This window comes from Topomyia yanbarensis, unplaced genomic scaffold, assembly GCF_030247195.1.
Source record: "Topomyia yanbarensis strain Yona2022 unplaced genomic scaffold, ASM3024719v1 HiC_scaffold_80, whole genome shotgun sequence".
Classification (NCBI taxonomy): domain Eukaryota; kingdom Metazoa; phylum Arthropoda; class Insecta; order Diptera; family Culicidae; genus Topomyia; species Topomyia yanbarensis.
Window position 1 is genome coordinate 81,113 of NW_026684047.1, and position 66,888 is coordinate 148,000.

General features: G+C 38.3%; 1 protein-coding gene across 1 annotated transcript; it reads left to right on the forward strand.

The window, feature by feature from the left end:
• Nucleotides 1–2,168: 2,168 nt before the first annotated feature.
• Nucleotides 2,169–37,792, forward strand: LOC131696159 (uncharacterized). Its single transcript, XM_058984700.1, has 2 exons — nt 2,169–3,030; nt 37,067–37,792. The coding sequence occupies exons 1-2, from the start codon at nt 2,831–2,833 to the stop codon at nt 37,671–37,673; spliced, it is 807 nt and encodes a 268-aa protein (XP_058840683.1). The 5' UTR covers nt 2,169–2,830; the 3' UTR covers nt 37,674–37,792.
• Nucleotides 37,793–66,888: the final 29,096 nt, after the last annotated feature.

Consider the following 66,888-nt stretch of genomic DNA (forward strand, 5'->3'; position numbering starts at 1 on the left):
ATGTCTCCGTTATTCTAAAAGAGCGACGATAATGATACGACCCATGAACGACAAGAATTGATTTGTTCACACGAATAGAAAAACAATTTTGGAGTTGCTTAATTTCCCGTAACAAGAAATGGTTGTGTTGGGTTTAAAAAATGTAATCGTAGCTCTGCATTCTTTAAATTTGTCACCACATACAGAAAACATATTGGTAAAAGTATGAGGGTTCCACTCTTAGCAAAAAACAATCAAACAATATTAGGTTGAAAGTGAAACTTTTAAATTAATCAAGAATTATAATCAAAATAAAAGTTTTCCTTGTAAGCTAATGAAGAATAGCATCAAAATAAAAGTTTTATTTTCAAACTAATAGTATGCATTGGTTGTTTTCTTGGTAAGAGTGAAAAACTCTTATTATTATTATTATTAGGTAACAACATTTTTTTCTGTGTGTTTCTGTTTTCCCATGGATAATTGAAGTACGTGCGACATTTTTCATTATTTCGTTCTTCAAATATTGCGCACTTCCCACCAACCTGGACTCCGCACTTTCGAAGTGCGAGTGATCAAACTGCTACTGAAAACTGCGAGCTGTCAAATCACATGTATTTCAAGTGATAGAGATGGTATTTTCATGGACAGACCAGTCGAGCTAACCAGTCTATGAGAAGAATTCAATAGAAGAATAGTAAGTGCGCAGTGTGGTTAGAATCCAGTTTTTACTGCCACAAGCAATATAACTGCAACAATTCGTGATCTAACGCTGGATGTCGACCGCCAGAGGGCACGGGAGTGCAATGATGATGTTTTTATTTCAGCCCCGTGAAAACTGTTTGTTGTCTGAAGCTGCCACCAAATGCCAGTAGCTACGTTTCAAATGTTCAAGGTCTGTTCACATGAACTGTATAACACTGTTTAAAAGTTGGAATCAAAACAAGTAATTAATAACAATATATGAGAATTCACGCTTTCTCTTGCATCGCTTCTTCTCCACAAAATCTGAACGCTTTTATAACCTGAGAACCAATTAAGCACATCAAAATGAAGTTTGTTTGCATTCGGAAAGTTTCAGGTCGAGTTAACAACATTGGCTCGTAGCAATGTGAACGTTGCTTAAAGCGCGTTCGCTGTCATATTTGACAACTAGCCGAGCCAGAAAGCCAGCTTATGTGGGCCCATATTATTGGCTCGAATCAAAACTCGTCGAAATGTCAATTGACGATAGGTTCATCCGGAGTGTTCATTTGTGTTTACATTTTGCTAGCGTTGCCAATTTTATTTTGTGTCCACCACCCAATGTGGCTACGCCACATCGCTTTTGCGCGTGCTGTCCGACTTCGCTACCGCTCAGTCGGACTTAACCTAGGCATAGCCCCTATGTTTGAGTAAGCCGGGCAAACGAGTGGATCACAGGTTCGCTTGCTTCCGACGGCTGGTCGGTGGCCACCTCGCCCGGCGGATCCTCAGCGGCTTTGGGCCGCTTCAGTTCCTAGGCCTCGGTTATGCGGCTAAGCCGCATCGAAATGGTACCCCTTAAACATTCTAACTTGAATCGGTTGTGTCACCGGAGCCGGAATACGAATTAGAACCAGCCGGCATTCCGGTTGAGTTAAACTGGGAAGTTTAGTAAAAATTAATCTGGAAATAAAATTTTTTTGGCAACGCTCCAGCACCCAGTTGATTTCACCACCTGGGCGCCAGGTTGACGATATGAAATGAACTTTGTTTACTTTCGACAAGTTTTGATTCGAGCCAACAACATCCAGCCGCTTATGTTGGCTTCACTCATTTTTCAAAGAAACGTAAAAACATTCACCCTCTTGTTTTATTTTCATCTGCCAAAACACATTAGAAAATAAATTCTGAATTTTATAAAGGTTTTATAAAGGTGTCCAACTCAAATGGGCCTTTTCCCATCCTGACTGCCCATGTAGACCCTAAAGTCCGATGGACATAATAAAGAAATAAATAAATAAATAGCTGAGAAACAGCTGCGGGGATCCGAATTTACCAGCGGTTTGAATTAGACCCCTTCCCCTTATTTTATAAAATGAGCGCTGTTCCATTTAAAAATGACATTTACTCGGGCTTTCAATATTACGAGAGGCGGGCTTCTATTTCCCCGCCCATTGAACGATAAACATGACAGTGACAGTTCTCGCTGTCAAACTGTTGCTCTGTCTGCACTGCACTGCGAAGCAGAAAGTCGCGAATTTCGCAAAAAATGAAAACATCGGAACTGAAAACAGCGATCAATTTGCTTCCATCCGCCGTGCTTTCAACATCATTGTGAAACGTTTATGTACTCGGTGTCGTTTTCATTCGTGGCCATTGATTTTCCTTTCTCTAGTGCTGGTACCGTGGCTTCCCGAATGGGATCACAGTGGAAAAGAGTAGTGATGGGTGATGGCTCGAGGAGATGAAATTCCGTCGGTCTAAGTTTAGATTGTTTTCGCGTTGAGATCCCACAGAGACTCGAGCGATTGTTTCTATGCTTGCGATATAAAGGATATGTATGCAAATGGCACCGTGGAGAGTGATTGTGTGAGATTTCGTCACTCCGGTGGCAGCTTCTAGTTTTGCCTAATTTGATTGTGATTATGTTTAGTTACGTGTGTTACAATAGTAGCTGGAATATAATATTGTGTTTATTTGTGTTATCAAGGGCGTGTTACGTTTAGAGTGGCACGGTAATAGTTGTGGCAATAGTATGGGAAACCGATGTTTCCCAGCTGGTACCTAGCAGGTGTTGATGTTAATAATAGCATTGGAAGAAAAGCAATAAACCTCACAAACGTAAGGCGGTGAAGTAAAGGTGTACTTGATTTTCCTTTTCCTGCAGTACATGGAGAAAGTGGTGGAACGACTACGGGGAAAAATGTCACGCCGCATTAACCTAATCGGAGTGTGTGCCGTCAGCGGTCTGTGTATTTTGCTGCTGTTCGCAAGCCACCGGTTCACTTCGAACAGCTATGCAACCGAGTACTTCAAACCGCGGGAACGAAACGCCAATCTGCGGCTACTGAATGCACATAAATTTTATGGGTAAGTTGCAGATGAACACCGAAATGAAGTAGGTATATGTCGTGAGCAATAATTAGGAAAACCCGATACCACGAGAGAGTACAGAAATGAAAGTCCAGTGAAACTAGACGAAAATCTAAACTGGGTCATGATTGAAAGTGAATGGCTATACATGCCGTATTTTGTCGCAAGAATGGTAATTGCATTGCAAATTGTTAGGTTTGATTAAACCACTTGGGCTGATTATGTGCCCGGCTAACTTTTTTGCTAAGACTGTTGATATGTTGCAAAAGTTATAAGGTGTAGTTTAGAATGTTGATTTAAATTCAAGGTTTTTGAAAGCTGTTTTCAGCAAGTTGGTCTTTTGTAATAGAGTCCAACGAAAAATGCCCAATCAGGTTTATGATGAATACGGACCTGGGACTGCTGCAACTATGCTGTCTCTATCTACATGGGACTGACTTACTACTATAGGCAGTATAATAAAATAAAGCTCCAACCTCAGGAATCATAATGTTAAACCTCAAAAAGGCAAGGGGTTTCAGAGTCCCGGATAGTTACGGTTCACGAGTTTCAAAGAACTTGTAATTTAAAATGCAAATGATCGATTTTATCACTGATAAAACGACAAAAAAGGCTTTTGATTTCATAAGGTCTTAGGAGCGATGCTTCTTGAAGTTACAATTTTAGCTTCCCTTTTTGAGGGTTAAAGTTAACAAAATGATGAACAATCCTTCAAGCGACACTCGAATATCAGAATAATCCTTTAATCTTTTTTTTTAATTTCTGATGCGTTGAATATGAGTAGCATGATGGCTGATGTTTCTTGTTATCAACCAGTAAGTGCTAGTTGATTTAAAGAGATTTTAAAACAGCTAGGGATCACGGTTTTAATTAGTGGAGAGCGCGGGACTGCTGAACCAGCGGTAAGCTTTTTTCTCAATGGTTCAATTTTCATGGCTATTTAGTGCACAAACAAATGATTTAATCAATCCGAGGAGTACATGTGAATTCTGCCAGTTTGCGTCTGTTGCAAAAAAATACTCGCAGGTTTGGAAACCGCTTCGCTTGACTCATCGCGATCCGACATCACCATTTGTTTTCATTCATCTGATACATTACTTTGAGTTTAGAGATGATTATATCCTACATACTTTGAGGACGAAAAAATTGAACCTACAAATTCTAAGCGTAAGTACTAGTACTAGAAAATACCTGCCATACAAACATATGAAAGTGTTGGGACTAGGAATGACCACTATGACCTCTCAAAACTATATACCCGTTCCATCTAACTAACATCGTTCTTTATTTTTTTAAATTTTTTTACGGGGTCAAGCTCCGTAATTACCAGGGGGTATTTAGGTTTGTGACGAAATGCTACAATGGGGGAAAAGGGTGTTAAAAATCACTCAAAAATGCTACGTCATTTGTGGATGGTCACTTAGCACCTCTATTCATCTCACCCATTTGAGCACATTAGTTAGAGCAGTGTCTGCTATCTCAAATGGCAGGATGAATAAGGGAGCGTTGTACTCGACTTTTCGCTTCGCTTAAGCGCGAGCATTTTTTTATTTTCCAAGCCAGATTTTGTATGGTACTGCTTCTTAGCAATGAAGCAAAGCTGTTGACGTCTATATAAGCACAATCCGATCACTATAAGCCAAGTTATCGGCGAAATAATGTGACATCCTGACTCATGAGAATTATAAGGGCACGTCTACCCTATGTTACTGGATTTTCAAATAACTACAAATCGGCTTTTCGGAACCTTAAAATTCGGCTTAAAGTGTCATCAACCGTTTGACGCTATCGCAAATGCGTGTGAGGTTAGGTTATCGAAAGAGCTAACAAGAAAAAAAATGTGGGTGTAAAAATCATCAGGCTATGAGGTAATATCCTTAGTGGTTCACCTAACCCAGTGGTTGGTGTATCCCTACTCTCCCCTATTCAGCAGCACTGTTAAAATCATTTTGTAAATATTATGAACACTCTTGATTCGCAAAATGACCAATCAGGAGCTGGTTGAATAATGAGGTTAGAACTGGATCAAAGTAGCTCACGATTGTAGTATCTTCTCTTAGTGCTTGGCTACTGAGATTCGGTGGAGAGCCGTTTTTATGGAGAATTTTAGGTTGACAAAAACGGGGACATTAACAAAATCGATACATATTTTTCCGATTTTGTTTAATAAATCGAAGCTGTTAAAATATTCTTCTTTATTCTCTAGACATAGTCTCAAAACTTTTTGATGATTTAGTATTAATTTCTTCTTAATATTATTAAGGTTATTAAAAAAATATTTTCTTTCTTTTTTACATTTTTTTTGGTTTTTTAAGAAAAAATGCTAAAGTAGGATTTATTAGAATTTAGCTTGGTTCGTCTACTACAGCTCATCAAACGGTTTTTATAAGAGGCTGACAAAATTGGGTCCAAAAGCTGACAAACTCGGAAGTTGACAAAAAGCGGGTGCAGACAAAATCAGAGACTGACAAAACCGCCGCAACACGTTGGTGACAAGCGCCAATCTCTCGATTGAACGAGTTGTACTATCTTATGATGACAACAAACAAAAAAAACAGAAGTATCAAGCGCACTTTTTTTGAGTTTTCCTACTGGAGCTGTAGAGCTAGGTTCTCGGAAGGGCTCCCCGCCAGAATCACTTACTACAATTGCATACGAGACAGGCAATGTCGGCCACTAAAACACTGCTTATTGCCAATTGCAGTGGGCCGTGATTATGAAAGTGATATCCATTGCACGGTTCAGTACAGGCATTCGTACTGCTGTTTCAACCTATACAGTATCCTAACCTAGACGACAATTCCTTATTTAGGGCGGCAATGCTATATGCAGTGCCAAGTTGGGGGTAAGTTGCCATGCTACCTGAAAGAAATCGCTTCAAATGATTCAGAACAAAAGTCTGAAAATGATCTTGAAGCATCCTCCCTGGATCAGCACAAACGAGTTACACAGTCTCGCAAACAGAAACATTATAAATTATTACTAATAGTAGAGGACGGTGGGAGTTATGAACCATGGTGAGTTGTGAACACCGTCGATACCCGCTAAGTTATAAATTATAAAAATGTGGTAACTACCGTTAAATGTTTGTACTGTCATGAGGTCACTTGCTCATTGGCGAATGTTGCATTAACTCATGTTCGTAATCGTCCCGTGCCGCAACTGCGAATTCAGGTGGCTTGGTGCAAATCATGTTGTCACCTGCTCACAGCGAAACAGATCACTTTTCCATCTCACCATTAGTTTAAACATATTTTAAAATGTTTTCTATAGCCCTAATGAAAATAAACCAAAAAGAAATTCCATTTGCTATGGTTCTCAACTTCCCACCAAACTAAAAAATGCTTTTCATGCAAGGTGCCATATCTCAAACAAGATAACGATTATATTAAATTGCTTCAGCCTGTGGATTAGACTGCCCAGAAAAATAATGATTTTTTGAAAATCCAATCGGCCCACCATTGAAACGATTCCTTGTTGCGCCAGGAGTATTTGCACTAAATTTAAAGCAAATCGGACAAGTCTAGCTACCGGACCAACGCTCCTAAAGTTTGTATGGGATTTTTCGACAATTTACATGGAGAAAACCCACTAGTTCGCATTTTCGCTGCTAGGTGGCACTGTATACATTGTATTATCACTGTAATAAGAATAATAATTTAATTGTCTACAACTTTGTCGAAGACTGCTATTCAATCCGGCTTTGATAAAAGAAGTTATTAAACTTTCAGCGAAGTGATGTCTGAGTCAGTTTTGTATGGGTCCTAGCAGTGCACAGTCGAAGAAATCCGACCAAAAAGGCAATTAATTAGAAGCCACTGAAAAAGTATGACAATATATACACCAACAGTTGCGTAATTTAAAAAATTAAACGCAATCAAATTTGTTCACCGCACACACTAATGACCGGAGATAGGAGGCTTTGAAGATCCGGAATGTAATAGCCCAGACTAAAGACGTCAGTTACTACTGAAAGAATGGCTCTGAATGATCAGTTTATTCACAATCGGTTTCTTAGCCTACTTGATATATTTCTATACACTTCATCTCTTCCTTGTTTTCTTAGTGTTTTGAACTTCTATTATTTTAATTACATCTATATATTGAATAATCCTTCAAATAACTAGGCTTTTTGATTTGTCTTTTAGTTTCACGAAATCGTACTGGTCCTGTTTTAGCTCTGTCATCTTCTTGCATCTCTGGCTTCTCAAAAGGATTTGCAGATACTAGTTTCTTTGCATGATTTACATGCCTGTCCATCTCAGCTCCTGTTGCCATGTTTTTGACAGTCAATCTTGTTCCAGCTCTTTTCAATACCATATGAGGTTGTGGATTGAAATTGGTTGTTAATTTGTTTCTTTTGATCGTATTTTTAATAACTACTTGATCACCTACATCAATATTTGAATTTTTAGCCTTTCTCTTTAGATCTCTCGACATTTTTACTTTTTTTTCCCTTATTTTATCGATTATTATTCTTACCTTGAATTTAATATTTCAAATTATTAATTATTTAAAGAATTATAAAATAGTTATAACCTCATCCACAGTTTTCCGTTTTACTAACATAGGTGAAACCCACTCGGACGCTTCATTCACTCGTTCAATTATATCCTGGCTTTCTAATTCCTTTAATTTGAGTAGAGTGAGTTCTTCTAATGGTATAGGTATTCGCCGAATAGATTGTCTTACAGGTGGGAATGATTTGTTTATTTCATTCGATGCGTACATATCTAATATTAACTATTATTCATTATGTAAAATAGATAAAATTAAATTACTACCCTTTACTTTTAGTAGCAGGGAATGGTGTTTGAGAAACTACATGTAGAAACTTCACGATGCCTAGAGCTTCAGATGTTTTACCAGATAGTAGTGAACACTTTCCATCTTGAATAATGAACAATGTTGTATCACAACTTTTGTTTCCAAGCTTGATCTCTGCATCTATTTCTCCAAGCACTATCGACGGTTTGTTACTTCCATAAGCCCGAAAAATCTTGTTACTGCCCTTCCTAACATCAAACCCTGTAAATCCAACGCGTTTTATCATCTTCCAATTAGAGGTGTGCGCCGATGCATTTTTAATCGGCGGCGGCGTAAGCGAAATTTTTGGCCGGCGGCGGCGGCGTTGGCGGCGTCACGCCGTTGGACCCCATCGGCGGCGGCGCGCCGGCGTTTGTCGGCGTGACGAATATTGACGCCTATGTAACTAAAAAAATTCTTGACAGTACAATTCCTTTCCCAAATTTTCGGTTTCTATTGTAACAGACTTCACAGCACATACAAATAAACGTTACAGATTAAAGTAAATCTAAAAAAATCATCGCCCACGATGTACTAGCGACATCTGTTGAACACATTGCACAAAATGTAATTCTCGCAACCATATCAAATTTTTTTTTCAACTGAAGCTCGAATAGTGCCCACCCTGCTTGCCAAATGCAAGATAATAAATGAAACTATTTTTACAGTTGTAAAATTTGAAGAACGAAATAGAAAAATTGTCGATGTCGCATACTACGACTTCGCATGAAATAATGATTGCAATGGACAAATTTGAAGAATGCAGAGTAACGACTGTATTTCAATGACCAATAATAATTATTTATTGTTCTATATTTGGGAAATTAAGCAACGGTAAAACAGTTTTTGTTTTGTTTGAGGAAATTAATTGTTGTTGTCGTTTCATTTTTTTTTGTTTCTATTTAGTCATCTTTACCGTAAGCCCGGGGACAATTGACAGCTCCCATATATTGAATTCATGAGCAAATTTTGGGGTGATTTGGTGATGTCATGGCGGCTCGAATGGAGCAAAATTTGAAAAAGGAGCATCCCATTTATTATTTTCCATATCTGTGGAAAATAATCAATTTAAGCATTTCTACCATTTCTTTTTGCTGCTAGAATTCTGATAAAAACACAAATTCTATTCAAAACGAATTGTTAAGCTTGGTGGTGATGTACTTTCATTGGCCAAAATGTTTTTCATTTACATTTCTCGAGATGAAAAGCATCAATGATTTAATGTCACTTTTAATGATCGTGATAGGACACCTTTCAAGGTAGACCCATTACTTCATTTTCCAGGCTGGTGTTAACTTTTACTTCTTTCTATCTACAAAATCGCCACGATGATAAGGAATACGATTCCCTGGCACTACATTTTCTTACAACGTACGATCTGCTTCTATCTTGAGTGCGAAGTATGCTCGATGTGCTGGAATCATACAGATCTTCACCCTGACGAAAACTAAATATACAGTTACTATCAATCATAATCATTCCACGACTTAACGTGTTAGCTCCTGTTAGGTTGAAACTGATCACTAAACAAGTCTGATTGAAAATGGTTTGAGCGTTTTCGTAGCCTCTTCACCCCGCCAATTTCTCCTGCAGTTCCGGGTACCAACGAATTCTAATCCATTTCATACATTCGATACACCGAATCAATTAAATTACTAACATCCTGTTATGTGCTTACTCACCGATCGCCATCGTGTTGTAACTTAAGAAATGGTTGTGAACAACTTCCACCTTGGGCACTTCGACAAGAAGAAATTTCACATTTCCGGCCCATATTGTTTGTTTTGGTTTGCATGAGATTAAAAAGACCGTAACGTTTTCGGGTGGGTGCGGAAACTAATGGCGATTTCGCTTGAACCTGAAACTGAGTCAGGTTCTAACCCCAACTGCTGTCAGTTCTTACAATTTGACAGCAGTTGGGGTTAGGAACTGACTCAGTTTTGCCTCAAACAAAAACCACATAAGTAACGCATTTAGCTCTGTGTCAAAATCTCTTCACTAACGCCACCGATTTCTAATTGAAATCGACCGTTTTTTCTACGAATGATGAAAATTCATCTCGTGTTACGTCTTATTTGTCTGTGATACCGGGCTGGTGCAACTGACACTGAAAATCTTTCTTGAGTCGGGCTAGATCACAAGATGATAATTTATGAGACTAGAAATCTTACCCTCTGCATCGCCACATCTGTGCACCAGCGTCGCGAAAAGTCAAGATCACTTTGCTCAACTATTCTTCGAGAAAATTTTTTTAAAATAGGTCACGATTCAATCAAATATAAATAAACCTCGTATTGAAAATAATTTTTGTGTTTTCACAAAACTAGTTCACGCAAAAAAAGATGACATTATATTCAAATGTTTAGTAGGTGGTTGTGTCTGAATATGTTTAATCTTTTTATGATTCTAATTCATAACTCGATGAAACATTGATTTGTATTAACTTTATTGACTAAAACAGTCAAAAATTGAACGACGTGCAACGATTTTCGTAAATTCTCTTCGTGTTATCGTGATATTTTAGTCTTGAGCTTACCGTTGGATTTTTTACACAGAGTCACGTGTCTTATAGTTTTCTAAATTATTTCACGGACGGCTAGGTAATGTATTTTGCTCAGCGCAGTTTCATTTAATTCCGAACATTTCTCTGAATTTTAACAAAGGAATAACAGGGTTACAGGTCCTAGTACTGTCTTTGTATCTAATGCTCGTGCCTATGAGACTGGTTGCTAGTAGTTGTACACAATAGCTCACATAGAAATTTCAAAGCCAAAAAGCAGAGCGAATAATCCATGAATAATAGTCTGAGTTCCTTGTAATTGTTTACGTAAGTATAATAAGATTATGTGGAAAATTAATTACTTCATGAATTACATAATGAACAGTTTCACGAGCTCGACTGGTGAATCGTGTGTAGCATATTAGGAATTAAGAATCGGTTAAAAAATCAATGAATAATACACTGCGTTCCAGTGAAATTGATTACGTGCAAAGATTAGAATCAGGCACATAATCGTAAATTTCAGGCACATATATCTTCAAAGTGGAAGTTTTTTTTTATTTGTGGACCATTCACAATATATTATATGCTCACAATCATAACCAGTTGACGAAGCAAGAATGGATCTTTGAATTATATAACAAGTGTCGTGGTTTTCGAGAAAATATCAAGATTAATTTAATTTTGTAATCCAATTGACGACCACTAATACCAAATAATGATCAATATGTGATAAATCATGAATTAGTTAACGTCGTATATTCGGTTCATAGATTTGTGGATAAAATTATGACTCAACAATTTTAGAGTTCACGAATTGTCAGCGCGGGAAAAATGCATCGGCGGCGCGCCGCCGATCTACCGTTCGGCGTCGGCGTACGTTAAAAATTACCGGCGGCGGCGGCGTGGCGCGGCGGCGCACAGGTCTACTTCCAATCAGCCAAACTCAATACATCTTCATCTGCGCCTGTATCCACGATAAACTTTACCGAAACTCCACCTACATCAACCTCAATTGATCGTTTTCCCTCTAGATGGAACAGATCGAGAATTTAAACCTTTTCGGTAACATCGTCAACTTCTCGAATAACCCTTAAAACACCGGGACGACTTTGTTGCAAATTTCTCCAAGCACTATCGACGGTTTGTTACTTCCATAAGCCCGAAAAATCTTGTTACTGCCCTTCCTAACATCAAACCCTGTAAATCCAACGCGTTTTATCATCTTCCAATTAGAGGTGTGCGCCGATGCATTTTTAATCGGCGGCGGCGTAAGCGAAATTTTTGGCCGGCGGCGGCGGCGTTGGCGGCGTCACGCCGTTGGACCCCATCGGCGGCGGCGCGCCGGCGTTTGTCGGCGTGACGAATATTGACGCCTATGTAACTAAAAAAATTCTTGACAGTACAATTCCTTTCCCAAATTTTCGGTTTCTATTGTAACAGACTTCACAGCACATACAAATAAACGTTACAGATTAAAGTAAATCTAAAAAAATCATCGCCCACGATGTACTAGCGACATCTGTTGAACACATTGCACAAAATGTAATTCTCGCAACCATATCAAATTTTTTTTTCAACTGAAGCTCGAATAGTGCCCACCCTGCTTGCCAAATGCAAGATAATAAATGAAACTATTTTTACAGTTGTAAAATTTGAAGAACGAAATAGAAAAATTGTCGATGTCGCATACTACGACTTCGCATGAAATAATGATTGCAATGGACAAATTTGAAGAATGCAGAGTAACGACTGTATTTCAATGACCAATAATAATTATTTATTGTTCTATATTTGGGAAATTAAGCAACGGTAAAACAGTTTTTGTTTTGTTTGAGGAAATTAATTGTTGTTGTCGTTTCATTTTTTTTTGTTTCTATTTAGTCATCTTTACCGTAAGCCCGGGGACAATTGACAGCTCCCATATATTGAATTCATGAGCAAATTTTGGGGTGATTTGGTGATGTCATGGCGGCTCGAATGGAGCAAAATTTGAAAAAGGAGCATCCCATTTATTATTTTCCATATCTGTGGAAAATAATCAATTTAAGCATTTCTACCATTTCTTTTTGCTGCTAGAATTCTGATAAAAACACAAATTCTATTCAAAACGAATTGTTAAGCTTGGTGGTGATGTACTTTCATTGGCCAAAATGTTTTTCATTTACATTTCTCGAGATGAAAAGCATCAATGATTTAATGTCACTTTTAATGATCGTGATAGGACACCTTTCAAGGTAGACCCATTACTTCATTTTCCAGGCTGGTGTTAACTTTTACTTCTTTCTATCTACAAAATCGCCACGATGATAAGGAATACGATTCCCTGGCACTACATTTTCTTACAACGTACGATCTGCTTCTATCTTGAGTGCGAAGTATGCTCGATGTGCTGGAATCATACAGATCTTCACCCTGACGAAAACTAAATATACAGTTACTATCAATCATAATCATTCCACGACTTAACGTGTTAGCTCCTGTTAGGTTGAAACTGATCACTAAACAAGTCTGATTGAAAATGGTTTGAGCGTTTTCGTAGCCTCTTCACCCCGCCAATTTCTCCTGCAGTTCCGGGTACCAACGAATTCTAATCCATTTCATACATTCGATACACCGAATCAATTAAATTACTAACATCCTGTTATGTGCTTACTCACCGATCGCCATCGTGTTGTAACTTAAGAAATGGTTGTGAACAACTTCCACCTTGGGCACTTCGACAAGAAGAAATTTCACATTTCCGGCCCATATTGTTTGTTTTGGTTTGCATGAGATTAAAAAGACCGTAACGTTTTCGGGTGGGTGCGGAAACTAATGGCGATTTCGCTTGAACCTGAAACTGAGTCAGGTTCTAACCCCAACTGCTGTCAGTTCTTACAATTTGACAGCAGTTGGGGTTAGGAACTGACTCAGTTTTGCCTCAAACAAAAACCACATAAGTAACGCATTTAGCTCTGTGTCAAAATCTCTTCACTAACGCCACCGATTTCTAATTGAAATCGACCGTTTTTTCTACGAATGATGAAAATTCATCTCGTGTTACGTCTTATTTGTCTGTGATACCGGGCTGGTGCAACTGACACTGAAAATCTTTCTTGAGTCGGGCTAGATCACAAGATGATAATTTATGAGACTAGAAATCTTACCCTCTGCATCGCCACATCTGTGCACCAGCGTCGCGAAAAGTCAAGATCACTTTGCTCAACTATTCTTCGAGAAAATTTTTTTAAAATAGGTCACGATTCAATCAAATATAAATAAACCTCGTATTGAAAATAATTTTTGTGTTTTCACAAAACTAGTTCACGCAAAAAAAGATGACATTATATTCAAATGTTTAGTAGGTGGTTGTGTCTGAATATGTTTAATCTTTTTATGATTCTAATTCATAACTCGATGAAACATTGATTTGTATTAACTTTATTGACTAAAACAGTCAAAAATTGAACGACGTGCAACGATTTTCGTAAATTCTCTTCGTGTTATCGTGATATTTTAGTCTTGAGCTTACCGTTGGATTTTTTACACAGAGTCACGTGTCTTATAGTTTTCTAAATTATTTCACGGACGGCTAGGTAATGTATTTTGCTCAGCGCAGTTTCATTTAATTCCGAACATTTCTCTGAATTTTAACAAAGGAATAACAGGGTTACAGGTCCTAGTACTGTCTTTGTATCTAATGCTCGTGCCTATGAGACTGGTTGCTAGTAGTTGTACACAATAGCTCACATAGAAATTTCAAAGCCAAAAAGCAGAGCGAATAATCCATGAATAATAGTCTGAGTTCCTTGTAATTGTTTACGTAAGTATAATAAGATTATGTGGAAAATTAATTACTTCATGAATTACATAATGAACAGTTTCACGAGCTCGACTGGTGAATCGTGTGTAGCATATTAGGAATTAAGAATCGGTTAAAAAATCAATGAATAATACACTGCGTTCCAGTGAAATTGATTACGTGCAAAGATTAGAATCAGGCACATAATCGTAAATTTCAGGCACATATATCTTCAAAGTGGAAGTTTTTTTTTATTTGTGGACCATTCACAATATATTATATGCTCACAATCATAACCAGTTGACGAAGCAAGAATGGATCTTTGAATTATATAACAAGTGTCGTGGTTTTCGAGAAAATATCAAGATTAATTTAATTTTGTAATCCAATTGACGACCACTAATACCAAATAATGATCAATATGTGATAAATCATGAATTAGTTAACGTCGTATATTCGGTTCATAGATTTGTGGATAAAATTATGACTCAACAATTTTAGAGTTCACGAATTGTCAGCGCGGGAAAAATGCATCGGCGGCGCGCCGCCGATCTACCGTTCGGCGTCAGCGTACGTTAAAAATTACCGGCGGCGGCGGCGGCGTGGCGCGGCGGCGCACAGGTCTACTTCCAATCAGCCAAACTCAATACATCTTCATCTGCGCCTGTATCCACGATAAACTTTACCGAAACTCCACCTACATCAACCTCAATTGATCGTTTTCCCTCTAGATGGAACAGATCGAGAATTTAAACCTTTTCGGTAACATCGTCAACTTCTCGAATAACCCTTAAAACACCGGGACGACTTTGTTGCAAATTTTTGGTTATATCTTTTGATCCAGTGAATCAATTTTCAATATAAAAACGGTTATATTTAGGGGAATAGTTGCACTATCAAATGAATATGAAGGGATAGGGATGCAGTTGGCCAATCCGGAGAGATTACCGGAAATGTACTATACACCTCGTAATTTCAAAACGAATCCTTATCTGATTTTGATGTTTAGAAATGAAAACGTGTGAAATCTGATTTTTTTTTCTTTTGTGACCATACAGGAATACTTTCTGTGCTACAAAAGTCATTGTCGATTACCTTGCTGGATGTCATGTGACCGAAAACACTGGTGTCCGGTTCCGGAGAACCAATTCGGATTTAGAGGTCATTACCATCATGCGACACATCAAATCACACTTTCTCGACGAAATAAGACTGATGAAAGAGCAAAGATGACATTTTGGACGCATATGGCCATTTTCACTTCAGTCCCGGAACTCCGGTGTCCGGTTCCAAGAACCAATTCGGATTTTGAGGTCATGCGATACATTGAATGACTTTCTCGACGAAATAAGTCAAGTGGAAACAGCAAAGATGCCATTTTGGACACAGATGTTCATCGCAGCATCTGTTCCCGAGCTCTTGTGTTTGATTCCGGAGATGTCCAGATTTAGAAGACATTTATGTCAAGTAACATTTTCTCGCTAATAGGAAGGTCAACCAGGACCAGCGAAAATTTAGGGGTAATTCGTTTCAAGCAACACATCAATTCACACGAGATCAAAGTTAAAATTTTACATGTCAACTCCCCACAGGCGCAGCACTTCTGTGTAGTTCGGCATAATTCCTTTCTCCTTGTTGCTTCTTCTTCTACATGATGCTCAATGAAATGTTCTACGTCATTTACTAAATCCATTGGTATATGTCCAAAGGAAAGCCGTTCACGCATGTATGGAATTGCGAGTTGTTCTGCAAGTATCCTCAAGTATTCTGAACGATTCCCCCAACCAGTGAAAAGTTCAGTAAACATGAGGTAGCTGTTCAGAGTTGCAATATCTACCATTTCCATTACAATTTTTTTACTCCAAACTCTACTTCTCCTTTGTACTGTGTACTTTCGAGTAAGCTGGTCTCCTAAATCTACTCCCGTTTTTGTTTTATTGTAGTGCTTCACTACAAGCGTTTTTTCTGTTGAAGCAGCTGGTTCCGGAAATTGTTTGGAGGTCAGTAGTACTACTGGCGTCTTACCTTTTTTTCTGATGGTAAGAAACTAGTCTACTTCCCTCATTCCATTCCTCTAAAAAAGAGCCGGGTTCACGATCTTTGACAGACAGGAAATCTTGAGGGATCCACGGCTTGTTGGATCTTACAGTTCCTACATATCTGGTATGTAGGTCTAGCAGTTGCTTTACTAGTTGTATATTAGTGAAAAGATTGTCAGCTGTAATTTCTCTCCACTGTCCTGTAAACGGTCCCGCAAGCTCCAGAACTACACGCATAAGCCTGTCCTCTCTCGGGTGTTTTGTTGATTTTTCCAGAATAGACCTGAAAGTTCGAAACATATCCCGAGAGCGTTGCGCAAACCCATATTTTAATTCCATATCGGCCAGGTTTAGCTTTGAAATAAATTTTAAAGGGACATCGACATGGATATGTAAATATCAAATTCAATAAAAACAATATAAAGTAATTTGGATCATACCTCTGAAAAGGCAAAATCGTTCGTCAACAGTTAGCGAAACTGAAGGAATGTAATTTTTCCGGCATCGTTCTGAAAATATGTCAAGTAGACATCGCACAGGCTCCAGTTTATCGCCTGAAACAGACATTCTCTCTGAACGAGTTCTGATGTCGTCAAATCGCCAGCATACATATATGTTGTGAAATCTATTCCTGGACATTGCAATCCGATAAAAGTCAACACGCCATTTTATAAGATGTCCACATTTCATTGATGTTCAAGTGGTTTTGCTTATTTCTTCCAGCAGCAATAAGAACTGCTATGAAGCTCCGCAATTCGGATACGGTGACAGGCTTCCATTTTTTATTCTTTTTTCCGAATAAGTGTAGCCGTAGATGTTCGTGCACTGAACCATCAGTTCGAAAATTTCATTGGTAAAAAAACACGAAAAAGCTTCACAAGGTGTTGTTATATTTCGGCACTGCTTTGAAACCCCGTAATTTTGTTGAAATTTACCAAATGCTATTCGAGTTGATGTATCTGCAGAATTCCAGACAGTACCATCTTTTCCATAGTAGGATTTTATCGAAGGTTTCACTGTCGAAGGTCTAGAAACGCATATCGAATAACTAATACAGAGAAGTTGAAGAATATTACAGCGCTCACCCTGCTCCGCATTCTAAATCGATATCAGATTCGATGTCAGAAATCGTATGGTCACTTGTGCAGTCGTCATCTTCAGACGAAAGATCAAAACTCACATCACTACTGGTGTCGTTGTCACTCATTTTTTGTTTACGAAAAGCTTGTCGAAATATTTCGATTCAAATTTGAAATATAAAATAACTCCCAACGATATAAACGATGCGCAACAGCTGATGTACATGCTAAAACGAAAATAATCATAATGTATGCACAATGCATCAACCCAACATTGGAGTTTTACCCAGAATTCAAAATAAATAAAGGTAAACATTACAATTCTGAGTTGGTGCATTGAAATATACTTCGCATCATGTAAATCAGCTGATGTGCATCCTTTTTATTCCCTATGCGGTGTCACTTGAAAGGCGGTGATTAGAACACATCGGAAATGTATGATAAACACCATTTTAAAATCCAAATAGACGACTTTCGGTTACTAGAAAATAAACAGAACCATCATCAATGTGGGTGTAATTCCCGAAATCGTGATGGAAATGATAGATATTGCAACTCTGAATAGCTATATCACTTATACAGAACATTTCACCGGTTGAGGAAATCGTTCAGAATATTTGAGTATACTTTCAGAACAACTGGAAATTTCATACTTGCGCGTACGGCTTTTCTTTGGACATATACCAATGGATTTAGCAAATGACATAGCACATTTCATTGAGCAGCACGTAGAAGAAGAAGCAACAAGGAGAAAGGATTTATGTCAAAAGTGTCATGTACAAAACATATAAAAGTAGAGGAATTTGTCCTGTGCAAATAAAGCCACAAAAATAATAACCTTTCAATAGCACGTGTCACGACGAGTGAGTTCAGGAGATCCAGTTCTAAATGTTCGAAACAGTAGATACAGAACACTAGGTTAGGATTGTCGCTGGTCTTCCTAATGTTTCCACCTTGGAGAATGTTTGTTTTTTTTTAAATTATAGAGGTTTTAACCTTTGGGTCATTCGCCTCTTTGTCGGGTTAGAGAAATCTCTTTAGAAAAATCTCTAACCCTATGTGCGGGGTTGGGATTTGAACCCAGGTGATCTGCGTACAAGGCAATTGATTTACCAACTACGCTATCTCCACCCCCCCCAGAATGTTTGTTTTGCTTTCGGTTTATATATGTCAAGGTACCGAAAGTCTCTCTAGTAAAAGTCTTTGGTACGTGAATTTTTGGTACACGCAGAAAAAGATGGCCTGCTAGTTTTCACAAACCGTTTAGTTGAACTTCAAATTCGTAAAATGCAGAGTTTGCCCATTTTTCATCTCTGTCTCTATTATTTCCTCCGATTAATTTTTCGACTGTTATTGTAATGAAATGAAAAAGTTTTCATGTACCGCACAAGGAAATGAAAATTTATCAAAATTCAGTACAGGTTTAGACAGTCTGTGCATTCAAATTAGTGAAAATATATCAGCCAAGAATGGCCATTGTATTGATGGCTAAAAGAAACAAAAAAGATTAGTCGGAATTACCCCTAAATCTACACTAGTCCTCTTTGACCTTCCGATTATCGAGAAAATATTACACTTCCGGTGAAAATTTCAACGTGTCGACATGTTGGTTTTCACCGAGTGCTAGATAATTCGCTTTTTTCACCTTGATTGGGCGAATTACTCGTGCTGTGGTGGACCAAGTTTGTGGCGCTGCGAGTTTATCGTCGGTTAGTCACAAAAAGTAGTCCATTGGACTATAAACGAAAATTAACTGGCAATATAGCTTTATACGCTGTGCCATTTTGGGCTTTGTTTCACAAACAAGCCAAACAGAAGCGAAGAAGAAGAAGAAGAGAAAATATTACTTGACATAAATGTCTTCTAAATGTGGACAACTCCTCCGAAATCGAACACAAGATCTCGGTAACAGATACTGCAATGACCATCTGTGTCCAAAATGGCATCTTTGCTGTTTCCACTTGACTTATTTCGTCAAGAAAGTGTGATTCAATGTGTCGCATGATGGTAATGACCTCTGAATCCGAATTGGTTCTCCGGAACCGGACACCGGAGTTCCGGGACTGAAGTGAAAATGGCCATATGCGTCAAAAATGTCATTTTGGCTCTTTCAACAGTCTTATTTCGTCGAGAAAGTGTTATTTGATGTGTCGCATGATGGTAATTACCTCTAAATCCGAATTGGTTCTCCAGAACCGGACACCGGTGTTTTCGGTCACATGACATCCAGCAAGGTAATCGACAATGACTTTTGTAGCACAGAAAGCATTCCTGTATGGTCACAAAAGAAATAAATTCAGATTTCACACGTTTTCATTACTAAACATCAAAATCAGATAAGGATTCGTTTTGAAATTTCGAGGTGTACAGTACATTTCCGGTAATCTTTCCGGATTGGCCAACTGCATCCCTATCTCCTCATATTCACTTGATAGTTCAACTATTCCCCTAAATATAACCGTTTTTTATATTGAAAATTGATTCACTGGATCAAAAGATATAACCAAAAATATGCAACAAAGTCGTCCCGGTGTTTTAAGGAATAAACTTCTGTTTCCTGGTTTGTTGATGGTTTTGATTCTGTTTACTGTACGGTTTAACTCCGGGTACATTCTTACGAGCCATCTTATGGAAACTTTTCCGATCGGTCTTACAGCATCTCGCGAAATGTCCGAGCTTTCCATATAACCGGCATACCTCAGAACGTGCTGGACATTTTGGATCATTCCCCAAATGGTTTCCGGAGCATCTGCTACACTTGACCTTTTTTCATTGATTTGACATATATCTGCCGAATTAGATGCTGGTTTGTTTCGAAACTCTTGAACCTGTTACATCAGTGTCAATCATCAATTAATAAATATAAACCATAATATTTGTATTACTCACTGATATTTACGGCTTTCTCAGTCTATTATACTTAAGCAAACGTTATATTTATAGATTGCCCGACGTTTCGGCCGTTTTTGATGGCCTTTTTCAAGGGAAAACTGGAAAATTTATTCATGTCATAGTGAGTAAAAGGAAAACAGAAAGGTACAAAAAGGGGGGACATTGACATTGTGAACTTACTCTAATTTACGCGTTTTTGTCGAATTCGCTGATTGCCAACGATGGGAGGTTTGGGAATTTTGCACGAATTTTTCTGGTCGGAAATATGGGGATTTTTCGCAATAAAAGTCATCTGGGTGCACTATTGGTCACGGAGCTCGATATGCACATCCACCGGTTTACAACGTATGATTTAAAGATGGTGACCCGAAACGGTAACTATCTATCATGGGCCAAAAGTGTTCTATTACTTGTGTCTGGTTCGGAAGCTTTATTGCGGCGAGTATTGGTAGTTCTGAGTGTATGTAGAATGCCTGCGTAAGTTGTGTTGAGCCCGTCCACATCGGTGCGATGATTTACGGTGTTGAGTGTGTTCGTGATGTGGCACATTTCTAGTATCGGGAGAGCCGTCGGTCGATAGGTTCTGTCAATAATTTTGGCTTTGGTAAGATCGAAGGTATGGTTGTGTTGTATCATGTGTTCGATGAGCGCAGTCTTCTCTCCGAGACTGATCAGCTGTTCGTTGCTGTTGGTCGTACCATCAGCTATCAGTTTGTGGTACTGGTTAATATTGCTTTTATGGCCATATAGCCTGGTTCTAAGCTGGTTGCGTGTCATGCCCAAATAACTCATTGTGCAATTATCGCATGACAGGCTGTAAATGATATTAGACTGCAGCAATGGGTCAACCGAGTCTTTTGTGTTTGGCAGTAGTTTTGATACTGTGTTGATAGGCTTTGTAGCTATTTTTACATTGGGATAGTCTGGTTTGAGCATTTTCGCTATGGATGTACTGAGTGTTGGCACGTGCGGCAGGGATCTATATATCTGTTCGTTCGGTGGGTCTGTTGGACTGTGATTGCATGTTGATATGCTTTGACTGTGGTTTCTTATGGTTAATGGTGCAATGTTGGAGGCATCTTCGTGCGTGGTGTTTTTAGACCGTTGTATGAGCCTGTTTATGAGTGTGGCGGGGTAATTATTACGGCGGAGATGCTGGAAAATTGTATGCTGTATGTTGGTGGTATTATCCGTAGTGAGTCGAGTTACTCTTTCGATAAAGTTTTTGGCTACGTTCATCTTCATGGAAAGTGGGTGGAATGAATGGTAATTTAGTAGCCTGCCTGATGCTATCGGTTTTGCGTACCATTGAGTGGATAAAGTTTGGTCCGAATTGCATATCGAGCTCCGTGACCAATAGTGCACCCAGATGACTTTTATTGCGAAAAATCCCCATATTTCCGACCAGAAAAATTCGTGCAAAATTCCCAAACCTCCCATCGTTGGCAATCAGCGAATTCGACAAAAACGCGTAAATTAGAGTAAGTTCACAATGTCAATGTCCCCCCTTTTTGTACCTTTCTGTTTTCCTTTTACTCACTATGACATGAATAAATTTTCCAGTTTTCCCTTGAAAAAGGCCATCAAAAACGGCCGAAACGTCGGGCAATCTATAAATATAACGTTTGCTTAAGTATAATAGACTGAGAAAGCCGTAAATATCAGTGAATATTCCGTAACCAGTCGTCAAACATCTTATTATTTGTATTACATTTATATACCTGAGCTTTAACGGACTCATGTGTACGACCAACCTTCATCATGTCGTCCAAAGGTCTATCACATTCGAAATACTTGGCTCTAAGTTTATCATCTGATTCTGTAGCGAACACTATATGATCCATAATCATATGATCCAATTGATCACCAAAATCACAGTTAACAGCTTGTGATCGTAGACGCACAACAAAATGGTCCAATTTCACCTGAGGGTTAAATTTAATTTGGCGAAATCTAAACCTCTCATAGCGTAGAGACATTTTCGGCGAGAAATAATCATCCAAAACTTCCATTGCCGCATGAAAAGGATTATCTAACACATGAGATTCCTCAAAATTTGCGGTTTGTGCGATTTTCTTAACATCTGGTCCACCGAAACACATGAGAGCTTTATACTTTTCATCGTGATTTTCAACTGACTTGAGGGCTAAATATGCCATAAATTGGTCTTTCCATGCTTCCCACCTAGAATTTGTTTGACCATCACCATTTTCTATATTGAAATCCAGCTGAATATTGTGAAATAAATTGAGTTAGTTTTCCACTGTTCTTTTTATTTGAAGAAAATTCAGTTTCAATTTATTCCTTTTATAGCTTCTAATTAGGTTACGCATCCCAGTAACCATCACATAATTGTGTTTATGTTTCTTAGCAACGGTTGTCAGGAATTTTTTTTTTCGAATCTTTTTTTTTTCTTAAGCGTGAAAAATCTAATCAATCGAACGGATCGTTCTGATTACCGATGGACCTGAGTCCCATCTTGGTCAGTTCAATCAAACGAACGGATCGTTCTGATTACCAATGGACTTGAGTCCCATCGTTAAGAAGGTAAACGAACGAACACATGGTTCTAAATTCGGATTAACACATGGAATAAATTGCTCTGAATTTCTAATATTTTATCATGATATGCACTCTACTTACACGGGACATCCTGTCAAAGTGTTTTTCTTCACAACTTGTAATGAAAACTGGACTGTGAGAAAATTCTTGAGATCTTCGCGTATTCTTCGAGATCCCACTCGTCGCCAATGTAATAGCCCAGACTAAAGACGTCAGTTACTACTGAAAGAACGGCTCTGAATGATCAGTTTATTCACAATCGGTTTCTTAGCCTACTTGATATATTTCTATACACCACACGGAACATTACCGGTTTTCATCAAATCAGAGGGCTAATTCAAAATCCGCTGAAAAAGTACAAAGAATTATACCCTTAAAGTTGCGAAAAACTTTAGCGATCAAGATGCAATCAAATTTGTTCACCGCACGCACTTGTGACCGGAGATATGGGGCTTAGAAGATACGGAACATTACTGGTTTTCATCAAATTAGAGGCCTAATTCGGAATCCGATGAAAAAGTACAAAGAATTATACCTTTAAAGTTGCGAAAAATCTTAGCAATTAAGATGCAATCAAAGTTATTCACCACGCGCAGCTGTGGCCGAAGTTATAGGGGTTTAAATATCCGGAACAGAACCGGGTTTTCATCAAATCAGGCTCCCAATCAGAAGCCGCAGCAAAATGACCTAAATCTAAATATCGAAGGAAGGTTGCGAAAAACTCCAGCAATCAAAGTGCAATAAGCATTCGAAGCTGGAGTACATTTTACTGTAAGCGTTTGAAGTGTATTTTGCTGTTAATTCACTTTGGAAATTTTAACGATCAAAACGCAGTTTTTAACGCATGGCAAACTCTTATTGCATAGTTTTGAAAGAAAGTGCTACTGGTATCTAAACAAAATGCGTCTGTTAAACTGGTAATACTACGGCACGTTCGAGTAATTCTTGTATATGGTAAAAAACGAACCTAACCAGTATCAAAAGAGAAAGATTCTGAAATGAGAATAAAATGAGATTTTGGAAAATATGCGAGCAATTTTTTCAAATCAGTTTACAATGTTTCACAGGAGTTTAAAATAAAGGAACTAATCGCAAAAATTATATAACAATATTAATTCATATGAACTTATTTCTAATCAATTGGACATAAAACAAAGGAATATGGTCGTAAAAATATCAAAAAAATAAATAAATAAAAATAAATTTTACTCTGAATCAAACTCTGATTCAGCATCCAATTCTTCGTCAGACATGTCTGACTACTCGTTTGTGCTACATTGAATTATATTGGCGGATTTCATGTAACCCCAAATGACCTCCTCGAACTCGGAATCTCGTTTTGGTTTTTTAGATTTTTTAATTATATTCGCCGCTATAAATGGATCGCTCCAAGAAAGTGCAGCCACCAACATATCCTGAATGTTTGCTTCAAGAGATACCTATCACGATTAGATATTATTAGATCAATAAAGCAATTGTCTTGACATTGTAAGCTAACTTTTCGTGATCCATATAGCCGGTTCATCTTGTGCCTACGATGCGCCAATTCTCCCGCCTCTTCAGAATAATATGCTAAAGGTATTTTTATGGTATGATTGTATAATACTTCTACTTTTTCGCCATCCAGAATCTGGGACGAGCTACTAAGGAAGCTAAGCAATCGTATCCCCTTTATAATTTCTTTCGCCATCCTTAATTTTTAATCATTTTGCGAATTTAGATGGTTCGGCTAATAATCGTCCTGACATATTACCTGATACAGCAATGAAGTTAAATTTTTAAAATATAATTAATGCTCTACTGCACTAAAATTGGATATCGGATTGAAACTGAAAGGAAACTCAACATGTTGCAAGATTTCTCGACGGAAAGTAGTAGAGGGATAAAAAACAAATTACCAGTATTCGAGTTTTCTGATCCTCCTGGTTGTGCTCTGTTCACTCTGGCAGAGAACTCTCTCTCCAATTCTCCTGATATAGTTTTAATTTTGTCCTTCATAATAGTTTTTCGATAAGTACAAGGGGCACTTGTGGGTGTTGCCATTACCAATAATAGCGTTCGCTACTTTACCGTCGATTAATGTATAAACGGCTTCGATGTTAAATTTTATTCGCATGTCTTCGATGTGTTTTATAATTGCGTGTTTGTTCAAATCGTCTGTATCGTCGAAAATTTTTTGATAAATTTTCAACGTTAGTTCGGTCGACTCTTTAGCCCATCCCATGAAGGTAGGTCGCACCATTACGTTCGATTGTGGGGCGGGATTTATCCACAACATTTGACCACCTTCAATTTCAACTGACAGCAACATAGCATTGGCCACCACAAGCGAGCCGTCTTGGCCCGTTATTCCTTCTTGATTATAATGGCTGAAGGCTGTGGCAGAGTCGAATCCACCAGCAATGCGCAACACACAACTTACTTCACCGGAATTGCGTCCCTTTATCGACTCAATTATGCTAGGGTAGCACTCGAAAAGCCGGTTGAGGTGTGCCTCAAGTAAATATCGGAATGGGACCTCCACTGAACGAAAGCCCCAATCCCAGTTCGGTTTTTCTAAACGGGGAATTATTTTGTTCCGAAATTCAATAATCTATGAAAAAAGAAATAACTTAATTCTCATGCAGTAAACTTACCAAGTCCTATGATCTTAAAATAACCATCCCAAGTTCTTTTTTGAAAAACATTGCGATCGTATTGTATTTTCTTCTACTTAACGCCAGCTCGCTTTTCAGCATCAAACTACTCTCCACTGAAGCCGGTTCTATTTTGTTTATGAGTAGCTGTTTCGCGTATTGCTCTCCGCCCATTCTCAATTTCTTTAAAATGTGGGATATGTTTTCGGAACTCTCCAATATCGCTTGTTTTTCGGCCGCCATTAAAAGTTTTTCCAAGTTTCCTTCTTCGTTTGCGAGAAGCTTACGAGCATGCAGACGTTTTACACGATGCCTCAATGCGAAAAATGGTTTTCGCTTTCGGCCCACCTTAGTCGTCCTTTTTATATTTGGAGTTGATTCATCTTCACTAACTTTTTTGTGGTTGAATTGCATCTGGAATCAAGCTATTTAAAATATTGTTATTTCTAATTAACCATTGAATCTGTTCAATAATGAATTTGAAAACGAGCATGAATTTAAATTCTTTAATTGATATAGATTATAATATATTATAGATTATAATATATTATAGTACCACCTCAGATTCAAGCCAGCAACGATTTCGTTCGTAAAACCTTGACGTTGATTGCTGTCAATCCCACCTTGTCTTAAACTGTTTTGTATAGGTTCTCATATTTATGTATACGTTTTCGACTCGAATCCACTCTTCAAGCTTGCTTTCATTTTGGTTGAAATTTATAAATTTTTCGGACAAAACTTTGTTCGTAATCATTTTGTATACTACACAACTTGCATTTCAATATGATTATTCACGTCATTGAGCAGTTGCCATGGTGAATATAGTATTGAGTGTACATCCATAATGAAGTGTATCTGTTTTTTTGTTTTGGAGGCATTTCGTGCAGATAAACATGAATGCGTTTTGATTGCTGGAGTTTTTCAAAACTTTCGATGTATAATTTTTAGTATTTTTGCTATGGCTTCTGATTGGGCGCCTGATTTGATGAAAACCCGGTTCTGTTCCGGATATTTAAACCCCTATAACTTCGGCAACAGCTGCGTGCGGTGAACAAATTTGATTGCATCTTAATTGCTAAAGTTTTTCGCAACTTTAAGGGTATAATTCTTTGTACTTTTTCAGCGGATTCTGAATTAGGTCTCTGATTTGATGAAAACCGGTAATGTTCCGGATCTTCAACGCCCCATATCTCCGGACACAAGTGCGTGCGGTGAACAAATTTGATTGCGCTTAATTTCCTAAAAAATTCCGCAACTGTTGGTATATATATTGTCATACTTTTTCAGCAGCTTTTAATTAATTGCATTTTTGGTCGGATTTCTTCCACTGTTCAGTGCATGGTTGTGTATCAGTACTCTATTCCCACGAACTATATTTATTAGCTGTCTTCGGCAAAGCTGTGGTCAAAAAAATTATTTTTCTTATTTTTACTTACAGTGATAATACAATGTATACAGTGCCACCACGCAGCAAAAATACGAACTAGTGGGTTTTCTCCATGCGAAGACGCAAGCTGCTGAACGGTGGTTGATGGAATAGGCGCTCATTTCGCGCAAAAGTGTCTTAAAAATATCTGTGTTTTCAACCAAACATCTAAGCTGTTATTTTTTCATTTTAATTTGTTACTTTAATCGCGATTTTGCCATGATTATGGTTTTTGTTTTGTGAATGGCAAAAAATGAAACACGTATCTCCATCCGATTTTCTGAAAAATCTGGGGGTCAGTCTTAACAGCCCGTGTTCCCCTATTATATCTTAATAGCAAATTTAGTAATCAATACGGATGAAAAATCATTTACGTGAGCGGAATGAAATTTGGACAACCCTTCCAGCATTGAAAAAACGCAGACACCATACTAAACGTCATAATCTAGGCACACATATTTTAAACATCCAGCGTTGTTATCGACCCGCTAGGAGGTACCATATAAACAAAATGGGAGCAAACGCCCAATCTGGCACCTAGCTATTATGCGAAAAAATGGACGCAATCGAGGGTTATGGCATACCTTTTGTACAAAAAGTTGATAACCCAAAAAATGTACCACAGCTGCGTCCAATTGAGAATTCGTGGGCTATTATGAAGCGGAGAGTATATGCCAATAATTTTAGACCTAAAACCACAGACTAACAGACATAACACTATGAGGAAATTCCCTCAAAAAACATCGATCCGACAATTTTCCCAGAACACTAGCTCCACCTTTTATTCACGATCCCAAACACTCATTTACTGGTGGGTTACCCCTCAGGTTTGGGAACAAGTTTTCACTAGTGGTCTATCCCCCATATGCTTGTTCATGTGTCAGTGGCGCCATAATTTCAAATGTGTCAGCGGTCCCAACTACAAATACATTTGAAATGACCGTTAAAGCGGACGAAGTTTTGTTTTTGAGTGTTATGTCTGTTAGTCTGTGCTAAAACTATCAAACATCTAATTATCAAAATTAAGAAATTGTCAACACTAACTTTTTCATCTGCTTTGCAAAAATTTCATGCAAACTGTCATAAAGCTTTTCGAATGGGCTCAAATTTTTTTGTACATTAATATAATAAATTAGCAAATGTTTTCATATAGAGAGAACAATCAAGAAAGATTTTTCTACAAAAAATTGCCTTTTGAATTTTGTCCAAATTTTATTCCACATACGTTACTTGTGGCTCAACATACAACATATTGAATTGGAAATGTAATATAAATTAAAAAAATTAAAGGGTTGTGTACAGGACACGACCACGGTGACATTAAAAATATAGCTTTTTTATCTATCACACATATCGACACACGTTCTTGTTCACTCGCCTGTTTTCATATGTTACAATTTGCTATATACCCTCCCCATTAAAACATAATTTATTGAAGGTCTTTTAACGGTAATCTATTAATTAATCAAGTATCTCACTAGGTGATTGGCATTATTTGGCTGATCCATCTAGTAAAAATAGGCTGGTCTGTCCAGAAAATATATTCAAAAGAAAAGTTCCATATTGAGAGCTGTGATGAGGAAACCCACGCCCGCCAACGGAAATATACAGATTCTCCATAAAATATGAAATTTCATTTTCCATTTAAATTTTCAATAATGTACTAATGAACTTAAGTAAACAATCTTAAGTGTAAGTATTTCTTGATCGATTAGTGGTGGAAAAATGAAATTATTTGATAAATTACATTGTTATGCAACGTTCGCATTACCAGTTAAAACGGGTTTTTATGCTATCTTGGTGACATTTTTCTTGTTGCTAATTATTAAAACGAGTTATAACTCTGTAGTGTAAACATTGTATTATTAAACCAATTCTGCAGCGTTTTATGTTATATAGGTGTTTTATGTGGTAATAGGACTGACATAATTATATCTTCAGTACAGCGGTTTGTTTCATAATTTAAAACAGATTTATTTTAAAATTTAAATTAGTATGCCCAACGGTTCTATTTGTTGTATACTTTAAAACGCAATTAGAACTGTGTTTTAAATACATAGGGTAGGACAGATATTCTGACTGGATAAACTGGGAAAACAATTTTAAGTCCAGTAACGCTTAAGACATGGCTTGAATTTGAATCGAAAAAGAACACCCGCTTCAACTGCTGCTGGGACGGTAAGTTCTGTTTTAAAATTTTCCGTTGTGTGCAGTACGAAACAAAAGTGTTTGAAATTAGAAAACAAAAAGTTCTGCTGGGAATGTGATTGTTTCCGATGCAATTACACTCAGATTTTTCACGCAGGGGATACAGGCCGTGTAAATGAAAACCGCGTGAATTTAAAAAAAAAACGCGTTAATGAAAACCGCGTAAATTTCAAAATCCGCGTAAAAAACCTGAGTGTACTCTCCTATATAAAATACTACGCTGCTGAACAGTGCAATAACTACAGAAGCACGTTGTCAGATGCCTTACTGATAAAAAACATATAACCGAAATATGAAACATGAAAACCAATAGGCTCTTTACCCTACGCAGCTACAAAGCGCCGTAAACATGGATTAACAAGTTACAACGCACACGCATGCATAAAAATAAATATATTTTTTTCAAACGCAACACTCTTAAGCAGCACACACCGTATTGAATTAAATCCAAACCACCCCACCCACCCACTTTGCAAATCATTCTGTGACACCGTGCTGGTACCCGAAAAATCCGCACACGGCCACCGCTGCCGAAAATGCATAGCGTCTACCGCTTAGTGTAGTGCCCAGACGCTGCAGCCATAATCTTACCCGTTCGACATAAGAACAAAAACTGATTCAAACGGGTACGCGTCACCTCTATTTATAAACTAACCGTATATGGTTTAGTCACTTAGGTGCGAGTGTGTGCAAATGCCAACGTTACCGAAAATCGATAGCGCTTATTGCATCGCCCGGAGACGACGTTGCTCGTGTGGGATAAGAGCAACAACTGATTTAAACGGACATGCGTTGCTTCTATTTATGACTTTTCGTGTTTCATTGAGCAACTAAGCTGCCCTCTTTTGACGGCTGTGTCTGAGAAATCTGCCTCACGAATGGTATTTTTCCCGTTTTTTGTGAACTTTTTAATTTTACCAATTTCCAAAAGTCTACTTTTATTGGGGAGATATTAAATTATTACCAATATTTAAGTTAGGTGTTTCTGAATCGGTTGGTGTATGAATGATTAAAATCCATCTAGTAATATCGGAGTTATAAGCGTGCAAACCTTACATAGTTTCGTTACATGGGAGATAGTTTAGATTTTAGAATGACACCTAGCCCCAGATAGTGGAGTAAGACATTTTTAATGTCAAAAACATAATCATAGGGTAAGGTGGGGCAAATCCGACCTAGTAAATGGTTTTGGCTGTAAAATGCTCATTTAACATCGGATCAAGTCGTTTTATATATCAAATTAAAGGTTAATCTCCTGGGCAACTTTCTATATATAGCATTTTATTTGGATTTTGGGAATATCTTGTGATACAAGCGTTTCACAAAAATAATCATTTTTGCTGTTTTCAAAAATGGTGGGGTAAACCCGACCCCCTATGTCTTTGGTTGATTTAGTGCAACTATTATCCAAATTTTGTGGTTTTTCAATGATAAATCAATGAATGTTGTGTTGTTGAATTGTAACATGAAGAAAATGCAGTTCAATGTCAATCTTGGAATGCTAAAATCACGAGCAGTAGCACGTAATGATATTCCTATTTGCATCGGAGCAATTGCTCGACGAATACTATAATCATCATGTTTTTGTGTCTTTCGTTTGTAATTATGAACCATTATGCATAAAAATAATAAATAATAACAATAAAAATATATTCCAATCTGAAAAATCAAATTTTTCTTAGCAAAAAAGCGGTCAGATTTACCCCACTATTTAGTGGTCGGATTTGCCCCACCGCGTCATTTTTCATTACGATGCAATTAAAAAAAATATGAAAAAGGTTGAACTAATTCCTTCTATGCACTTTGTAGGACTTTAATCAAAGAATTTAAATTCACTTAAATTTATTATGCAATCACTTTAACAATCAGAAATATCCTGTAGTCAATGATGCACAAAAGTCAAATCAAAAGTTCTAAAAACACACCTTTTGTCGTTTGAGCATCTCAATGTAGACTGATGAAATGCTGTCATACCACCATTATGATTATTTTCGATGCTCTACACGACAGCATTGATATTAGTTCGCGTAGTGCTTCTGATTTTCGGTAACAGAGGGGGGTCGGGTTTACCCAACGGTCGGATTTGCCCCACTTTACCCTATACAAAATAAAATATAACAAAAGCGTTAGATACTCCTATGAGTCAAACCAGATTTCAAATGGAATAAATTCATGAATAGTGAAAGTATCATGTTCCCTCCCCAAGGTTTAGGGGTTTGACGGTATTGCAAACATCATCAAGCATCAATTGCTTTAAGATGGGTATTGCATTACGCCTCGATAGTGGTGCATCGAGGAGACCGAGAGGGCTTATGCGCCTTTTTTATGTTATATGTCTTTTCATACTCCGCACCAGCGCATACCAATGCTAAACCACTGGTCTATGGGCGGTGACGTGGCCGACTGGCGGATCGACGAAGATTGACTTTTGCTGTGCCATGTTTGCAAATATTGTTCTGGTATTCGTGGACGGGGCTCACGGAGGGAGTCATTGTGTGTCCATTTATCGGTCGACTTCGTCATCGTGTATATACTAATTAAATTAATTTAATAATTAAATTAATTTAATAAAGTAGAATAAGTAGAAACCTATTAGTTGTAGCTTTGTGATAATCGTAGTTTTTCGTACTAGTGTACAACTATTATGTGCTAGTCGTATGTGTATCTATGTATGTATTCGTCTGAGTGTTTGTGACAGTTGGGTCAGGGAATGGATGCAGAACTGACGTATATGATAGAATAGTGGCTAATACTTCTGGTGATCAATCTGAGCATTTGGTTCTATTCATTGGGGAAAGTCGGGCTGGATAAATTAGGGTAAAATAAATTTACCGACGCACGTGAGTCATCCATTCCCGGCCAGCATATAGCATGATGAAAGTCTAATAGCATGCAATTGTTGGTAATGATAAATATACACCATTTGCTGCATTTAGACGAGTTTGATTGCTTGTTACATGTGTTTTTCTATTCTATTTCATTGGTCTGTTTCTTTTGTGCATCTATTAGTTTGCTTTTCCATTATTTATGTATACCAAAATAGTATTGTTCAATTTATACACTTCTAGTCAAGCTCTTTGCATCTTTTTTTTCTTTATTCAGCATGCTATGATTCCGTTTATTAGTATATCTCTACTATACGCTATCTATACTCATATATGTACAAACGCTCGTGGCCTTCGCGATAACACAGGCCTGGCCACGGGCGCGACCATGCAGTTGCAGTAATCCACATATACTTGCGCCCGCGATTTCGCCTACATGAAAACACGCCGGTAGTTAAGTAAACGTGGCATCTTTAAACTTCCAAACGCGGTCTCAAACATTAACCTACACCTCAGTTTATCAGTCTGGACTAATGCCTTCATTTGAACCAATCAAAAAAGTGACGCTCATATTCACTAAACAACACGTTCCATGGTGACATGACCTGGAACTCAAGTTTCCCCATAGGGAAACGGACTACCATCTGTACCATACACTAAAAATTAAGCATCAGATTCACGGTCCGCGCGCGATCAAACAAGAATACACGCTACATCATTATAAAATCAAAATTATACACGCGAAGTCACAAACACGTGACAATCACGTTAATATACAAATGCTTGAGCCCTTCGCGACCATCCCCGGCACCTACACCCGTGATCTCGTAAACATGATAATATCTCGGTGATAAAGTGAATGTCTCAGCTCCTATAAATTTTCAAACGCGGTCTCAATCGTGAATCTAAAAACTCCCACACTCGCACGATCATGAATCGGTCACTTCCGGATGTTTCTATCCTTGATATCAGCAGACCAGGTGCATGCCTTCTGTACGCGATGGACGCTTCCAGCACGATCGAGCAACGCGTCATAGTGGCGTGCGCTGATTGGCTAGAGCAGTGAACGAGCCATTATATAAACCCGCGAGATGCGATTCCCTATTCATTCAGTGTTGTACCATTAACAAGTAAACATCAAGAATAAAAGCAAAACAGAAAACAATTTTTCATTCGCGAGAGAGAAAACCCATCGAGTATCAGAGTAGAGCCAGCCTGGTCAACACGGCGACCAGAAGCAGCTTGCGAGAAAGTGTATCACTCAGCATCGGTCAGCGAGAGAGCCCCACCCAGCGAGCGTGCTGTTTTTTTTTGCTTCCTCCATCGTCGCGAACTATCGAGACGATTAGCGAGCGTGGTGTGTCTGCTATTGCTGATATTACCATCGGCGTCGTACCTGTGCGGCTGGTGTGAGGATTGAAACGAATGATTTGGTCAACAAGGCGACCAGCGTTTCATCCTTGATAAGTAAAGAATTAAATTTGAAGTTTCCATTCTAAGTGAGGTGTTTTTCCGCTGTAACTGTGGTGTGCACAGCTGTACGAAATTCATCGTGTATGCTACTGGTGACTGTGACGTGCACAGTACCTGGTGGCTCATACGTCGTGCGCTGGCAGCTGTGGTGTTGTCTGTCGGCGGTCCTGTGGTGGCTGTGGTGTGCACAGTTATCGGTTATTTTGCATCGTACTACTGGAGCTGTGATGTGCATGGTGTCCGGTGGTTTGATAAGTGTGTGAAACAATACACCTTCAATTGGATCAATTAAAGAAATCTCTCATATCTACTGGACACCACGTTACATGGTGACATGACCGAGGACTCTAGTGATATGGGGTAACTTACTCCCTGTCAGAATGTGAATTGTACACCAAAAACCAACTATCAGAATAAAGGTCCGCGTGACCATCCAAGAACGCACGCGTATATAGGAAATGCCACACGGTTACAAAATCCAGTCTTGTACACGCGAAGTCACATGAACGTGAGCACCCGTGACAAACACGTTAGCATACGAACGCTTAAGCCCTTCGCGATTAACAACGCGCACCTAATTCGCGATCGCGCAAACTTAGTATCATCCCGGTAATAAGGAGAACGTTTTAGCACTCACGAAGTTTCAAACGCTGTCTCAAACACGAACCTACAAACGTCCGTTTTCGCGCGCTCATGAATTTGTCACGTCCTGAAACCATTACTCTCTGTCCTAAAAACTTAGGTCCATACATTCAGAGCGACCAATAAAAAAATAAAGCAAATATCCACTAGACAACGCGTTCCATGGCGACGTCACCGGGCACTCTAGTGATATGGAGAATCTCACACTCTTTTAGCATCTTAGCAGTACACCAAAAAATAAAGTATTAGATTCACGGTCCGCGCGCGATTATCCAAGAACACACGCGAATATGCGAAAGGCACACGGCTATAGAATGGAATTCATACACGCGAAGTTACATACACGTTAGCACACGCCACATACAAACTCACGCGGTCAAACACGTTAACGTACAAATGCTCGAGCTCTTCGCGATGATACACGCGATCGCGAGTCCCTACGCCCGCACATACCTGAACCGTACAATGAATATCACATTTAGAATCACGGCCCGCTACAATTGGCCTAATGCAGTGTTTTAGTGGCCGACATTGCCTGTCTCGTCTGCAAATTGTAGTATGTGATTCTGACGGAGAGCCCTTCCGAGAACCTAGCTCTACAGCTCCAGTAGGACAACTCTCGAAAAAAAATAGTGAAAGTATCATGTTCTGCCATTTAGCGACGCTGCTTGATATCCATGTGTTAAATGAGCGAGATGTGCGCCATTTGACGTTCGTTTCCTTCAAAGTTGGATTGCCTATTAATAAAAAAAGACAAAGTAATGACTGCTTGAACATGGCCCGTTGGTATCCGATTCCGCGAGTTGGAAGATAACACGACCAAGGGGTTTTGGAATCCCCCTCCCTCAACCGACGCCAGAAACAGCGAAGACAGCAAAGTAATGCCCGTTCCTCCACGTCCTGTCAGTGCCCAAATAAGTCAAGTTTTAACAAAAGCACTGTTTTTGAGCGACTTAGTGGAATGTTATATTAAACACTTTCACCGATGTCTTCCGTTTTAATTCCACTACGATGAACAAAATGCAAAAATGCACTTTACTGTTACAAATACGTTCATCATAGTGGAATTAAAACGGAAGACATCGGTAAAAGTGTTTAAAGTCAAGTTTATAACCGACTTTGCCTCGCCCACCCCTCTCAGGCCGCCAATTCCAATTCTAAGTCCGACGGTTTCTTGTCCGTCTACTGTCAAAATGTTCGAGGAATGAGAACAAAAACTCAGGATTTCTTTCTGGCGCTCTCCTCATGTGATTACGATACATTGATTACAATATTGTTCTCACATAAACAGGGTTGTGCGCTGACATACATAATTCGGAACATTCAATTCTACTAGTCAACTTCGTCGCGGAGGCGGTGCTCTTATCGCGCTAAAAAATAATCTCGCCGGTGCTGTAACAAAAATGCCGGATTTTGAATGCTTGGAACAAGTTATTGTGCGCATTTCACTACCGAATTGCTCTCTGTATATTTGTTGTATATACCTGTGGCCGAACTGCAGCCCAGTCATGTACAATGCCCACTCCTGTGCAGTTCAACAAATTCTGGATAAAGCTAGTGGTTCATACTGTGTACTAATTGCAGGCGATTATAACCTCTTCCACTACCAGGAGGCTCTTGTATGAGTTCTTTGGTGTGGGGGAGTGTGGTGGACAATTAAAAAAATATACAGCCGAATCCGTAGACCTTTTTGCAGAACACTTTTGTGGTGTATTCGCCAACCCAGCCCGGACTGCTTGCCTCCGATATTAACCTTTGCACTCGTATCAAATCTGGAAAATTATTCATCGCCAAAGATTTAAAGATTTTTCGTTCCATTGCTTCCGGACTTGGCAGCTGCATTTCAAGATGACGTACTTAATATTGAGCAATGGTGCCTGTTGAATGGTATGCAGGCAAACGTTGGCAAACGTAAGATGGTAAGTTCCAGGTGATCCTCCACTCTATCCCATAATAAGTACTTGCGCCAAAGCCGCGTCATCAAAAGTGTAGACTCCTTTAGTGATTTGGGAGTGCTGTTTGATAGAAAGCTTAGCTTCTCGGATAACATCACCGCAACGACGGCTAAAGCATTCGCAACACTTGGTTTCCTGAAGCGAAATACCGCTGGCTTCGACGATTTCTATGCACTGAAATCTCTATATTGCGGATTGGTGCGAAGCATTTTGGAGTATGTTGTGCAAGTGTGGGCTCCTTATCACAATGTCCAAATAAACCGGTTAGAGCACGTTTAAAAATATTTCGTGCGATTTGCTCTAAGAAATTTGCCGTGAAATGACCCTGCCCATCTACCACATTATAACGATAGATGCATGCTGCTTCAGTTGCCGACGTTGGAGTTCCGCCGCACATTCTTGCAAATAATGTTTATATTCGATATGTTGTGTAGTAATATTGACTGCCCAGCTATTCTTGCACGGATTAATGTGTTTGTACCTTCCCGTGCTCTAGGAAACCGTCCTCTTTTGTGGATTCCTAGACACCGTACTGTTTATGGTCAAAACATCATCAGCTGTTACAAATTCAACGAAACCTCTCATTTGTTTGATTTTAATCTAGTCTCTAAGTTAGCAATTAGGAATTTTAAATAATTTAAAAGCTTGATAGTATATTATTTTTATATAATCTGTACGGTATCTACCGAGGATTGGAACAAATAAATTATTAAAGCGGCATACATTCCTGCATTGTAACCTAAACCTATTCCAATGATAAATGTGATAGTGAAATTATAAAGTGATAAGAACCCTATTATTTACTCCATTTACTGAACCGTTAGAACGTTAAATAATAAGTTTGTGGGGACAACGCAAGGGAAACTAGAAGTGACAGAGTCTAGTGAGAAACCCTTATAGTGTCTTTAGAATGCAACCTTTGTCTTTAACTGGAGTATTATGAACCATAATAATATTCATACCAAAGTATGAGCAATTTGTCCAAAATTTATCGATTAGTAGATTCTAAAACGCTTATGTTTGAATAGGTAAATCACCCTAATAATAATGTTTCCCTCGATACATATTTCTTTTTGTGTGGGTCGCTGATAAGATATGTATTTTATGCAAGCAAGAGCTCCCGCTCGAGCAACTTTTTTCGCAATGCTAGCTCGACAGAATTTATTTACATTCTGAATAATCTTGTTACATTTATTTTCTTCGCAGAACAAAATCCTTCAGCGCGGGATCGTCCTATGACACAAATCCGGCAATTCCGACGCCTCAAAATTCCACAATAACGATCGAGGATATTCTTTCCTATCAGCGCTCACGTATAGCTGACGAGATGATCGAATTCCAATACCCGAACGGGTTGTACGACAATGGAGCCACCAAACTGTCCGATCTGACACCCGAAACAAATGGCCAACCGGTACGCAGTATTATCGTCACCACGTGGCGATCCGGGTCGACTTTTCTAGGGGACATACTGAATGCAATGCCCGGAAATTACTATCACTACGAGCCGCTGCTGGACTTTGACATTATCCAGATCCGGGGTCCACCGAACGATCGGATCGCCATACACAACCTCAAGCAACTGCTCAAGTGCGATTACACCGAGATGGACAGTTATCTCGAGTTTGGCAAGACGCATAACTATTTATTCAGTCACAACACTCGCCTCTGGCGGCACTGCCGATTGTTTCCACAGTTTTGCTACGAGCCAAAGTTCCTGGGGCCGTTTTGCAAGCTGTTCCCACTGCAGAGCATGAAAGTGGTGCGCCTGAGGGCGTCACTCGTAACGCCACTGCTGGAGGACGAAAGGTAAGTGGCGCGAACATAGCATGTAGTAGTTTATTTATTTCTTTTTTGGCTCCAGCTACCGGGGCACTGCCGAATCGATACGCTTTGGTGGTGCATTACACGTGGGGAATGTTTTTGGGTCACTCTGGCTTCTGGGTACGCTTGTACCAAGCAATGAGTTTTCTTTTCTAGCGCTAGTTGAGGTTTCGCAAAAATATCAAAACTTGCAGCACTCGCCATGTGACTTGATAAGTCATTGTTCCCGAACAAAACTGGTACAGTGCGGCAGTTAGCATTTTTATCTCTATCCATAACTCAGGATCCTATAAAGATTGTATGTAGGTACTGGAAAAAAAACTATAATACATATGGAGAGAGCAAAACCACCAAACAGTAAAACATTGCACACGGTACAATGCGGTTTTTTTCTGTGAGCCATCCGTCGCTCTTCTCATTCGTCTCCATTTGCTGAATTGTTTTTATATGACGCGATGCCGGAATTGATTGCATATGTTCGCTGTTACTGCAGCTGACGGTACTGGGTCAACAAGGAATACATAGTTCCATGTGGCGACTCGGAAGTTGCAAAAGTATTTTCCAGCAGCACAGTGTTACAAATTGCAATTAATAATTCATAACTTTCTCTTTCTGCCGCGAACAAGAACTAAAGACTAGGGCTGCAACTGGTGAGCAAAAACGGAGCAATCGAAATGGAATTCGTTAACTCTGTATAAACTATCTGCATCGCGGTACTTAACGGTACCTTAAAACTTTGTCCGAAGAGCAACAATATATGTATGTCACACATTGTAATTCCGGCGGTTTGCGAATGGTGTATTTTATGGGGATTGACAACGATGTTTCTAGATGGCACGGATGGTGCAGGCGAGTTGGACAAAGGGCGAATAGCAGCTTCCAAAATGATTTATATCTATTCCGCTAGTGAATGATTTTTCTAGATGGTATAAATGATGACCAGTTCGTGGCTAGCATAAAACTGTGTGGGGTTTATAGATTTATTGCTTTGCTTTCATCAGGGGACGGCGTAACTGTCAGAGCTAGGCGACACAGTTTTGGTCAATTTTAGCCTTTGTGCTAGAAACTGTGGAATAGTTTTTCTATGATCAGAAGGGCACCTTCTATGAAGTAACCCATTTCTGTTAGTAACATTAACTAACTAATATTAAAATATAAGTGTTTAACTATCTGGTTTTGTCAAGACGAAATCCATACTTCTCTGCACAGAGATTCAAAAGATTTGTACGATTTGAACTTTAAGGCCACGTTTGCATGAGGTAAGATCCGTAGATTTTGAGTTTCACCTACCAGAATCCAAAAGTGTTTGAAGAATTGTGAATTTAGCATTTTTATATTTGGTCCTAATTGCTGTAGTGTTTTGCTACCTTGGAACTACATTGACTTTGTAGTGTTAATAAAGAGCTGAATTGGAGCTTCGGGACATTATCTTTCAGTAACTTAACTTACTTTTCAATTTACATTAGGAAATCGTACATATTTTATCTTTGGAACATGAATCAGTTTTTCTGTGAATAGTTGAAGGAAATCACGACTTTAAAGGGCGAACACGAAATTGTTGCGACACATTCAACAGAGCATAACTTTTTTACCATTGGGTAAAAATCAACCAAATTTTGCACACTTTCTCATTGATGTGTATTGTTTACATGCTGTCAAACTCGAAGTCGTGTTTTTCGATTCAACGAAAATGGAGGTGAACCAACGCGAGTCGAGAGAACAAATTATTTCCAAACACCTGGAATTTCCTGACCTGTCGCACCGGCAGTTGGGAAAAATGTTGAACATTCACCATTCAACCGTCTCCAGAGTGTTGAAGCGGTTCCAGGAGCGGTTGACGCGGTTGGACCACGGCAAAGAAGCTGGAAGAAAACCGGAACCGGAGAACAAAAAGACGGAGGGAAAGGTGAAACGGATGATTAAAGCAAATCCCAATGTCTCAAGCCGTGAATTGGCTAAAAAGATCGGCATGTCGCAGAGCTACGTCCAGAATGCAAAGAAGAGAGCTGGACTACATACATACAAGATACAGAACTTCCCAAACCGCGATGAGCGGCAACAATCGACGGCTAAAACTCGGGCACGGAAGCTGTACGAGAAGATGCTGACACAATATGGCTGCTGTGTGATGGACGACGAAATGTATATAAAAGCCGATTTTAAGCAAATTCCGGGGTTGGAGTTTTTCATCGGCAAGATTAAGTTCTATGTGGACGACAAATTTAAGAAGAAGAAAATGTCGAAGTTCGCCTCCAAATATCTCATTTGGCAGGTCATCTGCTCTTGCGAACTGAGGAGTGAGCCCTTCGTGACAAAGCGCACAGTAAATGGCGAGATCTACAAATCTGAGTGCCTCGAGAAGCGCCTTTTGCCGTTCTTACAGCAGCACGACGAAGCTTCGCTATTTTGGCCAGATTTGGCATCATGCCACTATTCTAAAAGAGGCCAATTCTGTCCATTTTGTTCCAAAGGACATAAATCCGCCAAACTGTCCGGAGCTGCGCCCGGTGGAGTAGTACTGGGTAATAATGAAGCGGGAACTTCGGAAACTTAGAAACTGACACCGGATGACACTGTAAAGGCTTTGATGGAGGGCATCAAGCGAAAATGCGTTCAATTTTACACTCAAGGCTCCATCGATTAACTTTTCTTTTGATTTTTTAAATAAATATATGTATAAAACTACCCTAAAATTTTGGTTTCATATTAAACATTATAAGAAAATTGGCATGACATTTTCGGTGTCGCAATAATTTCGTGTTCGCCCTTTGTTAGATTTGCACATTATTCTTTATATTCAAAAGAACGAACATGTGCTTTTATACTTGGCCGGCGAGCGGAGAAACCATTAATTTTTGCTGATAAATTGTTGTTAAGGACACTTCTATTCAGCCTACAACAATGAAGAATATTTTTTTGCACTCAATGTTTTTTATATTTATTGGCATGAATGTTTAGGATCACCAGTAAACGTGGTTGATCCGGACTTCTACGAATATCTTCTTACATGGACGATTATTCTATGCAGAACTGAATCTTGCAGAAACATAACATTCATAAAAGAGTGAATATCTTTCTGAAGTACACTCATAAAATTGGTTTGTGATTGAAACGATTCATAACCTCGCTTCGGGCGAGAATAGATATCCCAGGAATGGAATTCGCTCTCGCACCCTTTTCTCTGCGAAAGGCAAATGCAAGTTTGATAACAAGCCCTAACCTTAACTGAATTGTCGAGGCGTAGTAGAATAGTATTGCAATTGGACGATACGAATTGTGGTCGAGAACTGGTTATCCCGGTTTATTAATTACAATAAATGTTACTTGTCTCCAGTCCTGTTTCTACTCAGCTGTAGAAACCAGTTCTATATATTCAATTTGTAAGTAGCGGATTAACCACTGCTCGGGTTATGATTGCCCGGTCGACCCTTGTCAGGGCGGCCTAGGTACCTCTACACGAATTTCGGAATGCAAATAAATTTTACCGTGTTTATTTCTTCCAATTATCCACTTTACTGCAGCTGCTGGTTTCTCACTGCTGCCGGCGAGAAGGCGGGTGATCTCGTCCGACCGGCCGGGACAACAACGGCCGAGTTCTCCTGGAATTACTACTGGCTGCTCCGGCAGATGTTCTTACCGATTAGCTAGGAAAGTGAGCAAGGCTCTTTTGTAGGAACCTTCTTGTGACTGGGCGAGTAATCGCCCTGTGAATGGCCCAGGTAGATATCGCTGTGACCTGCCTCAGGTGGATCCGCTGTCACACCTGCTTCGCTCTCCTTGACGATCAGCAGTGAAGGAGAGCTAGGCTCGTTCGGCTGATCTTCTACTGCGAGAGCGGCTTGGCGCTTTCTGGGTCCTTTGTGGTTAGCCGGGGAAGCGAGTGGCTCCTTAACGATTAGCTTCCGTAATCGGCCACCCGACACCAGACCAAAGTTCTCGAACCACGAGACGGCACTTTTGCGAAAATTTCCACACACATGCGTTATTTGGCGGGCTGGATTTTTCCAGCAACACATCGGCCACCGGCAAACCGACCTGATCTGCAACGTGGTCCGAAACTAACTGGATCAACTACGATGGCCGTCTCTCGCACGATGTACATAAACCGCTCGCCTTGCACCACCGCCGTCGCTCTGGCCTATCCAACCATATATTACTTATTCACAAACATAAAACAAAAATTATCTAACCCATCTGCACGAACAAAACCGTTCACAAACGCGAAAATGAACTAAAATTTACAACTTTAATGTGAACGGTACAAAACAGCGGTGAGCTTTATTTTGTGTAAATAAATACACTCTACGGAGAGTATACACAAAAACAGGTATATTTCCACCCAGTGCTAAATTGTACCCTGACGAAATACAAATTATCGACTCGGATCATCGTTAGTTTCGTTGCACTGAATCGGGCACTGCCTTGAAATCCCTTAAGCAGATTATGAGTTCGCTAGTTGTACAGTGAAGACCCGATTTTATCAGCTTTTTGGCCCGATTTTATCAGCCTCATATGAAAATTGATAGTTGGTAGTTTGATGGGCTGCAGACGAACCAAGTTGAATTCGAGTAAATCCATTCTTGAGCATATTTTTCTTAAGAGATCCGAAGAATGCAAAAAAAAATTAAATTTTGCGCTGTCAGACCCCCTTAAGGGAAATTTAAGCTGAATAATCAAGAAAAGTATGAGGCTATATCTAGGGACTAAAGAAGAATATGTTAAGAGCTTCGGTTTCTTAAAAAGAAAGAAAAAATTGTGTCCCGATTTTGTCAATGCCCCATTTTATCAGCCTAAAATTCACTGATAAAAACGGGTCTTCACTGTATTACCGAGACTTTGTCTTCTAAGGAGCAACTATTGAAATCGAGAGCCATTACTTCGTTGTATTGGTTCGTATCCGTGTATAAAGTACTAAATTAAAAGTCCAACACTATTCAATTTTCAATTGTTTACAACGCACTACAAAATATATTTCATCTATATTTTTCAATTTTCGGACAAACTATTTTATATCGCATAAAAGAAAAAGAGATTCTGGTTTCATAAACTATTCCAACATTTGTGTCATCTTCAGTGTCCATATACTGCCCTATAACAGTATTTCAGGCTTTTCTGATTGGAATAATCTGTTGAGTCCTTTGATGATCGGTCACAGTACCGTCCAGCAATTCAATGAAGCTCAGTTGTAAGGTCCGATCATATTTGATGAATTTGTTTAGCACTAAAGAAATTATCCACGTTTGCAACCAAGATAATATTGACTCAAAACGGGTAGCAATTTTCAACCATTTGGCTTCGAAGCAGAAACTTGACATCGTATATTCAAGGAACTCGCGTTGCTCTCTACTTCAAATTAACAAATCTTTAAACGAACTGTTTAATTTAGTAGATTGATTACCAGTCAAATATTGCTGGAATATTATTCGGAATTCTTGCCTATTTCTCTTCAACATTAATCAACCGATTCCATGGTTGTCTATCGAATCTTGAGTGCAACTCTAGCTGATACGAGGGAATTCACTCCCTCCTAGCAACTGAATCGCACACCGAAAATTTAGTATCAAATTCACGGCCCGCGCGATCATTCAAGAACACACGCGAATACTTGAATGGAACCTGGGTCACAAAATCAAATGTATACACGCGAAGTCACATACACACCAAAAACACGTAAACATACAAACGCTTGAGCTCTTCGCGACCACCCAAGAACATCTTAGCCCGCGATCTCGCAAACGTGATTACACCTCGGTGATGAAGTGAACGTTTTAACACTCATAAATTCTCAAACGCGATCTCAAGCGGGATCCTACAAAAATTCCCCAGCATCTATATCTTCAGCTGGACCAATTAAGAAAATACGCTCATACCATAGACAATGCGTCTCATGGCGACATGACCGGGAATTCTAGTAATATGTAAGAACCAACTCTCTGCTAGAATCTGAACCACTCACCGAAAATTAAATATCAGACTCACGGTTCGCGCGACCATTCTAGAACAAACGCAAATATGTGGATGGCCACACGGTTACAAAACTACGTCAGTATACAAACGTTTGATCCCCTCGCGATCATACAAGCAAGCTACACCCGCGATCTCGCAAACATGATTACACATGATAAGGTGCACCTCTTAGGACCTATATATTTACAAACGCGGTCTCAAATGCGATTCTACTATCGTCCGTGCAATCGCGATCATGAGTCGATCACGTCCAGAAGCCTTTTCCCTCGGTTCCAGCAGCTTAGCTTTCTCCACTCCTTCATAGCAACTGAACAGCACACTAAAAATTTGATAGCACCCTGGTGATAAGGTGGACGTCTCAGCACTCATACAAACGCGATCTCAAGCGTCAATCTACAAACACCCGCGATCGTTAATCGGGAATGTCCGGAAGATGTTATCCTCGGTACCAACAGTCAGGTCCATGCATTCAATTGGACCAAATAATAAAAAAACAAAAAAATAAAAATGAAGAAAAAAATAACCCTCATATCCACTAGACAACACGTTCCATGGTGACATGACCGGGAACTCTAGTGATATGGGGTAACTCACTCGTGTGAATAGCACACCGAAAATTAATATCAGAATGACGTTCCGCGGGACCATCCAGGAACACACGCGAATATGTGAATGATCAAATGGTTACAAAATCGGATGCATATACGCGAAGTCACACACGCGAGCACATGCGACAAATACGTTAACATACGAACGCTTAAACCCATTCGCGATCATCCACACCTTCCTACGCCCGCGATATACCGGTGATAAGGTGAACGCTTTAGTACTTACAAACGCGGTCTGAAACGCGAACCCACAAACGCCTGTGTTCGCGCAATCATGATCGGTCACGCCTGAAAAACTCTACCCTCCGTCCTAGCAAACTTAGGTCCATGGACCAAAAATAACGCTCTTATCCACCGGACAACACGCTCCATGGCGGCATGACCGGGAAATCTAGTGATATGGAAGAATTCACTTTCTTCTAGCATCTGAATCGTACACCGAAAATTAAGTATCAGATTCAAGGTTCGCGGATGATCATCTAAGAAGACGCGAATATGCGAAAGGACACACGGTCATAAAATAGAATTTATACACGCGAAGTACATAGTCGTTAGCAAACGCGACATACAAACGCACACGCGATCGAATACGTTAATGTACAAACGCTAGAGCCCTTCGCGATGACACACGCGATCGCGAAGTTTTGTCTTTAGCAGTGTTTTAGTGAGTGACATTGCCCGCCTTGTATGCAATTGTAGTGTGTGATTCTGACGGGGAGCCCTTCCGAGAGCCTAACTCTACAGCTCCAGTAGGACAACTTTCTTGAAAAAAGAACTTTGAAAAAACCATATCAAATTTTTTTACAATTCTGTTATCACTTTTGTTATATTTTTCGTTATTTTAACAACTAAACAACCGGTTTTATAACAGGTTCTGTTACGAAATATTTTTTATAATTAATAATTCTTTTATAATTTTTTTATGTCCCTCTGATCGGTAGAAGCAGAAGGTCAAATTAAAACGTATTATCATATAGGGGAACATGGGGAGACTTGACCAGGTTTTCAGCTAAACCTGCATAACTCTCTAAAAAAGTTTTCAATCCTTCAAAACTCATTGACATATGATGTGCAAAGGTATTGTGCGTGATCATGATTTTTTGCCGAATTTTGAATTTATTTTTGCAAAAGTTATAAAAAAAAATTCTGTGAACGTTTTTTTTATCAAGTCTCCCCACTGCGGGGAGACTTGACCAAGGCCTGGGGAAACTTGACCAAGAGAATTTTTAAAAATCAGGACAAAAAATAATGGCATAAAAAATTCTGTAATCATTTTTTCCATATTGTCGAGATCCTTAGGTAGCAGTAAAAATATAAAAGCGTTGCATTTCATAAATTTCGATTTTTTAAATGCATTTCCTTTTAAGGATTATCTGTACTGCTTGCACTGCATATTCACACGTTACGAATTTCGCCATATTAGTACTAACTTTGATTACTAATACTAAAAAATATAGACAGGTGTTCGAGGTAGTATTTTTTGTGGCATGATTAGTATTACCAGTAGATACCAAAACATAGTAAATATCAGAAATTTTGTATCTTTCTTCAGTTTATTGCTACTTGATCAAGTCTCCCCAACATTGGTTCTTACGTTCTATGTCGTGCAATTTTAGTAATAACTATTCCAATGTTCCGATTTATGTAAAATCGTTTCACTATTTCATAAGGAATAAGATTTGATATAAGTACTTTAAAAATAATTATTAGGCGGGTAGATATGTCCATACAAAGTTTGCTAAAAAATACATAATTTAAATCAAATTTATTTGTTACGGAACATTTTCCTTAAGGAAAGGAATTTTCAATCCAAACTTTTAAAATTACCTTAAGGGATCGAAACAAGCATACAAATATTTTTGAATTTTTTTAAGAAACTAGTAGAATACGTCATAGCTAATAATAGAATTCTGTGCTTGGTCAAGTCTCCCCATGTTCCCCTATTCCTTGTTTGGACGTCAGTCTTTGTTTTTTTTCCGTTTTCAAGGATTTTTATGAACGTGTCCACTGGAAAACAGACAGAGAAAGAATGACCGGAACGGTGAGAATGAAAACACGGTGAAAATTCACCTTTATTGGAAGCACTGAGAAAAGATATGTCCTCAAGCAGGAATTGAACCTTGCGATTTCCCAGTCTCTAGTTGGGTGCGTTAACCACTCCGCCATCGAGGAACTGTGATAATGCCATAACATATTCCCAATAGTATCGTGATCATCGCCGCAGCCTCCAATACCTCCTAATTGAACCATCGACCTCCCAATGTCTCCTATAAGCAGATCGTACCTCTCCCTCTCATCGATTGGGCCAAATCTCTCTCGTTATCTATTTTTAGGTCCAGTGGACTGCGCTCAGGCTTGAGATATTTACTATCACTGTTTGCCCCCTTAGCTAACTCAGTCGTTGCCAGACTTTGGCAGGGAATAGAGCTATGGAGAGGCATGTTGATGTCTGCCCTCAAAGCCTATCGGCAGATGCTAACGACAAATCCGGCCGTTGGTGGAATTAATATATTCCTTGTTTGGACGTCAGTCCTTTTTTTCCATTTTCAAGGATTTGTATGAACGTGTCCACTGTAAAACATACAGAGAGAGAATGACCGGAACGGTGAGAATGAAGAAACGGTTGTCATAGAAACCGCTTGATAAATCCTAGACGTTTGATGCTATAAATTTAAGTTAACCAGCAATTTTTTTTTAATCTGCTGTAATTCTAAAACTTTGTCCGCGGAATCATCTTTCAATTTCTCAGAGAAAAGAGTTCATTTTAAAATTTTAATTTAGTCATGCGTCAATAATTATTAGATCGTGGGAAATATTCATTCACGTCCTTCAAAGTCAATCCATGAATATAATCGGTCTAATGAATAAAATTCGCGGATTAAAATTTCAGTGTGTTCTAGAAACAGTAAAGTTTTTAGCCCATCCCATATCGATTCGCTTAGTTTGTTTTTGAGCTCTTTAGTAGCAACTTGAAAATTAGTGCCATTGATTGAAAATAGCTTCAACGAAGATTCTCGGCAACAGATGCCTTCGACCAAAAATAGTTTAAAGTGTTTTCAAGTATTAACTAATGTGTTAAGTAGTAATAATGATTAATGTGTTTAGTTAGTCAGGGTTGTGGGAGAGCATTAAGGGAGAACTGCAGTTTATTAGCATAGGGCTGTGACTTTAGAAAATTTTCCTACAAAAAAATCGAACGGGGTCAACTGACACGATATTGGTCTCCAATTCATGTCAAAGTAACGAGTGCACTGATCAATTTGGTGTCGTGCAGGATCTATAGAAACCGGATTGTACGTAAAATCCGTTGTCGAAGCTTTATTATCTATTGGTGATATTGCGTCGGACACAACAAAAATCAATCAATTTTTCTTCCGAAATATTTTCACCACCAATGTATGTACGGGAAACTTTCTGTGATGCCCTTACCGTAATGTTATTGAAAAAATAAAAGGGCCAAACTACAAATATGTTTTGTTATGAAAAATACCTAGGGTGATGTGCCTATTATGGTAGTAGAGCCTATTGTGACCCTATTTCGTACCCCTTCGTTTCGAACCAAGCATATGAGATAATGACACTATCGATTTGGCTAAAACAGGTGAGAAAAAATAAGCTCAAGTTTTATTCTTTATTTTATGTGCACATATGTATTTAGAACTATCCTCTAAATCCAACTTTTAATTAAAACAAAATCACCTTATTGAAATATCTACTAATCCGCCTCACTCACGTAGTGAACCGAAACTGGATGCAACGGCGCTTAGCAAAATAAACACTTACGAGCCAGCATTTACCGCCTCATATTTCGTTATTTCAGCACAAATATACTAAACATTGCACTGATACATACCTTTAGTTTAGCTGGAGAATCTTTTTACGATAATTTCACTTTAAAATCACTCGTCAAACACTAGAATAGGCCTAGTGTTATAATAGGATAAAACTAAATACGGGGGTTCCTATTATTGGCATGTTTTGTTGATACACTACCACAATCAAAACCAACTTTTTGTATCCATCATACAGAAAAGAATCACCAGTGCGGCCAAACCAAAACATGAACTTGTAAATATAATGTAATGCAATTTCAGGTATAAGTAATCAATTACTTCAAGTTATTCAACTAATTGTTGATTGCAGATATTTTATTTTCATCTGCACACACAATTCGGATCGGGAGAAAGCAATGTATGATGTGAAACTTGTCATTCCAGTTGCTAACCTTCGAATGGTTTTTTCTGCGTGCGCAATTCTGGGCGCTCTTCTACTAACAGCTGATGAGTTTCATTGATGTGCGTGATGTTTGCGTTTGTTTTGATCGGCTGAAAAAAGCAGAATGATTCGTTTTACAAATCACACGTTGGCGTCCATGATCTGGATACCTAGTTAGAATCGACGCAAATGAGGCATTGCGTTTCAACTAGATTGTTTTTCGATGAGGTGGAAATTGGCACACCCATGAGGCGATAATTGGATCGTTGAGGTAGGAATAGATGCACAGAATGGAACATTTATTTTCATTTATGCTGAAAATTGAGGCAATTCTGCTAAATAAGCATTATATAGATGTTTAAGAAACAGCACACTGATACTTTATACCGAGAAAGGTTATAGATAATATGGCTTCTTTTAAAGTTGTTCAAAAAATAGTGCGATCCTCTCCCTAATGGTGCCAAAATAGGCTCATCACCCTATATATCGAAAATTATGAAAAATTCGCCAACTCGTATAAAACATTCTGCCTTGAATGATCTGCAAGTAAAACAAAATTATCTTTGAAACTTAAAATTCCAAATTTTTTCGGCAAAAAAGACTAAATTGAACCTGTTGAGACTGCATATTGCTTCCCTAAAAATAGAAGGAATATGATTGAAAATTGCGTTTTCCGTTTGTCTCTAGTATGTCAGGCTCGGTTTTTATGAGCATTTCAATTTTTTGTATGGTATGGTCTGAGCTCATTCCCAGTAGAGGTCAATGGGATCTTATAAGATGAAAACTCTCTGGTTACATCTTCCTTGGTCACCTTGGTGAGAAAAGTAAAGCCGATCCATCTGATATCCAGGGTTCAGATGGTGAAGTCGCTTCTCCGGTGTCGATGATAGGCACTCAGTGCGGAAAGAAACCAATAAATTTGAATAGGACATGGCAAGACGACGTCATTGTTTACATGGCAGTAGTATTTGAACCAAATTTCTTGTACAGGATAGAACCAAGTTTCTTGTACTGGGTAGACTGGACTAAGTGACCTTTTGTTGATTTCGAGAAAAACGTGTTTAAAATTTGAATCGCAGCGTTATAATTCGAAAAAGTTTCTTACTTATGTTAACATATTCCAAAAGAGGCGAAAGTCGAATGTAGCTCCAGAGATTCTTATTCAGTGCCATTATGTTACTTTTTGAGATTTTGAGACTTAGTGCGGTCTTACTTAACACCGATCAATTGTTTGGTTAAAATTGGTCTGACAATTACTTGGACCTATCAATATGAGCGGCACAATTCATTTCAATGCAGGTCATGCAAACTAGTCAGAGTAGAACACACTTCGAGAAATATCAAAAAACTTAGTTATATTAGTAGTTATTTGAGCAAATTTGCTATCTATGGGTACTCCACGACTATTGAAACACCCAACCTACGAGAAGTTTTGATGCAGTTAAGTTTATAAATATTTACGCACATACAAGTTGTCTTTCCTAATGGTAGATAAATTCAATCCTCTTTACTAACGAGGAACACCTACGTCCATGACCTACACATAGATACTTGCAGCAAACCACCCATATGGACTCTCATGCCCTCAATTGATTGGCATCATCTGTACCTTGGCATCTAATACAAACAAAAAGCTCAGCTAGATCATTGTCACCTGCACCATACGCCACACTCTCAGTGTTGTGGATTCTGAAACCGGTTCAGCCGCTAACTTGTTCCTCGCGATGAGTACGAATGAATGCCCTTTCATAGCCGGCTCGGTCCAGTCTTGCATGAACGATCAACAATAGCAAGGTTCGACACCTCCGCTGCTGCCAAGCAGCTTCAATGCTAATTATCCTCTGACGAGCGTACAATTTGCAGATGATGCAGAAGCGTGCAGTTAAAGCATGGATGTCGGCCGGCATCGCCTTATTCAGATTTCCCGGTGCTGTGTTTGTTGTGCTACATGTACCACCTGCTGTAATAATAATAGAGCTGTAGTAAACCGGCGACTGTGTACGATCCAATTAAACAAAACAAATCACGAAACGCTGAAACCGGTAAAACAGCATAGAAGCATACATCGATCGCTAAGCTTGCTTTGTAACGTTTGGTAGAAATGACGTCGGGATGAAAAAACGTTTGGTCGATGGGATGTTTAGCCGAAAGTATGTGTTGCCGACTGTTATGTGGCCCTATCATTCGTTGGTAACATATGCACGCACATTTCCACCAATTTAGGAACACATCCTAGACTAGTTCAAGCGTACTTACAAGTAGAAACATTATCGTACGTCATTGTACTGGTTCCGTTGCTAATTTCAATCGTTTATAACAATGCGCTGTGGTCCGAATCCACAATTTAGGGGGAAGAAAATGTTACTTATTAATAATGTCCTCAGTCATCACTGTACTAGCAAGAAAACTGTACCCATGCGATGACAAACTTGGTTATAATCCTGTTATCTGTAATCTGCAAAGATGATAGCATAATATCAAAATGATAACAACGATAACGAAAACCGATGAATGTGAGGTCATTCTGTTATCCGCATATGATCGGGTACCACAAAGGCCTTACGCAATTTTTCAATATCGTTACCTGTACATGGCGCGTTTTTATCTTGGGGTAACAGCCAATAAATTCTAATCCAACTGAATGCAATTAACGATTGGGAAGCTGAGTTCAGAATTGGTTTTTGCATTTTCAGCGAATATTAGGCTTCATTCATTCCGAATAACGAATCAAATTTTTAATGGTTTGACCGGACTATAAAAATTACAGAAAACAAACCAAAAATCAACAAGTATAGTCGAAACGACGAAATGATAGTGGAAAATTTGAACATTTTAGTGTCTGATGTTTGAAACCGTGCGAGCTATTATCGCACGAAAATAACAAACCAAAAGCATGCAAATTTCATTCTCATCAGCACGGTTCGATGTAATAACAGCGTGAAGGTTAAACTAATTGATCGACACTGCAGTAAATCAATTCATCGGAATCCGCCGCCATACATATCTGTCGATGTTGGTTCCTGTTTATTCCGTTCAAATTTGCAACTTCATTAAAAACAGCGATGCATGACGCTTGTTAGCATTTAGATGACTCTCAGCATATTGTGACCGGTATATTTACCGTCGTGTTCGAGTAGGGTGATAATTCAAGGGTTTTTGTGTTGGTCATTTTTCAATATGTTTATAAATGAATGCTCAAAAAACATCAAAACCATATACCATTTATCTCATTATCAACACGCTTTTCAGAACTTAAAATCGAATTCAATATTGCACAGGCATTGAATCTTTTTTGAAGTAGAATACTTCTAACGTTTCAATATGGGGTCCCGTTTCAAAAATTTCAGTTGAGAAATTTTCCCAGAAATTTTTTTTTTGAAATGCGGGTATCTTCCGTTCTACTAGACGAAATTGCAATATTGTTGCACTATCTGATCGGAAATTTGTGCACGTATTTCCTATTAAATTTCGGAACTAGTGCGAGGAAAATGCGCAATTTGATAGCATATCCCACGCAGAGCCGTCAAAAAGGAGCATGTAAGCGTTTCGTTACATACGGGAATGTTACACGGAAAACCGATTCAACACAATTTCAACTAAAAAATTAGTTGAGTTTTTGGTTTCGTCTAGTTAATATTTGGGCGAACTAAATTTTTGTTGAAAACAATAATCCAACGTTGTTGATTTGATGCTGTCAATTTCAGTCTGGACATGAACGTTTCAGCCTAGCACAAAACTTAAAAAGCCTACCTGAGCTGAAGCTTGAGAAGCTTGTCTCAGCTTGTAACGCTTGTTTTAGTTCAGACTCAATTGCATATGCCGTTACACTACCTTTTCAGCCAAGACACATACGACTGGAATTCAACTAATCTCATTGTTGAATTAAACTGCTTCATCGTAAAATACAACATAGGATATTTCAAACGTTTTGTTTCACCGACCGACGGATGAAGGTATGGAATTAAATTGTGGAAATACTCCGTATGCCAGTAATTCACACGTAAATATAATGTAGAGTTATTTTTCTCATAATGTTATCTTTTTATAAACTGCACTCTTAAATGAGACGAAATAGCCAAAGCTATTTAAGGATTGTTGGTAATTGAATGATGATTTCAATTTTAGATGAAAGAAATAATTTTTATTTCTTTTCTATTTAGACAGCCAGCACTGCAAAAAATCTTCATACTTATTCCAAATCTAGTTTGGAATCTCAAAAGATGAAAAATAATTATCATATTGCATATTACATTTGTTAATAACTGAAATTTTACTATATAATCGACTAAATCCGAAATAGAATGATTTTGACAATTTTCGACAGTACGTTCAACTTTCAGTATACCTACATGTATTGAAAAAATGTCAATCAAAATCATTCCTTTATTGAAATGTTTTCTAAAGAAAAACTAGGTAAAACCAAAATGAGGTCAGTTGAATTGCTGATTTTTGTGTACTGGTAGTTGCGTCCGGGCTAAAACAAGCTTTCCAAGCTGAGACAACTACCTACCTGCATAACCGTTATGCCCAGCGTGTATGAAATAGTTATTGTCGCTACCTTGATGTATTTCAGTAAGGTGTGCCTCTTGGCTACTTTGCTGTCATTTCGTATGATGTGTGTCTTGAATCAAAATCAATAATAATTTTCAATAACTATTATTTGAGAATCTCGCAAAATTAAGAGAAAATTTAGTTTCGTTTTTCATTTTTCTGTTAAAATCAACTAATTAGGAAAACAAGAATTTGTTTTGTTATTTTCTTCATCGAATGGTTTTCAGTGTATATATACAGGTCACGCGAGCTTGTTTTGTATCAGTGGGTGCTCGCTTACCACACGAGCAACATGCTCGTCCGGACGGTACAATGAGCGGTATCATGTTTGCGTTCCCGTACCAAGCGTCATCGCAAGGTTCTTCGTGATAAAATCCAGGGAATCACCAAATCTGCCATTCGGCATCTGGCTCGTCGTGGTGGTGTAAAATGCATCTCCGATTTAATCTATGAATGCTGATGGTGTGCAGGAAAATGTCACCCGAGATGCCGTGACCTATACTGAACACGCCAAGCGCAAAATCTCAATGAATGTCGTCTATACTCTGAAGCGGCAGGGACGCACTTTGTATGGATTTGGAAGTTGAAAAGGTAGAACTCACTTGTATCATTATAAAAAGGCCCTTTTCAGGGCCACCAAACTCATTTCAAAGAATAAGTTTGCATTTTCTGTTTCATGGACTGTTTCTCCCTGGAGAGCAATTTGGGTTAAACCCTAAATTATGATTTATTTCAGTACGCAAATTGCAAATATGGTCAGAAACAAACTGGAGTGAAGTGGAAAACATTTTTACTAGGCGCATTCAAAAAAGGTTTCAATTCTCAAACATTTTACCAAGGTGCCGTATTACATTACTCTCTTTACCCTGAGTGTTCGACAATCTCCGAATTGGAAACACAATTTCAATTTTGTTCTTTATCAAAAATATATGGTCGGCCAACGAAGGGGTGAAGCTACGAAGAACACATATTGAGGACAACACAAAAAAGGACGAGCTTACATTGTGTTGTAGTCAGGTATAAAAACTCAGCATGCTGTTGCTCACGCTCAGTTCGTTTCCAGCATCAGCATGCAGCAGTTCGTTTGCAGCATCTCCCGCAAAATTCAATCCGCCGTCCGTTTGCTGCTGTCAGAAGAGTTGGCCAAGCACGCCGTCTTAGATGGCACCAAAACTGTTACCATATACACCAGCTCCAAGTAAATTTCGAACACTGTCCAAACAAAAGGCCCCTTTTCAGGGCCATCAATTTATTGACAAAGAATGAAATTGAAGTTTTGTTATTACAAGCATCAGAAAGTGGCTTGTCAAGAGCGTTGGATGGTAAGTGAGCCACTTGTGAACAATACCGTCGCTTTCACGTAGAATGGCACAAAATCAAAAGTTATTTGTGATTTATAGACAGTTTAGTGCAATGATTCAATTTACAAAAATCGAACGTTTTCTAACGTTTCGATATAGACGCTCCGTTTCAAAATTTTCGGCCAGAATGCTGCCTGTTTTTTTAAACGTGAAAATCTGCTGTTGTATTGAATGAAAACCTTGGATTTTTGCGCTGATTGGAAATAGTTGTGACTAATTCTGTAGAATGTACAATTACTGAAAATAACGGATTTTGTGAAAGCAGTGGTTGGTCAGTACAATTCGATTCCAAGCGAGCCAGGCTAGTTTTCGCTGGAAGGTCCACCTCTGACAATAGAAGTAAACTATTTTATTTTGAATTCAACCACAACTTACTTGAAAACAGCACAGCTAAAAAACTTTTGGGAAAAACGCGCAAACCTAAATTTTCCACTATAATGGAAACTGCCGGTGCCCCCGCCGCACAGCATCATCAAGATTGATAGTAATTCAAACCGGGAGGAAAGAGGTTGTAAGGCAATGGAAAACGAAAATTTCATTTATATCTTACTGGAATATAATTGGCTGGTCCTGAAAAGAACTTGTTGGTTTGTGGTTTATTTTGGGTCACAATTTAGGCCTGCTCGATTACTGATAGCTGTGAATTTCTCGCAGGGCGACAGTTTCTGTTCAGTAGTGATGAGACTTCCTAACGCCAACCGTGACTGGGGCACTTTTACACGGCCTTCGTTGCCAACCAGCCCCCTGTCAAGGACGACGTCTCTGTACAGCCAGCATCACTGCCATGAAAGGCAAAACATTGATTTTGAACCGAATGATTAGAAGATGTATTTAGTTACAAAATGTCGATTTTCTGAATCATATGATATTAAATCATCCCACAAGATGCAAAACGTCGTGTGGAATGCTTGAATATCGAGCATAGTGCCGAACATAATTCTTTGTTTGGGGCTTTATAGCTATAACGCCCCATATATGTAGGTCGCTGTCAAACTCCATATGATGGTATAGGGTTGCCAGGGGGCTGTTGCCAACTGCTTGCGGGGGCCTTATCTCCGGTGGACTTACGAGCGGTTTGTTTGGTACAGGCCATGTAGCGAAAAATGCTGATCTGCTACTTCTCTGATGCTGGTAGTAGGACGACGGTCAAACGCTCGTTTTTGTGCATTCATTCATAAAAGTTCAACAATATTTTCAAAGAATGTTGCAAATTGTCGACTTGATTATTCCAAAAATACTCCAAATAAACTATGAATGTGCTAAAGTCGACAAAATCGCATAGAAATTGCTTATTCCAGAGCAGAATTTACCGGTCTAAAGTGTATTCTACTTCATTCCGGTTATGTCTCCGACATTACCCACCTATCTTTTTTTTATTCAACTATACAGGGTGTTTGGTTCAAGATTAAGAACCTCTCGAGGGATGATTGATTGTCATATTTGAAGAAAAAATCGTTCTATACTTACCATCAAATCTCAACCGTTACAGAGTTATTGAACTTTTTGTGTAAAAAACTTATTTATCTTAAAATACCTCTAACTCGAAAAGTATACTTCGTATTTTGAATCTTTTAGTTTCATTGGAATTGTGAGAAGATTTTCTATTGAATGGTTTTCTCATATCTTTCAGTTAACCAGTTTTAATTACCTTTAAGTTGTAAAGTGGTTAAAAGATGGCGCTTTTGATGAGGTTTTTGTTAATTTTCTCAAAATAATGAACTATGATTATAGCAATAAGATGATTCATAATTTGTTCTTCAACATCATGTTCCTATCTCTTCTCGTTTCTTTGTAATTTCATTACAAAACTTTTCCTGTAATCGACTTGCAAGTGTTTAAAAGACTCTAATCTAAAAAATATGCTTTATATCGTTATTTCCAAGTTTTCATTGGAAAGCTGAGAAAATTTTCTTTCGATGTATGTACAAATATCCTTTAGTTAAGTGTACTGAATGGCTTTTTACTAGTAAAATAACTCAAAATTGGCGTTTTTTGGAGAGTTTTGTAATAATCCTAATTATTATTCAACTAAATTTATCCTTACTATTTTTCATTTGGTGTCCCTTAACATTCTCTATAACTTGTTGTTTGACACTTTATCCCCATCGCTTTTTATTTCGGTGCCATTTTATAGTTAACACAGCATGACTTCACCACAATTGTAGTGGGTTCGAAATTTGCATATGAAGCGGGGTGATAAAAATTATTTTGCTTCGAAACTAAAAGAGATAATTGTATGGAGTCAAAGAATGAATTGTAGAACTTGCTGAGATGCATTATTTCGATGATAATAATGGTGATGTTTATTATTTATTTTTTTAAGTAAATTAACGAAAATGTTAAAAATAACATTAACTTTAAAGTAATTTACTTCAAAAAGAATACTAAATACACTTAACTGAAAGGTATTAATACTTTTTTCTCTGCAAAATCTGTCTAGCTTTCGAATAAAAATAAGAAAAGGTACAATAAGTGCCATACTTTTTCAAAAAGAGCTGGTATTGAAAATGAGATAAATATATCAAAGTTCAATAACTCAAACACATGAAAACAAGAAAAGATAAGTGTATCATGTCAAAGAACAAATTATGCAGCTCTTCAAGACAAACAATCTCTATTACTAACATGGTGATGTTAACTATTAAGATTTTCGCGAAATGAACGAAAAATCAATCGAAATTGTTAAATTTTATGTAAATTACTGTGAGAAGGTTACTTAACCTCATTAGCTGAAACATGTTGGAACATCATTCAATGGGAATTTTTTTCACCTATTCAATGGATCTAAAAGATTTGAAATACAAAGTATACTTTTTGAGTTAGAGCTATTTTAAGACAACTAAGTTTTTAACTCAAAAAGTTCAATAACTTAGATTTGATGGCATGTGTAGAACGATTTTTTTTTTTCTCCAAATAAGACAGTCAATCATCCCTCGAGAGGTTCTTAACCATGAACGAAATACCCTGTATAGTTTAATCATCAGATCCTGCGGTTTAATAATATTTTGATTGTTTATGTATAGCTTTCAAATGGTTTACAATATCGCCTTGATAACAAAGAGAAAGTTACAGGAAATGTTTTGGGCCTTTTGAAAAACCTGTTGTTGTTAATGGAGAAACGCGAATAACTTATAAAAATGTCATAATAAAACAAGAAAATTGTGTTGTTAAAACAAAATTTAAAATATCTCCGGAACTATGTATTATAAACATATTTCAAAAGTTGTTAGGAAAACTTTTTTATTGAAAGCTTCTCCATGATCCAAATATACTAAAAAGTTTTTTTTATGACTTTAAAACGACAAACATTAGGTTGCTGACATCTTATGATGGGATAACGCGAACAACTTTTAAAAGGGACATAATTACGTGAATTAATTGTTTTTGTTCGAGCAAAATTCCAAATATCTGGCAAACTACCGCATTTTGAAACATTTTTGTTAAATGCCTTTTGATTTCAAATGATACTTAAAATTATATTCTGTTATAAAATTACAGTTTTGTATGTCAATTAGTATGCAATTTTAAATCTCTACTAATCGAGTCAAACTTTTTTTTGCGAATTTTATGAATTAATAAATTTGCGAGGCAATTGGAAATAAAATGGACAGGGTAAATTTGCCTGTTATGGTCAATATAAATGCCCAATTCTCCTTGATTATTTACAATAGGACTGGTGGTATCCAACGGGGGAAAAACGATCGGAAATGGTGAGTGAAGCTAAGCAATCATGTGAAAAAATTCCCCCCAGAGGCGAGATTCGAACTCGCAATCTTTGAGACCCCGGTCCAATGCACTAACCCTTATTCTATCCCTGGGTATGGTGACATCCCAGAAAGAACATATGATTATCCCACTGGCGACGGTGATCGTACCCTGCCTGCAAAGCGAGAATCACACACAATGGCAGCTGATCACCCCAACACATTTGATCTATTTAATTTCCCCGCTAGATACCAAGGCCCGAGTTTTTATTATCGTCTGATGTCTAATTTTTAGCTCATTACCCATCGTACTTCGGTGGGTGACAGAGCTAATGAAGACTGTCGATTTCTGGTCTTTTGCCCAGTGAACAGAGGTATGACGGGAGCGAACCCGCCCGTTCCAATTAAACTAATAATTCAATTTTTGGCCTTTTGACTTAACTGCCAATACCTTATTTAGGACTGGTGGTATCCAATGGGGAAAAACGATCGGAAATGGTGAGTGAAGCTAAGCAATCATGTGAAAAAAGCATAGCAGGGATAGCATAAGGGTTAGTGCATTGGGCCGGAGTCTCAAAGGTTGCGAGTTCGAATCTCGCCTCTGGGGGGAATTTTTTTCACATTGCTTAGCTTCACTCACCATTTCCGATCGTTTTTCCCCGTTGGATACCACCAGTCCTACATAAGGTATTGGCACTCAAGTCAAAAGACCAAAAATTGAATTATTAGTTTATTTACAATAGTCCAATCGCATGAAAAACGTTGTCGAAGGCAGTCAAAATAAAAGGTTTTATGAGTTTTAAATAATATTGTCAGACTACGAAGATATTCCAAAATTTCGTTTTTCACCTTTAACAGAAACTTCCCAGTAATAATTGAGGTTTTATAATATTTTAAAGCCGCTCATAAAATTTAAATTGCACTTGTAGCGTGCTATAAAACTTCAATTGTTACTTGGGCTATCTCTGGCAGCAATGCTCCAGCGGAACCCAATCAGACTGGTTGCAATAACTTCTGTTGTACTGATGATATTTATAACTGTTAGTGCTCAATCGAAAGATAATATGTAGTCCCAGTTATAATCCTTACTTGTCGTTGTGTACTAAGCCTATAGTTGCTTAACAACGTTGTTGTTTATCAATAACATTGTCATGACGGGTTTAAATATGCCATTATAATTCTGAGCAGGGTTCGATTGAAATCATAAGCTAGATAACGTCAAAATTATGATCAGGCTTCCATCACAATGTTGGAAAGGATAATGGGGGAAGAACATTAGATCAAATTTTGAGGGAAATCTGATCAGGTTATTCATCAGAATTTTACACAGGATTTCATTGAAAATATGAGCATGATTCTATCAGTATCCTGAATAAATCATAATCTTCTGCAGAATCCTATATTGAGAAGGATTCCATCAGACCTCTTAGAAGCTTTTCTCTACAATCCTGCATTAAAATTCAGAGCAACAATACGTAGACCACCCCTGGCTGCTACGCCGTTATCGATCTGGACTAGCTGAAGTTTCACAGAGTATCAGTAGATAATCATGCTTGGGATTAGCGAAACATCTTTCAATGTACAACTCCTGGTAATCCTAAAGTGTTTATTGATCAATACCGGCGCAGGCCAGGCCCGAACGTAGATCGCGGAAGAAAAGGGAAGGAATGTTAGAAGTTGCATTCTACTTCTTCATGATCGATGCCAGAGAGGTGACTCCATTATCTGGACTAGATATCGATCCATCAACTCATGGACCGGGGAACAATGGCCTTCCAAAGGAAGGCGTGACTACAGATTTTTTCACCTCAGAAAAATCTCAACGACCTCGGTTGGGATTGAACCCAGGCGAACTGGAATGAGTGGCGGTCACGCTTACCACTCAACCATCGGCGCCATCGGACTCAATCGAAATTTTGAGATAGATTCCATTAAGGGGGGTAAGGTTTCCAGCGTTAAAAAAACTTTTCTTGTGATTTTTTTTAGAACTTTGCTCGAAGCGAATTGATCAACTTTTGTAAATTAATGCCCAAGCTAATGCCAGAAACCGACTGAGTGATGTCGGTGTAATGACATTTTATGATGCATATTTGGCAACATTGTTGCCAAAACCAGATTTTTTTTCTAGATTCTTTGATAATTTCCTTTAATCTCGATAATTGAATCTCGTGTATACAATACCAGCAATTTTTTTAACAATTTGTTAAAGTCAGGAGTGTTCCCATGAACCAAGAAGTGGTTCAATCGACCCAAAAATTTTGGTTATTAAATTTTGGCTCTATATGAAAGATTTCTTCAAAATTGGATCCAATTCGTTAACCCTCCGGAAGTCGTGCAAATGGCCCACTGAACGAGCAGCCGCTGGTGCGCTAAAACGATTTCGCTATATTTTCAGAGCAGTGTGCACTCAGTGCACTAGCGCGACTTCCGGAAGGTTAAAGGTCGATTTCAAGATTTAATTTTAATGATCACTTTACGCGGAATGAGCCATATATTAGCTTTTCTTTTAGTAGGCCAAACTTTGAGAGTAACCCTAGACCGCCCATTCCCCGAAAAAATTATATTATGCACATTCAATGCCCTATGGGTTAGTTCCCTAGTTAGCCAAATTAACAGGAAACAACAACGATATTAGTTTGCTCAGTTCAAAGAAATGTCAGTTCGATTGGAGGATACGTGTTCCTTTACAAAGCCATCAAATCATCGAACATTTTAAATTACATATGACAAAAATGTGCAATAATAAATTCTACTTATAATTTGAAATGCGGGATATCAGATGGTATAAAAATTGTCGGAGATAGAACTGTTGACAATTCAATATTAATTCTTCAGAAGGGCTAATGAGATTTTTGTAAACAAACTTATTTCGCTCACTTCCACTGCCTAGCTGAATTTCTGAAAAATACGCATGAATCAACATCTTTACCCTCGGTAGAATCAGTTTCAATTGTTTTCTGTGTTGAAATTATAACAAATTAAGAGAAATCAGTTTGTTTACAAAGCTTGTTAGCCCTATTCAAAAGTGGATATAGAATTCACTACATAAAAATAGTTGATAAGGGAAACGGACGAAGCCAGCTGACCACCGCTTAATGACTGTACCTAATGTACAGTAGAGTGACAGAAAAAAGATGACCCCCATCGGCCCACCCCTGAGTCGATTCCTAGTCCCACCAGGAGTGTCTGCTCCAAATTTGAGCCAAATCGAACAAGTCTAGCTACCGGACCAACGTGCTTAAAGTTTGTATGGGATTTTTCGACAATTTACATGGAGAAAACCCACTTGCTCACATTTTCGCCGCTAAGTGGCACTGTATACATCAGATTATCACCAAAAGTGAAACTTAAGAAGACAATTTTATTATCTACAACTTTGTTGAAGACTGCAAAGTGATCCGACTCCAATAGGAAAAGTTATTAAACTTTTAACGAAGTGATGTCTGAGTCAGTTTTGCATGGGGCCTAGCAGTGCATTGTAGTGTATCAGTACTAGGTTCTAACAAACAAAACATTTTTATGGAATAATGGTTAGATTTAGCTGAATAGTATGTTCGGAAGAATTGTAGTACATAATACGAGTTATGTTTTGGTTAGAAAATTGTAGTTCCACATCTGACCGCATAGATGGCGCCAACACTAACTTTTCAACGAAGAGAGATAGAAATTAGGTGTCTTCTACAAAGTTATAGAACAAGAATATTGCAGTAATTCTTCCAAACATCTCGATATTCTATCTCTCTCCGTTGAAAAGTTAGTGTTGGCGCCATCTATGCGGTCACAGATTGAACTAAAATTTTCTAACCAAAACATAACTCGTATTATGTACTGCAATTCTTCCGAACATACTATTCAGCTAAATCTAACCATTAATCCACAAAAATGTTTTGTTTGTTAGAACCTAGTACTGATACACTATCATGCACTGCTAGGCCCCATGCAAAACTGACTCAGACATCACTTCGTTAAAAGTTTAATATCTTTTCCTATTGGAGTCGGATCGCTTTGCAGTCTTCAACAAAGTTGTAGATAATAAAATTATCTTCTTAAGTTTCACTTTTGGTGATAATCTGATGTATACAGTGCCACCTAGCGGCGAAAATGTGAGCAAGAGGGGTTTCTCCATGTAAATTGTTGAAAAATCCCATACAAACTTCAAGCACGTTGGTCCGGTAGCTAGACTTGTCCGATTTGCTTCAAATTTGGAGCAAGTACTCCTGGTGGGACTAGGAATCGACTCAGGGGTGGGCCGATTGAGTTTTCAAAAATTCATTATTTTTCTGGGCAGTCTAATGTACAGTCATTAGGTACTCAGGGTAGCTAATTAAGTACGACTTTAGGCACTGCGGTGTATTGAAGATTTAATGCTTGTCTCTCGCGTATACTCGCGATAACTCTTTTCTAGCAAAGGTATATTTACAATTTACCCCATACGGCATTTTTCCCTTTGTCCCCCTGCATGATGTAAGCATCAAGCTCAGCGGTTTTCCTAGTGATCTTATCGACAACAAGTTGTTCCCGCAGCAGAACTAGCTGGAATGAGAAGCAGTTTGCAGTTTTATTGGAGCAAACACATAAAAACAAAAATCACTGCTGCACTAACTTTACAACTTTTCCCATAATTTAAACTGGCAGAAAGCAAGCGACTACCGGTTTTCTTGTATGTACTTGTATTAGATGACACGAAGCGGAAGATAGTTACACAGTTTGTTGTCAACGCGTTGCAATTATGGGAAGCTATGGTATATGATAGTAGTCTGCTGACTTATGTTGAAAATTTGGTTTATTCTTGCGTGGCCAGCTGTAAAACAGGAGCATTTTTATTGATTGGCCGCGTTTTTCTTTTGTGGATCAGTTGGCAGTCTGCACACATTTGTCTATGCAATAGTACACACAACATCTAAATTAATTTTTATTTAGTTCGGTTTATTTCGCTCAGCTCGATGCGTTTTCCGGATTGAACCAGATATCTTCTATATACTTAGAAAATATATGCAGAATATTTTTGTGTGTCCGTTGGATTTTGTGTACACATTTTTACATCATTTCATTTTTCACCGTTGTTGGTGCCTTTTGTGATAAAAGTTTGATTTTGCTTTCCACAAATGCAGATTGTCTGCTAAATAAAGTAAGTTAAAAGTAAAATTTCGAAATATTATTCTTTTGAAAATATACTTATCGTTTCCGGTGTCAAACTCCACTACATACCGGACCTTACTTTACGATTTTAAATACCTACGTAGTCTCCTAGTATGCTGACTACATGCAAAGCGTTTTTAGAAATTATTTTGTACATTTTAGACACGGATAACACGTAAAATTGATTAATTCTGTTGAACAGTTATGGTTAATATTGTTCTACACAGTAAAAATACAGTGAAACCCTTATTTTATCAGCCCCCGATTTTGTTTGCCCTCGATTTTGTGTACCCTCGATTTTGTTAGCTTTTTACCCGATTTTCTCAGATTCATATAAAAACCCTTTTAATGGGCTCTAGCAGACGAACCACGTCTAATTCGAGTTAATCCTTTCTTGAGCATATTTTTTCTTATCTTAGAGATGCAAAATATGCAAAAATAAACATTTTTTTAATCCTTGAAAAGGCAAGGGGTCTCACAGGCCCGGTTAGTTACAGTTATCCAGTTTCAACGAGCGTTTTCGGACTTTCGATTCTCTCACTGGTAAAAGCTTTTGATTTCATTGGGCCTTAGCAGCGATGCTTCTTGAAGTCACAATTTTAGCTTGCCTTTTTGGGGATTAAATTTGCACTGTAAGACTTCCTAAAAGGAAATCTGTTCTATATATTTCAGAAATGGTTATGAAACTATGTTTGGGGACTAAAGAAGAATGTTTTAACAACTTCCGTTTATTGAAAAGAAATAAGAACATATGTCCCGGTTTTGTCAATGTCCTCGTTTTGTCAGCCTAAAATTCACGAAGGGGCCCATCAAAACGGGTCTTCACTGTATAATTCATGTCATTGGTGAGCAATACGATTTTCGACACAAATCAGTACCTTATCGGTAAAAATCTATACCTTATCGGCAAAGACATTTATCTGAAATTAAAGAGAAATATCTTCCTCGCATGTCTCATCCAAGGGTGGAGCCAGTCAGATTGCCCATTTCGTAGCAACTAGCGAAAAGAGTATTGAAATACACATTATCAAAAAAAAAGTGAGATTGGATAGTAGACCTTGCCTGAATCTGACGTAAAAAATTCTTGTGGTGCAAAATATTGGTAAAATTTTCCTTCGGATTATTAGTATCTGTAAACTTTTGATTGTACCGTGAACGGCGGACGGCATTAGAATCCGGATAGTGGCAAATTGTTCCGTCGCTATTAGTTTCCGCAATTTTTTGTGTGTGCATATTAAAGGCGCTTGGAGTGAAGTATTATGAGGCAAAGTGATACAGAGGTGATATTCCTGTCAACGCCTAGCTAGTCACATGGTTCCGTTGAAAAATGGATGCTTATATCGATACCCGCTACTAAGTCTATAGGAAGGTTGAAATTTTAAAACGATTCCCAGGACCGGTGTGTCGCGGTCCTTCTGTGAGGCAGGATGGCCGTTTGGATTGGATCATGGGAGCAACGATATAAAAGATTTGGATATCCCGATACCAGGATCAAGATTAACAGTTTTCCTACAGGATCTAGTGGGATAGCATAGAAGTGTGGTTCGTATTGGATTTCGGTGTCTAGAGGTTGGTTAGCAATGGAGGACCAAAGATAAGTATTGTTACCCTAATTTTACAATGTAACTACCTGTATCCGGTGTGCTCCGCCACATCCATCGGAACAAAGGAAAAGAAATATTGGTAGTTGATATGCATAAAAAATTGTTTGACGAATCAACCTGCGATAAAGACTGCAATATGTGGTCCTGGTCACATTGGCAACTTTGGACGGTTTAATTTAATTTTCCATATTGAACGATCGTGAATTTTCTACCAGTACTTGAAAGCAACGTTATACTTACCGAACAAATAACTACTCTGCACAGTAGTTATTTGTTCATTCAAAACAATGAGACAGAGTAAAGGCGTTTTAAACTAGGCTTATATCCAGGGCAAGGTGTAAATACCTCTGTCCCATCCCAAAGGACCAATGGAGTGACATTAACATTCTTAGCCAAGTCACTCCCAACGATTTATTATATCCCCTTTAAACTGAAACGGTCGGTACGGTTGTCCTTGTTTCTTCCTCCTTTAAGATTCAAAACAAATCGTTAATTTGATTATTCATTAAATGAACAGTTTAATTGCCGTCTAATTTCGAAACATCTTCAAACAAAACTCTGCACAGTAGGTCTGGCCGCTTTAATATTTGCGGTATATGAAAATATGCTTCAAATATTATTATTGACAAGAGAAACACTACAGAATAACTGCAGTGTTTTCCAGGATGCTTTTCAATACTGGCTGTGTAAGGGTCAACATAGAATAGAATAGAACACATTGTCAAAAAAAATGTTATTCTATCGATAAGTATTATAATTTTGTTTCACGTGCAATAAATTGAAGAGCTATTGTATTTGCTTAGTTTGATTCTGTGTTTAGAAAGGTTGTTTCTATGCTTGTTGAAAGTAGTGAGTGGTGTTGCTCAATTGGTTTACATTGTTTTTACAACTTCCAAATCTAAATTTCTCTGTAGGCAAGTTCCAAAACCATGAATAAATTTAATTTCATGTATCAGTGTTAAGGGGTTATATACAAAGTTGTGGCGAAAAAGTGAGCTAAGTTCGTGATTTTTTTAAAGCGCTTTTTGTATTTTTTTTAAACAAAAGACAGCTCGTTGCTCGTGCTATCGAAGTTCGAAAAAACAAGTAAATTAAAAAAATATCGAAGAAGGTAGGCGGAGTTATGGCCTATCCCCAGTAGCGAGTTTTGTTGACAGAAGTTTTCGGTGAACGCTCTTCAAGCCGAACCGCTCAACTGAAATAAAAAAAAGTAAAAAGATTATTGAAGAAAAATGTACTGTGATGTACTTGAACGGATCGGTTTCCCAATAAAAAAAATTTCCTGCAAAAAAACGTGTTAACCAAAAATTTAAGTTTTGTGGTGTTCGAAATTTTAAACAAAAATTCATGGCAAAGTATCAACAATTTTTGGATGAAAAAAATCGTTCAAGTACACGAGAATGTAAATGCAAACAATTCAAAAAAAAGAAAATCGTATGAATAGTTTTTGCGATATCACGTTCACCTCAACGATACTTTTCAAACAACTTAGTTCCGAGATAATTGCGTTTAAAGTTTTGTGTTAACTTCATACGCGAAAGAACCAGCGCGCTGTGAACGGCTGTAGTTTGAAATCTAGTGCTCCGATCTGGATGAAATTTGGCACAATTATTTTCAAAAGTTTGTACTTTCCGAATATTCAATAATTTTTTTTTTTTTGAGTTCCAACTTTGTATATAACCCCTTAACATAATCCGTTAATTTGAATTTAGTTGAATAAGATAAAAGGTGACAATTTAGTGAGCTGATTTTCAAAATATCACCGATTTATTTTCTCCCTTAGTCACATTCACTATTTTCGAGTTTAGTTCGAATAAAAAAGAGAACGATTTTCTAAAGTTCAGCAACCTCCTAGTGAAAGAATTCCAAACTATTCGATATATCACCTCGCAGGTTTTTATCCCGTGAGCGAACTTTATCGAAAAGACTAACCTGTTAAAAATCAGAAAATTGAAATTCATTAGGTAAAAAACTGACATGCTCACTAACGCCGCACAACGGACACTATTCTGAAATATTCGGTATACCACCTCACAGGTTTTGATTTCCTGAGTA

Coding starts and splice junctions, on each gene's coding strand:
- LOC131696159 (XM_058984700.1), top strand. CDS start 2,831: ATGGAGAAAGTGGTGGAACGACTACGGGGAAAAATGTCACGCCGCATT. Junction 3,031..37,066: donor AATGCACATAAATTTTATGG/GTAAGTTGCAGA, acceptor TTTTCTTCGCAG/AACAAAATCCTTCAGCGCGG.